The sequence below is a fragment of the Pseudophryne corroboree genome, chromosome 3, assembly GCF_028390025.1.
Source record: "Pseudophryne corroboree isolate aPseCor3 chromosome 3, aPseCor3.hap2, whole genome shotgun sequence".
NCBI classification, from domain to species: Eukaryota; Metazoa; Chordata; class Amphibia; order Anura; family Myobatrachidae; genus Pseudophryne; species Pseudophryne corroboree.
In genome coordinates this window covers 358,155,260-358,227,348 of record NC_086446.1, presented here as the reverse complement: position 1 = coordinate 358,227,348, position 72,089 = coordinate 358,155,260, and the positions used below count along the sequence as shown (strand labels likewise).

Sequence of the window (72,089 nt, the reverse complement as noted above, 5' to 3'; positions counted from 1 at the left end):
ATGCCTGACAGAGAGCCTAATTCAAGGTTGAACGCAAAAGCAAAATCTTCCTCTAATGGGCAAAACCATGTTGCACTGCAGGTGGGGCAGATATAACATTTGCAGAGAGAGTTAGATTTGGGTGGGGTGTGTTCAAACTGAAATCTAAATTGCAGTGTAAAAATAAAGCAGCCAGTATTTACCCTGCACAGAAACAGTATAACCCACCCAAATCTAACTCTCCCTGCACATGTTATATCTGCCCCACCAGCAGTGCACATGGTTTTGCCCATTAGAGGAAGATTTTGCTTTTGTAATCAACCTTGAATTAAACCGAGGCAACAGTTTTATTCTGTGAGTTTTTATGGTAATTTTCTGGCTAGTTTACAAATTGCAGGGTATTACTAGTGATGTGCACCGGACATTTTTCGGGTTTTGTGTTTTGGTTTTGGATTCGGTTCCGCGGCCATGTATTGGATTCGGACGCGTTTTGGCAAAACCTCCCTGAAAATTTTTTGTAGGATTCGGGTGTGTTTTGGATTCGTTTTTTTTTTTTTACAAAAAACAGCTTAAATCATAGAATTTGGGGGTAATTTTGATCCTATAGTATTATTAACCTCAATAACCACAATTTCCACTCATTTCCAGTCTATTCTGAACACCTCACAATACTATTTTTAGTCCTAAAATTTCACAGAGGTCGCTGAATGACTAAGCAAAGCGACCCAAGAGGGCGGCACAAACACCTGGCCCATCTAGGAGTGGCACTGCAGTGTTAGACATGATGGCTTTACAAAAAAATTTCCCCAAACAGTTCATGATGCAAAGAAAAGCGAAAAAGAGGTGTACTGTGGTCGCTGGACAGCTAAGCTAAGCGACACAAACACCTCAATATCACAGGAATTATTCGTTCTAATCAATGGTATTATTGGTCCAAATCACTGGAAGAAAATGACAAAATCACTGGAATTATTCATTCTAATCAATGGTATTATTGGTCCAAATCACTGGAAGAAAATGACAAAATCACTTGAATTAAATGGCAGTAATCGGGAATTATATCAAATGGCAGTACCACTAGACATATACGGAAGTGTCAGACAGGATGGCACTTAAAAAAATTGGCCCCAAATAGCACATGATGCACAGAAAAGAGAAAAAGAGGTGCACTGTGGTCGCTGGACGGCTAAGCTAAGTGACACAAACACCTCAATATCACAGGAATTATTTGTTCTAATCAATGTTATTATTGGTCCAAATCACTGAAAGAAAATGACAAAATCACTGGAATTATTTGTTCTAATCAATGGTATTATTGGTCCAAATCACTGGAAGAAAATGACAAAATCAATGGAATTATTTGTTCTAATCAATGGTATTATTGGTCCAAATCACTGGAAGAAAATGAAAAAATCAATGGAATTATTTGTAAACATTTGTAGAAAGTCGCTGCTTTCTGATTACAGAAATGCTCAGATATTCTTGCGAATCCACAATCCCTTCCCAGAGGAAAAAGAAATTGAGAAACCGTTGTTTGAGAACGTTTGTTCTCTTTCCCTTACAAAGGAACAAACCACTTTCCAAGAAGACTGACGTTTTTGGGATTATGGAGACATAATGTTTTTGAATATAAATCCTAAAGCAGGTGGTGTATTAGAGCAAAAGAGTGCAAGAGACCAGCCATGCAGTTTCTGAAATATTATGACAAAATGTTACTGTATTTCATAAGCACTCCATTCCTAACTCTGCTAAGTATTGTTTGGTATACTGTATCTGGCTTCCATGAGGAAGTTGTCCATTATTTCAGCTTCCATTGACCTTTTTGAAAGCGATAGAAGTTATCGATTCTTTTTTTATTTTTATTTTCCCCTATTTTTAATTTTCTCCTGCATAGCCCAGTAAAATGTTGCAATGTTAAGTATTGACTTGTGCCTTCTGGGGGTCCACTTCTTCACAAAACCCAGCCAAATCTCATCTTAACCTTCTGTTCCACGTTCTCTATGTACCCCATCTGTGTCACCCATGTCTGTCTACCCCTGCCCTTTAGATTGTAAGATCTCATGAGCAGGCCCCTCTTCCCTCATGTGCTTATCCTTTGTCTTACTTTAATAATCTTCAACTGTACCACATCCAGCAGTCTTCTGCCACCTGATACTTATTCCAGTGTCATCTGCTGATGTAACTATGTGTATTTACCCTGTACTTGTCCTATACTGTCATCAACTGTAAGTTGCTGTTTTCCTGTTTGATTATTTATGTACTCTGTAATTGAGCGCTGCAGAACCCTTGTGGCGCCATATAAATAAAGGATAATAATAATATAGGGTCTATAATGCCCAGGTGTATCTCACACATCACACAGTACAGTATATAGTGTGTATAATCCCCAGGTGTATCTCACACATCGCTCAGTACAGATTACAGGATGTATAATCACCAGGTGTATAACACACGTCGCACAGTACTGCATACATACTGGTCACATCAATGCAGCAGATATTGAGCACTGATCAGGATACTAGAAGTGACACAGAGCTGCAAGATACAGCAATGGCCTACTGTACTGTACTATATTTGTATACTGCTGGTCACCAAAATGCTGCACTGTCCTACTATATACTGCTCACAATAATGCAGCACAGATATGGAATGGATACTTGCAGTGACACAGAGCTGCAAGATACTACAGCAATGGCCTAATGTACCGTACAACTATATACTGTTGGTCACCAAAATGCTGCACTGTCCTACTATATACTGCTCACAATAATGCAGCACAGATATGGAATGGATACTTGCAGTGACACAGAGCTGCAAGATACAGCAATGGCCTACTGTACAACTATATACTGTTGGTCACCAAAATGCTGCACTGTAATACTATATATATATATATACTGCTCACAATAATGCAGCACAGATATGGAATGGATACTTGCAGTGACACAGAGCTGCAAGATACAGCAATGGCCTACTGTACAACTATATACTGTTGGTCACCAATTTGCTGCACTGTAATACTATATATACTGCTCACAATAATGCAGCACAGATATGGAATGGATACTTGCAGTGACACAGAGCTGCAAGATACAGCAATGGCCTACTGTACTGTACAACTATATACTGTTGGTCACCAAAATGCTGCACTGTAATACTATTTATACTGCTCACAAAAATGCAGCACAGATATGGAATGGATACTTGCAGTGACACAGAGCTGCAAGATACAACAATGGCCTACTGTACAACTATATACTGTTGGTCACCAAAATGCTGCACTGTAATACTATATATACTGCTCACAAAAATGCAGCACAGATATGGAATGGATACTTGCAGTGACACAGAGCTGCAAGATACAGCAATGGCCTACTGTACAACTATATACTGTTGGTCACCAAAATGCTGCACTGTAATACTATATATACTGCTCACAAAAATGCAGCACAGATATGGAATGGATACGTGCAGTGACACAGAGCTGCAAGATACAGCAATGGCCTACTGTACTGTACTACTATTATACTGGTGGTCCCCAGTCCCCACAATAAAGCACACCGAGCACAGATATGGAGCGTTTTCCGGCAGAGAAGGTAGATATTTTCAGCACACTGAGCACAGATATGGAGCGTTTTCCGGCAGAGAACGTAGATATTTTCAGCACACTGAGCACAGATATTTGCAGCACACTGAGCACAAATATTTGCAGCACACTGAGCACAGATTACGGGAGGGAGAGAACGCAGCCACGTCCTCTCCGTTCAATCTCCAATGCATGAGTGAAAATGGCAGCGACGCACGGCTCTTTATATAGAATACGAATCTCGCGAGAATCCGACAGCGGGATGATGACGTTCGGGCGCGTTCGGGTTACCGAGGAAGGCGGGAAGATCCAAGGCTGCCTCGGAACCATGTAAAATAGGTGAAGTTCAGGGGAATTCGGAACTCGGAGAACCGAACCTGCTCGTCTCTAGAGTAGACACACAGCCAGTGGGAATCTCTGTGCAAAAAGCATTGGCTGTGGCATTAACATAAATTCACATTTGCACTCTGTACACAGGGCCGGATCTAGCGGGGGGGGGGTGAAGGGGGCGATCGCCCCCCCTAACACAGTCATAGCCATGCCCACTTTTGAGCAGAAGAGAGCTCTCCAGGGAGAGCCTGAGGCAGAACGATGTGCTGCAGCTTATACCACATCAGCAGAGAGGAGCAAGGGTTACAGAGCATTTGCCCCTCACTTGCTGTTGTGTGGGTACTAGGGCTAATAAATACAATTACACCATAGCACAGTCACATGTACATAGAACAATCACAAAGCTCTATCTCAGTCTCACTCAAAAAGTTCAGTCAGAATTGAGAGGAGGAGGAGGAGTTAGGATTGCAGATGGGAGGAGTTGGGACTGTAGAGGGAGGAGTCAAGATTAAACAGTAAACCGCCCCCCCTAAAGAAAAGTCTAGATCCGTCCCTGTCTGTACAAGGACTGCGTCCACCTCTGAATCAGACCCAAAGTCACAAAATTGATGGGCAGCAAAAGACACACACATGGCTGCCACTGCATCCAACTCAGAATCAGGCCAATAATAACTTGTATGATCAGGGGCGTAAATACAGGAGACAATAGGAGGCAGTCGCCTCTCGCCCTGAAGTGGGCACCCTGACTTCCTCGATTGCTCTAGTAGCTGCTTTATGCACCACAGAGAATGGATAAGCATGTGCTGCATACCTGTTTTTCAGGTATTGTCATCCCTTTTGGGCTGCAGTGTCTGTCAGGGAGGAAAGATAGGGATGAAACTCTCTCACAGGCTGTGCGTGTAAGTCAGGATGCAGCCCAGCCACTGGGGAAGCAATATACAGTGATATAAAGTACACGCAACCTACATGTCATGAAATGGGGTATGATATGTGATCATGCCTCCTTTTCATGTATGCACCAAAGGCTTGCAGCACAAGATCCTGATCCCAAATTATGCTCTTTAGGGTCCCCGCAGTCTTAAGTCCCCCGGGTCCCTCAAAGCCTTAATGCAGCTCTGCTGTGAGTTACGTGTGTTGGCAGTGAAGGCATGGTGGGGAAAAGATGTATGTCTGGCTGCGCTGCTGCTGGGTGTTTCTGGGTGCTGCTGGGGTGTTGGTAGTAAATGCGAGCAGGGACTGCGCAGAGAGGTGGAGATGTACCAACAACTATTTTGCCTCTGAGCTCCTTATATGACCTTATGCCCCTTGGTATGTTCAAAGCATTCTCATGTGATACCAGGCCTTCTCCAACCACGTATTTCAGCATCATATTTGAATCTGCTGAAGTGTAAAAAACTGAGAAAGTAATTTAAGTTACAGTGACAAAGACACACCATGTAATTCTGTAAAACAGGTCCGCCAAGTCTTTATCTGTCTCTACTTATCTAGTTACACAGAAACAGAATTTGATGACAGATAAGAACCACCTGGCCCATCTACCAAAGTCTGACCCTTATTTACCTTTTGGTTTTACTTCACTTTTATGTTCAAACTTATTGGAATGTTTTGTTTAACGATATATTTGATATTATAATAAGAAAGAAAAATACATGATAAACAAATTAACATGAAACTAGGAACTACTACAGATGCTCTCCTGTTTTTACAACCACCAAGTGAAAGAAACAAAAGTACTGTAAACAAACACATTAGGAACAAATTTTGCCTGGGGGGCTACAATTGTAATAGAAGGTGGGTGGGGGAGGATAAGATTCGCTTATATCAACACCAGACATTACAATGCTGGGTTTAAAGCCCCGTTCGCATGGGGGGATGTGTGCTGAGCGAGGGAGGGGGCGGGGGCACTTACTTCACAGAGCAGTGAAGTGAGCGATCTACTAGATTTGGCATGCATGCATGTCAAATCTAGAGTCAGCGATAGCGGCGTGCGGGGCCACGCATCGCTATCGCTATGGGCATACACGCGGAAAGATCCGTGCTTAATTTCTAAGCAATCTATTCAAATTGCTTAGTATTTAAGCACGGATCTCTCCATGTGTACCCCCCCCTTAAGGGGTCAATTCACTTAGAAGCGAGTTGGTCCTGCAAGCTATATTCAAAGCTAATTTAATTTGAAAATCAATTTGCTTATTTGTTTATGTACTCTATATGTTTATGTACTATATGTTTATGTATTCTGTAATTGGGCGCTGCGGAACCCTTGTGAGGCCATATAAATAAAGGATAATAATATTAATAATAGTAATAATAATAATTCCAAACTCGCATTGCATTTTCCCTGTACATTCATGTTTGTTTGTTTTTGTGCACGCCCCTTGAGCAGGGATAGGGCTAATTTTTATCTAAAGGTAAATATGTCAAGACATAGTGCCTAATTCATGTTTGTACGCAATGGCCGGTGTTCACACAGACTGTGTGCTGAGATTGCAGTGCGCATGCATATAGATGCCACTGCTATCCCACTCACAATGAGGATTTAATGGGATAGTAATTGATAGGAAGTGACCATTTGGAGGTATTAACGGGGAGTGGCGGCAAAAACACAGACATGTCATAGCCATTTTTGGGGGCATATCTTCCATCAGCTGTGAGCTTGTACATGCAAAAACATGGGATCTGCATTGCTACTGCTGTATCCATTCTGCATAGCCATAGGCCTACCCTTAGCCCTGATGTTCCTTGCTTTTGTGTATAGGTGGCGAATGATTTGCAATGGCTCCACTGGGAGTCTCTATTAATTTCTGGCTGGCAGCTACACTTGCTAATATTAGCAGATCTTTAGCCCAGAAAATCGCAATAGAAATTGCATTTGCGTACAAACATGAATTAGGAACCTAGCGCAGAACCACACCCCTCCCAATGAATAACCATGCACTTGGAGGGGTTACTTTAAATAGTATAATTTGACCAATAAAGACATGTTACTTATCAGGTGACTATATCTAAAAAGGGCAATAATGAGTAAAATGATCTGAGACAGGTATGTAAAGGTGTAGGATTGATGGCATACGGTTTATCTACAGAGCTTACAGAAGGAAGCTAAAAGTGGGGTTTTTTAAAAAAAATTGTAAAACGTGTATAAAGTAAAAACACTGAAAAACCACATTAAACACAATTTACTGCACTTTTTGCCTATAACTTTGCCATCATTAACCACTTAACTGGCACTACTGTATGTGATGCAACCACATCTAGGAGTGCATTTCCTGGCCAGGTCACATATGACGTTGCTGCCTGGCTGTGTCCCCCCTCTGTATGGAGGAAATCCATTCTGCAGAATGGACTTCCTCCTGCTGCAGCGGTCCCCTGCGAGTGACACAATGATCTCTGATCACCGACATCACTCCTGGAATTGCACCCCATAAAGCCTTGCAAGTGGCATTTACGGGGCGCATGCCAAAACTAAACGTGCGAGGAGGGGGAACAGCACCCCCTTCCAGTACAACTACGATGATCTCTGCCTGTGCAGAGATCAGCTGCAGATCCTGTGACCCACGTACCGCAACACTCTGCAAAGAAGTGAGGTGGAAGGGGGGCAGGGCTACAACGAGTGGTGAGGGGGGGGGGGGGTGATAGGGGGGGCATCTTGTGGCACTGGGGTTATGCAAAACACCCCATATGTTTGTATTATTTTTATAAAATATTAAAATATATTTAAAACAACAACAACATTTTAACCTTTATTAAATCTATCTTTACCCCGAACTTGGTACACATATGACTTGTGATCTGGAAAAAAATACTATGGGGATAAGACACCCCTAGCAGTCCTAGGTGTGGAGGTGGGAAGGCGGTGACATGTAAAAATCCATAGTTTTCGGGGTCAATGAGATGAATAGTGACACTCCCGATGCAGTTTCAGTCCAAGTTCAGCCCCCATCAGCATGGGGGGGCTGAGAAGGGGTGAAAAAATTACTTTCCATTTTTATACTGTACTTATACTTTTAATTACCTGTAAATAAAATGAGTTCCATTTTACACTATAGATAGAATTCATTCCTTCTCCTCTGTAATAGAAGATTGAGATAAATAAATACCTGGGCAATGCCGGGTAAGGAATGTTTGTTTGTTTGGTTGTTTGTACGAGATAAACTCAGGAACTGCTGAACGCATGTTGAAAATTGATATGTTCCTTAGACTGTCCATTAACATATAGGCTATGTATCTTCATGCTAATTCTTTTAGGGGTTGGGTAGTGAACTTAAACTTGAAGAAGGACACAATGAAAATAGTCGTATTGCGTTAAGATTTCCACGCGGGCAAAGCCGCAAGCAAAAAGCTAGTTAAGAATAAGATGACAATTTCTGACCAGTTTTTAGTGAAAAATTTTGTCAGCTAAGTGGTTAATAGCAAATTGAAAAATCAGTAATTTGACACCTTTAAATAACCTCCAGTACTTTCCTTCTGGTCACTAATAGTCTTCTATATGGTCATGCTGTCTTAGTTGCCATTTTTGGAGTGTTCAGGATGATTTCCCCACTTTTCCATGCACCTCTGCCAGGTCACTTTTTGTAGAAAAGCCACACGACCTCACCAAGAGTCCTGCAATTGGGCATTTTTAATTGAACATCGCTATGTCATGGGCGTGTGCAATGCTGCAGTGTAAGTTTTACTTACTTTTGCAAACTCACACCTACTTGAATTGACCCCTACATGTTAAAACAGAATCCATGTATTGTACTAAATTATTGGATAATGGGGGTTATTCAGAGTTGTTAGCAATTGGGCAAAACAATGTTGGACTGCAAGTGGGGCAGATGTAACATGTGCACAGAGAGTGTTAGATTTGGGGGCCTAATTCAGGTCTGATTGCAGCAGCAGCATTTTTCTCTAATGGGCAAAACCATGTGTAGTGCAGGTGGGGCCAGGGCCGGCTCTACCATTAGGCAGCTTTAGGCGGCTGCCTAGGGGCGCCGGCCCTTGGAGGGCGCCACTGAATTCATCTAGCAAAAAACTGAAGGATGTCTCTGTATGCCGCCTCCTCCTTTTACACTGCGCTGACCACTGCTGTGGGCTTAATCATCGGGATCCCGACTTTCCAGCAGCAAGCAGCACCTGTCTACAAGTCTGTAAATGCAGTATCACTGTAATGCTGCATCCCATACCCAACCCCACGTAAATATTCCCACCAGACCCCATGTACAGTATATATAAAAAAGTGACATTAGCCTCGATAACCTATATGATTCCCAGCATGCTGGCTAGCATGTATACATAAAGAATAGACGGCACTCAAGGACTTTTAAAGTGAAAGTGTATTGTGAGCAAAGTCACAACATTTTTTGACTTTGTTTATAAAATACATTATCACTTTAAAAGTCCTTGAGTGTTGGCCCTTTTCTCTGTATATGTAATGATGCAATTCATCCCAGCCCACCTAGTGGCCACTTGTATCTCCCCTCTGGGAGGTGTGTGTGTGAGGGGGGTTGCAGGTTAGTGGGAGCTAAGCTGAAGCTTTGCCTAGGGTGCAGGGAGATCTTGCAGCGGACCCTGGTTGGGGCAGATATAACATGTGCAGAGAGAGTGTTAGACTTGGGTGGGTTATATTGTTTCTGTGCAGAGTAAATACTGTCTGCTTTATTTACAATGCAATTTATATTTCAGTCTGAACACATCCCACCCAAATATTAAGGTGTGTACACACGGTGAGATCCTTGCTATGCATGATTTTGACTATGCGATTTCCCTTGAACTCCCCCAGAGCCCAGATATCACAGATAACACAGATTTTGACTATCTGTACTTTTGATTTTGTCTATGTACGATTTTGACTAAGTGCCAATTTTGACCATACTCTGTACTAGATAGTACACTAGATAGTCAAGATTGACTTGCCTGCATAGTCTATCTAGTCTTACGATACTGACCCCACGGGAGTGCGCCTCGGGATTGAATCGGTATCGCAAGCTGCCTAACACCTTGAGATGTGCACTAACTTTCCTTAAGATTTTGACTATATAGTCAAAATCTTACAGATTTATCTCACCGCATGTTCACACCTTAACTCTCTCTGCACATGTATATCTGCCCTACCTGCACTGCACATGGGGCCTAATTCAGATCTGATCACAGCAGCAAATTTGTTAGCTAATGGGCAAAACTATGTGCACTGCATGTGGGGCAGATATAACATTTACAGAGAGAGTTGTTTCTGTGCAGGGTAAATACTGGATACTTTATTTTTACACTGCAATTTAGATTTCATTTTGAACACAGCTCACCCGAATCTAACTCTCTCTGCACATGTTGTTTCTGCCCTCCCGGTAGTGCACATGGGGGGTAATTCTGAGTTGATCGCAGCAGGAACTTTGTTAGCAGTTGGGCAAAACCATGTCCACTGCAGGGGAGGCAGATATAACTTGTGCAGGGAGTTAGATTTGGGTGGGATGTGTTCAATCTGCAATCTAAATTGCAGTGTAAAGATAAAGCAGCCAGTATTTACCCTGCACAGAAACAAAATAACCCACCCAAATCTAACTCTCTGTGCACATGTTATATCTGCCTCCCCTGCAGTGCACATGGTTTTGCCCAACTGCTAATAAAGATCCTGCTGTGATCAACTCAGAATTACCCCCATGGTTTTGCCCAATAGCTAACACATTTGCTGCTGCGATCAGGTCTAAATTACCCCCATGATTTTGCCTATTTGAGAAAAATGTTGCTGCTGCGTTCAGGTCCTAATTAGGCCCTGGGTGGGGTGTGTTCAAACTGCAATCTTAAGGGGGGTACTCACAGAGCGATATTCTAAGCATCTGACTAGATTGCTTAGAATTTGAGCATTATCGCTCCGTGTGTACCCCCTACAGCGATAGCGATGGGCAGCCCCACGCATCGCTATCGCTAGATTGGACTGCCCCCGTCTCCCCCCGCTCGCTCAGCACAGATCGCGCTGTGCTGAGCGGCGGGAGAGTTGTGTGCTGAGCGGTACGCTCAGCACACATCTCTCCCGCATCGGCCCATCTATATGGGCCTTAAATTATCCAACCAAGCTCTCCTGCTGCTTTGGTTGATCAGAATTGAATGCAGCAATTCTCAAGGATAATTGGTTCTAACCTCTTATATACCAAAGCCAGAAAATTGTAAAACAACGAGAATGTGCTTATTCAATCTGTTGTAGATTTTAATATACATATAAATAATACACATACACAGTGTTGATACCGGCCAGTATCACATAAAATACATTAAAAGACACACAATAAAATGAAAGCTCATCTTACATCCTTTAAAAAGATGGAACTCTATCCATGCATTTATTTTACTACATGAACAGTTACTATATATTCAGCTGTTTTGATTCATAATCAGGTGAATCATACATTACTAAAGTCCTTAAATTATCCACGTATTTCAATATAAGGTTAGTAGCAATAACAAAGCCTTATCTTGCAATATAGTTAGTAACCTTTTGGCTACTAAATATATTTGGCCACGGACGGATCACAGCTTGATAGTTGATACACAGCTTATTCTGCTCGTCAGCTTGCCGGTCTGATAACTTGAAACCCTAGTGCTAAAGAGAATCGGGTGAGCACATTGCATTTACTGCCAACGAACTCCAGATAAGGCTGAGGGTGAGAGAGTCAGCCGGGAGGAGAAGTGCAAAGCAGCCTAAATGCAATCTACTCTAATTGAGGCACGGTATATGGTAATTAAAAATCCATCATTACCAGTTACACGGTGCAGGGCGTTATGGACTGCTCCATATAAGAAAAGTTACAATGATGCATGAATTGCTTGAGTGCTAACTAAATATTTGTATGTGCAAGAAGGCATGGACTGCTACATTATAACAACATACTAATGCATGAACTGCTTGGATACTAACAAAAGTTGTGAAAAAGGCTACTAAATACATACCTCCCAACATTACCTTCTCCAGGAAGGACAAAATGCTCTGCTTCTGGACTTTTCTCTTAATTTATGATTGCTGGCACCTGTATTGAACAGGTTAATGGATAAGAAAGGTGTTGGTAATCATACATTAAGAGGGAAGTCCAGGAGCAGAACATTCTGTCCCTCCTGGAGAGGGTCATGTTGGGAGGTATGCTAAATATATTGCAAGATAAGGTCTGAATTAGGCCCATAGTACAGTATATGGGTCAAATAGTTTAAAAAAACAAATTAAGGGGCTAATTCAGGTTGGATCGCAAAGATCGATCCAACCGGAATTTTTTATGATTACCCCGCGGGCGCATGCGCAGTGCCCATTCTGCACATGCGCCCACATTTACTGCGGGCGCGGGGCGGGATGGGGGGGGGGTGACACTCCATTTCCAAGGCGGAGAGGCATCACTGCAGGGGCAAAGCATAAAAATAGGGGCGTGGTGGTGCGAAGGGGGGACGTGGTGTGGGCATGATCGGAGCGGCTCTGATCCCTAAAATGGTGGCAGTAGGCTACCCTATTTTTAGCGAGACCGCATTTCAGCGTGGTCAGGGGGGGGGGGTCAGTTAGCATGCTGGGCGGCCTTGACCTGCGATGGGCGGCCCTCTGCATGTGATCCAAAGGTTTATAAATTCTGCTACTTAGCAGAATTTGCAATCCTTACTTAATCAGGTCCTAAGAGCCTTATTCAGGTTTGTTAGCAAACTTAAAAAGTTAGCAATTGGGCAAAACCATGTTACACTGACCTTGGGGCAGATGTAACATATGGAGAGAGATTTAGATTTGGGCGGGGTGTGTACAAGCTGAAATCTAAACTGCAGTGTAAAAATGAAGCAGCCAGTATTGCACAGAAACAATATAACCCACCCAAATCTAACTCTCTCTGCACATTACATCTGCCCCACCAGCAGTGCAACATGGTTTTGTCCAATTGCTAACTTTTTTGGTTTGCTAACAAACCTGAATAACCTCCAAAGTTGGAATACTCTTAGTAAGAATGTAGGTTAATGGAATCTGCCAACACTTAGATTTTGTGTTCAATTTTTAGTATGGAGAATCCATAACTAATGAATTGTCTGTAATCAGTTGCGCTTGTGATTCCAAAGCAAAATAAATTATTCATGAGGATAGGGAATGGCTTGGAACATGTCATTTTAAAAAGAAAAATATTAAGAAAAAAAGAAAACCTGAATACTTACCTGTGACAGAATGATTTGAATATAACAATGGTTCCCAAACTGGGTGCCTTGGCACTCTCGGGTGCTGAGAGGCTGTTGCACGGATGCCTTGGTCCAAGATCAAATCAAATGATTTATGGTCAAAGTAATAGGCAAAACCAGTGGTAGTGGCTGCCAATCATAAAATATGTGGACAATCAGAAGCACAACTGTACACCACCACATAACTGACCGTAAGGATGACAGGTAAGCTCAATTTACTTAGTTTAATATTTTTTCCAAATATATCAATAAAAACCTTTATCCTAGAGGTGCCGTGAAAAAAATGTTGACACTCTAGGGCGTCATGATTCAAGAAAATTTGGGAACCACTGCAATATAATTACATAATTACACGGAGGAATGCAGTCTAAATCCATTTGTGTGTAAATTGTATTTAATGAGTAACCAGTTTATGCAGTTGAATACTTTTTCAATGCCTACAGCAATGATGAGGGCTGGGCCACTGGTGTGGTGAGTACTGTACGTATACTCTAGAAGATCATGCATTCCAGAAATAAAGCCACATTCATCAAGAATGTTGATCTCTGTTTATATACAGTAACATGTTTTTAAAAGTTATCTTGTACCCGTGCCCAAATTGTGGGTACTATTAGAACGGGGTTTAATGTCCCCATTCCCCTTAACCGACATATTGTGGCTGCCAGAAAACTAAGGCAAATCGTTAACTACCAAATCCTTCATGGTACAATCTACCTGAAAAGCTTGGTTGGACCTGGTGTCCAAATTAGATAATGTTTCCCTTTCCTCCTCTGATCTTAAGCTACGAGGTTTCGCTTTCCTCATTCCAGATTTATGGCTTAATGAATGGATAGCCCAAGGGATTATGGGGTCTATTTACTAAGCCGGGTTACGGTCATTAGGTCGACAGAACTTAGGTCGACAGTCATTAGGTTGACCACTGTTGGTCAACATGCATTAGGTTGACATTATCAATAGGTAGACATGGTCAATAGGTCGATATGTACTAGAGCGACATGGAAAAAGGTCAACATGAGGTTTTTTTTTTAATATATTTTTTGCACTTTTTCATACTTTACGATCCACGTGGACTACAATTGGGAATGGTAACCTGTTCCGAGCGCAGCGATAGTGCAGCGAGGCACCTTGCCCAAAACATGGTGAACAAAACGAGCCATGCGAGGGGACATGGTGCATTAATTGGGGTTCCCCGTCACTTTACGAAGAAAATTACACCGAAAACAGTCAAAAAACTCAAGTCGACCTTTTCCAATGTCGACCTAGTACATATTGAGCAATTGACTATGCCGACCTAGTGACCATGTCGACCTACTGTATGTCGACCAATAGTGGTCAACCTAATGACTGTCAACCTAAGTGTGGTCGACCTTATATGACCCATACCCACTAAGCCTTAGATGGAGATAAAGTGCACAGAGATAAAGTATCAGCCAACCAGCAACTACCTGGCATGTCACAGGCTGCATTTGAAAAATGACAGTTAGGAGCTGGTTGGTTGGGACTTTATCTCCGTGCACTTTATCTCCATCCAAGGCTTAGTAAATAGACCCCCTATCACTTAATGAGGTCACTGTGGCAGGTTATCTACTTTCATTAACTCAACTCCAATTACAGTTTTCCTTACCTCGTAATTTTTACAATTAAGACATTGGTTACTGGAGACCACACAGTCCCCACATAGACTAACCACCATTCCTAAATTTATCCGAGAATTGATAATTAAAAAGTAATGCAGAGGGGGTATCTCCCAGGGGCACAATTTTATTGGTACCTCTCAAATATCAAGGAAATAATCCTCTCAGTTGAAATGGGAGGCAGATCTTATGTGTACAATTTCTGAGGAGGAATGGAAAGTAGTCTTTCAATCATGTTTTCATGTGTCCAAGTGTACTGTACTGTATGTCTCATATAGATTTATTAGAGACACCACCAGTGGTTGTTTCTGTACTAATCCCCCTGGCTGTGACATTAGCATATGATCACTGAACCGCTGAATCATGGCAGCATTTGCATTTTCCACTGACACAGGCTCCTACGGTAGCCCCTAGTTTTAAAAAATGTCATCTTCCTGGTAGACATACAGTATAGTTCTCCATTTAACAATGATCCTTATTACCAGCTTCATATTTGTTTTATACTGTATCTCAGTGATTCTTATAAATATGCTATTCGTATTTTATAATATCTATCCCTCCAGCAAGGTCTAGCGAAGTCCCCCTCCACGATGACATGCACCATGCTGCAGCTGGCAGCAGTGTTGGACTGGGGCATGAAGGGCCCACCGGGAAAATGTAATGATAGGGGCCTATGGTTAGAGGCTTGGCTAACCAGTAGTCCATGTTCTGGGCCCCTTGATAAATATATATAGTAAATACTATTAGTGCATGCATGATAATGTACCAGATTAATAACAACAATGCACTGTAGAAAATACACCATAGTTCTGTGCAGTATAATGTAACATATGCATAAGGTGTAATTGGGTTACGGTCGTTAGGTTGACACAATTTAGGACGACACTCATTAGGTCGACCACTGAAGGTAGACAATGCCATTAGGTCGACATGCATTAGGTCGACATTGTCATTAGGTCGACATGTACTAAGTCGACAGGTCAAAAGGTCGACATGAGTTTTTCTAATTTTTTCATTTTTTTGGATTTTTTCATACTTAACGATCTATGTGGACTATGATTGGAACAGTAATCTGTGCCGAGTGGAGCTGTAGCGAGGCACCTTGCCCAAAGCATGGCGAGTGAAGCGAGCCATGCGAGGGGACACGGTGCACTAATCTGGGTTCCCCGTCACTTTACGGAGAAAACAACACCATAAACAGTCAAAAACCTCATGTCGACCTTTTGACCTGTCGACCTAGTAAATGTCAACCTAACGCCCATGTCGGCCTAATGCATGTCGACCTAATGGCGATGTTGACCTTCAGTGGTCGACCTAATGAGTGTTGACCAAAGTTGGGTCGACCCAACGACCCATACCCGTGTAATTCAAGTGGGCCCACAGACAGTGGGACCCACCGGGGGTTTCCCCAGGACCCCTGTTGGGCAGTCCGGCCCTGGCTGGCAGCCAGTGGCGTAACTAGAAATTTTTCTCCCCCAAGCCAAAAAATTCTCCGGCGCCCTCCCCCCCCCCTCTCCACCCCCATAATTGGCACTAGTAAAGGGATGAACTTCCGCGCGTCGAAGGCGCGTGCGCCGCCAAAAACTCGGCTTTGTTGAAATGGGCGTGGCTTCGCAAAAAGGGGCGTGGTATTGCAGGAAAATACTACCTTATACCCCAGTTTTGCACCCTGCACGCCCAGACGTTGGCCACCACAGGAAAGAAAAATAATCCTGATTCATGCCCCTTACATCATTTGTCATTTTTCCTCCTTATAGTAATGCCCAGTATACATTATTCCACATACTGCAATGGGCCTTAGACATTATGCCACACACAATAATGCACATGACACAATATGCACACACCGTAATGCCCCCGACACATTATGCCACACACCGTAATGCCTGTGACACATTATGACAGGAATCGCAATGCCTGTTATACATTATGCTACACACTGCAATGCCCCTGATACATTATAGCATATACAATGCCTGTGACAAATTATGACACACACTGCAATGACCCTGAGACATTATACCACATACCACAATGCCCATAATATAGTATACCACACACTGTAATGCCTGACACATTATGACACACACCGCAATGTCCGTGATACATTATGCCACACACTGCAATGACCCTGAGACATTATACCACATACCACAATGCCCGTGATATAGTATACCACACACCGTAATGCCTGTGACACATACCGCAATGCCCGTTATACCCTTTGCCACACACCGCAATGCCCGTTATACATTATGCCACACTGCAATGCCCCTGAGACATTATACCACATACCACAATGCCCGTGATAATGTATGCCACACACCGTAATGCCTGTGACACTTTATGACACACACCGCAATGTCCGTGATACATTATGCCACACACCGCAATGCTCATTACACATTAAGTCCTACAGTAAGGCTTCTAATTACTTTTAAGTTACCTGCTCGTTGCCAGGGGTTTCATGCTCTTGGTCCCATGCACGGTGCCAGGGGTTTTCATGCTCAGGGTGTCATGCTCGTTGCCAGGGGTTTCATGCACTCGGTGTCATGCTCGTTGCCAGGGGTTTCATGCACTGGGTGTCATGCTCGTTGCTAGGGTGTCATGCTCGTTGCTAGGGGGTAATGCTTGTTGCTAGGGCTGTGTTCCCAGTGCCACATATGCCCCAGTGCCAGATATTCCCCCACAGTGCCAGGTACACACATGCCCCCAATGCCAAATATGCCCCCCCACCAAGTGCCAGGTACACATATACCCCCGAGTGTCACATATGCCCCCTCAGTGCCACATATGCCCCCCCCCCCCAAGTGCCAAATATGCTCCTCCCCACTCCCCGCTGCTGTAAGGAGGGATACGGAGGGCACAGCGCGCGCCTCTCCTGTGTCCCTCCTGCGTCTCCGGCGTGTGTGTTAAATGAAGTGCCAGTTTGTGAGCCAATCAGAACTCACGAACAGGCACTTCATTCAATAGACCCGCCGGACACGCAGGAGGGACACAGGAGAGGCGCGCGCTGTGCCCTCCATGTCCTTCCTTACAGCAGTGGCAGCAGCGGAGGGTTGGAGCAGGAGGGAAAGGAGACAGCAGATTGACATGCGGACGGCTCGTCCGCATGTCAATCTGTGCTAAATCAGTGGCGGCAGTAGTTACGCCACTGCTGGCAGCCTATCGCTGCAACCAACAGGCTGTTGTATCATGTGGATATGTGACAGCCATTCTGCGCATGCACATTACACTTTCAGCTAGAAAGGCTGTTGCTGGGTCCCCATTGCCGGCAATGGAGACCATATTGCAATCGACATCTATAGATGGAGGATGCGGTACAGTGACAGACAACGCTTAGCAGTATTACTGTACTTTATATTTAAAGTTATTTATAGGTTTCAGAAAAAATAAGCTGCTAAATAGGTGTAGCATTTTAGAAGAACTTGATCCTGAGGTAAATGAATAAACATAAAATAATCTTGTACAAAAGATATACTGAAATCATGCTTAGCTGCAAAGGCCTCATTATGGGTGCAGACCACATCCTGGTGCCACCCTCTGACAGGTGACACCAAAATGCCAGCTCCTCCACGGTGACAGGAGCCGGGTGCTGCACTGTGATATTCTCATGCAGCCCTCGGCTCCTGTCACTGAGGTGGAGCTGACAAGTCTCCAGGGACAGCCCTGTATCTCTGGGAACACTAGGCACACCTCCAGAGTGATAAAAAGTGGTTCAGGCTGTGAACCCCACCTGTGGGGTGTTCAGACCACACCCCATTTTTGGCATGCGGGGTGTCTGTTTAGTGCACCGGGTATCACTGACCCCAGTGACACCCCTGCTTAGCTGTGTGTCCAAGTAAAGTGATATAAAACAAATAAAGACCAATAGTGTAATATGCAAAACACAGGTTTATTAAGCTAACAAAGAACAAAAGGGGACATGAATTATAAATAAAAACAGCTTATAACATTGAACCAATAGATAGATCAAAGGTAGATTTCAAGTGAAATAGAAATACAGTATATACAGTAGGTTCCATGGAGTGTTTTTTTTTATACAATAGGAAGTGACCCTCAGTCCAGCCTTATGTTTGATGAATAGCTGCACTTAAACGCCGCTTTTATTTACATAAAAAAAATTCTGTACTTTGGGCCTAATTCAGACCTGATCGCTCGCTAGGGTTTTTTTTGCACTACTGCGAGCAGATAGTCGCCGCCATAGGGAAGTGTATTTTTGCTTTGAAAGTGTGAGAACGCATGTGCAGCCGAGTGGTACAAAAAAGTTTTGTGCAGTTTCTGAGTTGCCCAGAACTTAGTCAGCCACTGCGATCACTTCAGCCTGTCCGGGCCCGACCTTGACGTCAGACAGCCGCCCTGCAAACACTTGGACACGCCTGCGTTTTTTCAAACACGGTCACTTGCCACCCAAAAATGCCTTCTTCCTGTCAATCTCCTTGCGATCAGCTGTGCGAATGGATTCTTTGTACAATCCCGCGCATTGTGGTGCATACACATGCGCAGTTATGATCTGATCACAGCGCAGCGAAAAAACCTAGTGTGCGATCAGGTCTGAATTACCCCTTTTGTTGAGTTATTTTGAGTTGTGTTACTTTGTATCTGTTGATTTGACCAGGTAATATCATGATACAGGTTGAGTATCCCATATCCAAATATTCCGAAATACGGAATATTCCGAAATACGGAATATTCCGAAATACGGAATTGTTTGAGCGAGAGTGAGATAGTGAAACCTTTGTTTTTTTTATGGCTCAATGTACACAAACTTTGTTTAATACGCAAAGTTATTAAAAATATTGTATTAAATGACATCCAGACTGTGTGTATAAGGTGTATATGAAACATAAATGAATAGTGTGAATGTACACACACTTTGTTTAATGCACAAAGTTCTAAAACATATTGGCTAAAATGACCTACAGGCTGTGTGTATAAGGTGTATATGTAACATAAATGTATTCTGTGCTTAGATTTAGGTCCCATCACCATGATATCTCATTATGGTATGCAATTATTCCAAAATACGGAAAAATCCCATATCCAAAATACCTCTGGTCCCAAGGATTTTGGATAAGGGATACTCAACCTGTATAATAGATGAAGACTTTCTCATGGTACCATTTGCCTAAGACAAGATCTATTTTAAAGTAACAGTGCACATACTTCTACAGACCAATTTACCATTCTGCAGATGCCAATTCAATTACATTGACAATCGGCGATCTGTCAGGGAAACAACAAAATAAAGCATGTTAAAAATTCCTGACTCACCGAACCCAATCATTTTTTGGTCAAAATCGGCAAATTGAGTATTGCCAACATGATGTATTTACCTGATCCCCCTACGCAGGCAGAATGGGTAATTGTCCAATAGCTTCCTTATGTATGGGCCCCTTATCTGGAGTATGAAATCTGACAATGCTATGCTATGCTATGAATGTGTTTATCATACTATAGTTTATCAGAGAATTTCAGGCTTTACAGTGAATTTCTGGAATTCACCATGTGGATCTTATCATGCAATGGGGGTCATTCAGACCCAATCACACGCTAGCTTTTTTTGCAGCGGAGCGATCGGGTCTGTACTGTGCATGCTTATGCTCTGCAATGCACAGGCGTGTCGGCCGCCGGCAACGGGGATTGCCGGACAGCGACAGCTTTAACGAAGAAAGCGATCGCATCGGCGATCGCAAGAAGATTGACAGGAAGAGGCCGTTTGTGGATGTCAACTGACCATTTTTGACGAGTGTCCGGAAAAACGCAGGCGTGCCTAGCCGTTTGGAGGAAGAGCTCCTGACGTCAGCTCCTGGATGGATGATCGCAGTGGCTGAGTAAGTCCTGAGCTGTGCAGAGACTGCACATGCGATCGCACCCCTGAACAGCGATTACCCCCTCCCCCTGTAGGCGGCATCTACCAGATCGCAGCACTGCAAAAAAATGCCTGCGTGCGATCAGGTCTGAATCACCCCCAATGACCGTGACATTTTATTTAACAAACTAAAGCCTTGAGAATTCCTTGAGAATTCGGGGGCATTCATTTTACTGTCATATAACTTTTTCAACACATTAGCCACATATATGTTTTAGAGAGGGGTAAAGGAGATAGTATCTTAGTAACAAGGAGAGGTTGGGAAAGGTGGAACTGTTGCAAGACAAAAATGTGATTAAATAATAATTTTTAATAAAAATGATGTAACTTTGCCTTGAGAGGCCAATCATGCAACATTTCACTTTAATGAGACAGTATGTGATGGTAACTGGAAAGATATCAGGGATAGAGAGGGATTGTGAATGTAAAAAGTGACCAAAAATCTTCAATGTCCAAAAAACACCACAATGCAAAATAATCTTTATGCAGCTCTGACTACTTCTGTGATTACAGTAATGGAAAGGTTTGTCACACAGCCACAAATCATACTGGACCTGCTGCAAGTTCATTGGTTTGACTGCTGCTTGACTGGAAGATTTATTATTATTATTATTATTATTATTATTATTATTCGGGAACAAAACCTTAATAAGACAAAACTGGGAAATAACAGACAGACAACGAGGTAAGAGGGCCCTGCTTACAAGCTTACAATGAAGAGAGAAATAGAAATTCGAGACATGAAAATAATGACTACAAGCTTATAATTTATCAAATACATTTAATTAAGAATAAAAGCACACATAAAAAAAACTAAAGTGTAAATATCACAATAGAGGAGCTGATTCTGAGTCACACACATAGGGGCTGTATTGGTAGGCAGTCACAGAAGCCAGATTTACTACTTTATGCTACTGCATACCTTCCAACTGCTCTGATTTTCACTAGACAGTGCCGTTTTTAGACACTGTCCTACTGTTCCACCAACGGGCCCAGTGTCCCGCGGTGATGGGGGCAGTTGGGAGGCTCCTGTAACACGCTGTTCTGCTTAGAGCAGCAGTGAATAGATGCTGTGTGCATGAAACAGAGGGGCTGGGGGCATGACAGCAGGCGTGGCTTGCGGTCATGGCATTCCCGTGATGCCATGTTCACTTTTAGTGAGGCCACACCCGTTTTCAGGAGCACACAGCTCTGCCACGCAGTGGAGTTCAGAGTTGCTGGTCCATGATGTTGGGAGGTATGCTACTGCGAGACTCCATACAGCTATGCGGGGCTCTGCGGGCCAGCAAAGGGAAAGCTGTGCAGTCCATTGCTTATATACCAGTTGCTGTAACTGTCATCACTGGTAGCAGCATACCAATGCTTAGGCAGGTGTAAAAGATATGTCAGAAACCGGTTTCCCTACCCATACACATGAATTATAAATGGACAGAGCTTTTGATACATGCCCATGACAACCTCATAAGTCAATAATTGCAGCAAGTCACAAAGATGTTGCAGTAAATAAGCAATAGCAACAATACAGCAAAGTTAGAATTGCACAGGCACTAGGTTAGCATAGCTAATGAAATTGCTGAACAGGCAGTATATATAAATGACAGAACTTTCAGTATGAAATTAGTGAAGTATCCCTCCAATATTGTGTAGAAGAAGGTGATTTGCCTTTTGGTGTTTAAGATGAGTTTGGTGCATGTGTATCCAAATCAGCCGGCTTGGGGTTTTGGTTCAGTCCAGCATGTCCTAACAATGCTGGAGGAACAAGTAGTTCAGTGGCGGATCCAGCAGGGGGCGATGAGGCGATCGCCCCCCGTAACTCAGCGACCTAGACCCGCCCACTTGTTCCTGCGGGCAGCAGAGATGGGGGAAGTTGAGTGTGACGGCCGGGATCTGGCTACATTGACAGGGCAACTGACACGGCGCTGAGCTGGACCACCCAGTGTGCCCCAGCTACCAGTGGCAGCAGCAGCACAACTCCCCGCACCGCAGCCTAGTTCGCTCCTTCAGCTGCGGAGGAGCTGCCGCCGCCATGTCTGGCAGATCAGGAACCGCAGGACGCACAACAGGTGAGGGGCGGGGAGAGGAGGGGGAGGCGATTGGCTGGTGTGGAGAGAGCGGCCGGAGTTCTGTCCTGCGGAGAGACAGGGCAGCAGAGACAGGCGGCCTGGCCCGGCAGATGGAGGAGCGCTGGGTGGACGGGACTCTACTGTATCCTATTGTGTCTGTGTATGTACTGTATGGTACATCACTAGTGTCTATGTGCATGGAGTGTTACTAGGGGTTGTGTATGTCGTGTATCACTAGTGTGTGTGTGTGTGTGTGTGTGTGTGTGTGTGATAGTAGTGTATGTATGGTGTATCACTAGTGTCTGTGTGTTAGTAGTGTATGTATGGTGTATCAATAGTGTGTGTGTGTGTGTGTGTGTGTGTGTGTGTGTGATAGTAGTGTATGTAGTGTATCACTAGCGTGTGTGTGTGTGGTGTATCACTAGTTTGTGTGTGTGTGTGTGTGTGTGTGTGTGTTAGTAGTGTATGTATGGTGTATCACTAGTGTCTGTGTGTGTGCGTGTGTGTGTGTGTTAGTAGTGTATGTATTGTGTATCATTACGGCCTAGCGGACTGGAAGGGGGAGGAGTCCAGATAAATTTTAAAACCGACCCCCCTATAGGAGAAGTCTAGATCCGCCCCTGAAGTAGTTTTGATGTGAGATTGAAGACAATAGCCTCTGATAGCAATGATGTTTGATGGGAGGAGCAATACTGGGGTATCTGGCAGTACGGATGGTGTAATGGTTAGCATTACTGCCTCACAGCACTGAGGTCATGGGTTTTATTCCCACCATGCTCCTAACTGTGTGGAGTTTGTATATTCTCCCCATACTTGTGTGGGTTTCCTCCGGGTACTCCGGTTTCCTCCCACAATCCAAAAAAATACTGGTAGGTTAATTGGATCCTAACAAAATTAACCCTAGCGTGTAAGTGTGTGTGTGCACATATGGTAGGGAATATAGATGGTAAGCACCACTGAGGCAGGGACTGATGTGAATTGCCAATTGCGGAATATGTGTGCGCTATATAAAATAACTGACAATAATAATAATAATCTACTTTCTGGTATTTGGGAGGATAGACATCCGTTATCCCCACACGGACTTAATTAGATATACAACAGCCAGGCTCATCTTATACACCGATAGGCAAGTCACCTCATTCTACACAGACTACTTTCTAATTTTATACTGTAAGTTCTGACATTTATATGTATTCTGCCTGTTTAGTAATTCAAGCTAAGCTATACTAACCCACTGCCTGTGTAATTCTAACTTTGCTGTACTGTTGTCATTGCTTATTAACTGCAACATCTTTGCTACTTGTTGTAATAATTGGTTACAATCTTCTACCACTCATATTTTGCTGGTCCTTGCAGCATCCTCTTTTTCAAAAGTTCTTAAACTCAGTCCTCAGGACCCCAAACAGTTCATGTTTTCCAGGTCTCATCACCCAGCAGTGAAATGAGCGATCTCAGTAGATTTGGCATGCATGCATGCCAAATCTACAGCCGGCGATAGTGACGCGTGGGACCGCGCATCGCTGTCGCCGGCACCAAACACACACGGAGATCTGTGCTTAATTTCTAAGCAATCTAGTCAGATTGCTTAGAATTTAAGCATGGATCTCTCCATGTGTACTCCTCTTAACTGTAAGAGACTAACTAATGATTAACGGCAAGAGACTAGCTAACAGCGAGAGACTAGCTAACAGTAAGAGACTAGCTAAAGGTAAGAGTATAGGTAAACGTGAATGATGATCTAACAACAAAAGACTAGTTAATGGTAAGGGACTAGCTAATGGCAAGAGACTAGCTAACAGTAAGAGACTAGCTGAAGGTAAGTGACTAGCTAACGGTAAACAGTGTCGGACTGGCCCACAGGGGAACAGGGGAAACCACCGGTTGGACCCACTGCCTGTGGGCCCTCCTCCTCCTCTAGGGATCAGGTTCCAGACTCTATCCTAGTGCACTTCAATTATGAATTATACATATGTTACATTATACTTCACAAGAATATGGTTTATTATATATTTACCAAGGGGCACAGAACAATGTACCCTGTAATGGTTTGCCAAACCTCTGTGGTGGCTGGCCATGCCCCCACTATAGACTGGCCACACCCATAAGCTTGGGCCCCTACAACAGCATTCCCCCGGTGGACCCTTCATGCCCCAGTCCGACTCTGACGGTAAAAGATTAGCTAACAACAAGAGACTAGTTAATGATAAGAGACTACCTAATGGTAAGAGACTAGCTAATGGCAAGAGACTAGCAAACGGTAAAAGACTACATAATGGCAAGGTGCTAGCTAATAATAAGAGACTAGCTAAAATTAAGAGACTAGCTGATGGTAAGAGACTAGCTAAAGGTAACAGAAAATTGCCTGTTTGCTGCAAAATCAAGGTGCAAAATTGTTTGCTTATCAAATGTTGTATTGGTCCCATTTACTCATAGCTACTGTAGGTTCACACACTTGCCAATATATTGTTCGTACAGCTGATAAATGATACAGTACACTGGCTGGAACATTGGCTTGTGTGCACAGCCGATATGTCTGTGAATCACGTTGTTCACAGAAATATTGTGTTGGCGGTGCAGCTACAGTATATCGGTACATCTGCCTGTATGTACAGATGACCCAGCGACTCACCCATGAGCTAGCCACAGAACTGCTGACAATGACGTCACTTCCGGTTCCTGTGGCCAGGCACTTTGGTGGCAGATTGGTAATTGTATATGCACAGTTTGTCGGCCGGTCAATCCATCATTAGAAAGCAATGAATTTAAGAATTAAAAAATAAAGTAAAAACTTGTACTGTATGAAAGGGAAAATTGTCCATAGAGCTATCTGGGGGTATTTCCAGTATGCTGGGGGGCCCTGTGATGGGAGATGCTGATGTAATATGGGAAGTGGGTACTTGTATAACATAAGAGGAAAATATTTGTGTAATATGGTGGTAGGGAATTAATGTAATGTGGGGGTGATATTAATACAATGCCAGGGATTATTGATATAATGTGGAGGGTATTTATGCAATGTGAGTTGGGATAAGTTATGAATTTGGAATTAATTGGGATTTTTATATATTGTAGGGGATATTAATGCAATGTGAGCTGTGTATAACATAATTAAGCTAATAATGTGAGGTTCAGGCTCCATAGTGGACATATGCTTATTTATTACATGTTGGTGCTATTATTTTAATTTTGGAGCTGGTTTGGAAGAAGAACTGCTATTAAATGTGGGTGTTATCGATTTAATTTAAGGCTTGTTAAGGGATAGCTGTTCTAGGGTATTCACTCATTGTGAATAGTCCCTATACTGTACATTTTCAAAGCAATTTCTCAACATTCCAGAATCTGGCCAAAAAGCAGTAAAGGAACGTCTGTCAACTCTCCTCTGTTTCTTTGGAACTGGGAATTTAATCCCACCTATGGACAATTATGTCCTAGCTAAACATGATATCACTAAATTCTTAAACCTCCCCTTACTGTATATGCTTACCAAATACACTGAACCCAACATCTCCACAATAAGAGGGGATACATCTCTTAGATTTCTTCTCACAAAACATAATTAATGTCACTAGAATAATTATATTTCCATTTCACCATTTGCCCAAATCATTCATCTTCATTTGAAACTAAAGGTACATACACACGGTGCAATATGAACTACCGATGTGGACTACATAGCGCATATCGCACCGTGTGTAAATAACTTGCGATGCTGATGCGCGCTGCTGGGTCGGTATCGCAGGAAAAAAGTAGACTGTGCAGACACCTAAATTTTGACCAGAAAGTGTACAATCTACAATTAGCTCTGGGGCGTTCAAGGGAAATCGCATAGTCAAAATCGGCTATAGCACCTTTAAGCTCACTCAGGATGTATTTTGATTGTACATAAATATATTGATAAATAAAATAAAATATTTATACTCTAGTTTACAAAATGTTCTCTATTGATCTTAGACATTCATTAATATTTGAAATGACAATTTGTTACTGAATAATTCCCATGATTTGGTGGATAAGGAATACATTTTCTGAAGTATAATTAGGTTAGACCAGTGGTTCTCAAACTGTGTGCTGTGGCACCCTGGGGTGCCTCGGGACAGAGCCGGCCCTAACCAATATGATGCCCTAGGCAAGATTTTGGCTGGTGCCCCCTAGCACCACAGCTGGTTCTGCCTCTGACCTTGCACCTCTTTCCCAGCACTATCACCCCTCACCCATTTTGGTGTTTGTACCCCCTATATTTTAAAAAGGAACAGTTCGCACATTTGGCGCACAGCCCAAAAAGGGGTGTGTGTTTGCTGGCAAGGGGCATGGCCATACAATAGTAACTCCAATTCCAATTACGCCACACAGTACTGCAACTTTATTCACATATGATCATGCGATAGTGTCCATAATTCATATTACATCCCACAGTAGTATCACTTTACCTTATAAACGTTACTCCTCACAGTAGAGCCCCTTATTCACATTACATCACACTGAATTGCTCCTTATTCACATTACACCACACCCTATTGCTCTTTATTCACATTAGACGACACAGTAGTGCCCTTTCTATATGCAACGCCACATAGTAGAGCACCATATACACATAATGCCACACATTAGTAATGCATTTATACACATAATTCCACACAGTAATGCCCCTTACACATATGAGACACATTATTAATGTCCTTATAAACATAACGCACCTTATACATTATGACAACCTTTATTAATGCCCTTTTACACATAATGTCCCTTACACATATGCTGCACATTATTAATGCCCTTATACACTTAATGACACACATAGTGTCCCCTACACATTTGCTGCACAACATTACTAGTGCATTTTTACATGACACACATAATGCTCCTTACACATATTCCGAACACTACTGCACAACTAACCCACTCACATGCACACAGCACTCACACTGCCACTAACACTGTGACCTCTGCATCTGCTTGGATACAGATGTGTCCTCATAAATCTTGCCTCAATGCTAACGTCGGGCACCTTTTTTTAATAAAAATTCATCTTATTTGCATTTCTATGTGGCTAGGATGTACAAGCAGCTTCTGCCGATTAAAATGATATGCAGCATGCCTATATACTGTATGAGACTGTGGCTGTATCTGCAAATGCTACACACAGAATATAGGCATGCTGCATATCATTTTAATCAGCAGAAGCTGCTGATGCCCCTAGGCATATCAAATGCCCTAGGCAATTGCCTAGTTTGCCTATGCCTATGGCCGGCTCTGCCTCGGGACACTTGCAGAGGTGCATTGGATTGGTGGTACAGGACCAATTAAAATTATTCATGGTCAATGTAATAGGTACTGTAAATCTAGTGCCTGTGGCTTCCAATCAAGAAATATGTGGACAAATAGAAGCAAATCTTACCACAAAATTGAACCTAAAGGTGTGTACACATGGAGAAATTTTTGCTTCCGATTTTGACTATGAAGTCAAAATCGCAAAGGATAATTAGTGCAGATCACAAGGGGACAGTCACCTTGCGATCCAGATGCGATACCGATGCACGATCCCACAAGGTCGTTATCGCAAGCCTACTGTAGATAGACTGTGCAGGCAAGTCAATTTTGAATATCTACTATAAAAGTATAGTCAAAATTGACACTTAGCCAAAATCGCACATAGCCAGTATCACAAGCACAGTCATCTAGGCTTGCGATACCGACCACAGTCCTTATCGCATAGTGAGAATCGGCCATAGCCGAAATCTAACCGTGTGCACACACCATAAGGATGACATATAAACACAATTAATATTTAATTTAATATTTCATTCTAAATTTCTCAATAAGAAACTTTTGGCCTAGGGGTCCCATGAAAAAAAATTCTGGTACACTAGGGCACCGTGATTCAAAAAAGTATGGGAACCACTGGTTTAGACAATACATACAGTAGTATGGTATGGACTTGCTATAGAATTATACAAAAGACTTCACTTTACATCATTTTCCTTCCCTCTGGACATTGAACAGATGAACTGAGATGAAATGAGACCAGTGAATCCACCTTCTACAGCACATTGCAAAGGCCTGCCCCAGCACGTACAGGTCAGAAGATCATAATGGTATGGCACCAGTAAAAGTTCTGCCTGTAGCAGAAAGGTCAAGGGGTGATGGTGTCAGACATTTAAGGGTAGAAGCCTTTTCTTCAGTGCATTTTCTATAGAAGACCCTAATAAAGTAAATACCTATATACTCCAAATGAGTGTGACTTTATTTTATTGCTGTACAGCTGTAGCTGATGCATATCCATATCAATGACAGATTACATATTTAATTTAATTTCAATATGTAACAGCATAATAAAAAATCACCAGTATATTTAATCACATAGCATATCAAAACAGTCACATATTGCATGTGTAATATTTGCATAACTATATGTATAACATGTCTGTACATAAATATAGGCATACATGCAGCTACATACCATTCAGTACTACAGTGTATGCAAGTTACATACAGTACAGTAAGAAAGTACCTCTACTGTATACTGTACAGTATATCTTCTATACAACACTGTTCTCTAAAAATTGCTGTCTTATTCTAATTATCTCATAATCATTTTTTTCATCATTATGGGAAAACTTGAGGCATAAAAGAATAAGAATAAGAATACTTTATTGTCATTAACAAGACAAGACAAATGAAATGTCAATGAAATTTTCCAATAAACATCTTGCACAATAAAACAAACAATAAAACAAGTATTACTTATAAATTATCTAATTTCGTTAAACCGTTTAGTGCACGTATAGCTGTTGGAAAAAAACTATTAAGCATGCGTTTTGTATGCATACGTTTTATATGCGTAGTGTGAGATAGAAAACAAAGCTCCCTCTACATTAATAGATCTGCTGCTACGCCCCTACCAACAATTTCAGTGCCCCTAGGTCAGTCAGTCAGAATTTTTCTTTTTAGAAAAACTTTAAGGTTTCAGGCTCATTGGCACAAATCCAAAACGAAAGCTTTGCAAATGGTGCTGTATATTATTCATTGTAAAATAAATAATTCAGCAAACAGATGTGCGTGTTTCCAAAGTATTACAATGCAACTTACTTCAGTAGTTTTTTGGGGATCAGTATGTAATCTTGATGCTTTGGATCCTGGCGGTCAGGGTTGGACTGGCCCACAGGTGTACCAGGCAGGCACGTGCGGTGAGCTAAATGGCTCAGGAGGCACTGGCTAACCCCAGAGACAGATTTCCATGCAATATGTAAGCCAAAGGGTGCATCTGGTCATTATACACAGGTGCTGCAGTATAAACTCCTGGAAATTTGGTGAGTTTTGATCAGAAATGTGCTGAAAAGATAAGCAGGTGAGGCACTGCCACACCTGCCATAGACTTTTTACTCCAGAGTTTGGGCTATAAAAATTATTAGAATAATGCAAAGAAGATATTTCAAACAAATTATTAGTATTTTTCATATACTTTATTCAATCAAAACTCTGGTTTAAACGTAAGTATGACAGGAAAGGCTCTGCCTCACCCCACCGCACATCACTGGTACCAGGGAAACCACTGGTAGGCCCCACTGCCTGAGGGCCCACTCCTTCCTCTAGGGATCAGGTTCCAGACTGTGCACTAGTATTATACATGGTAGATATGTTGCATTACACTGCACTAAACTATTGTGTATTTCAAGCCTCTGTGGAGGCTGACCACACCCCCTTTGTAGGCTGGCCACACCCCTAAGTATGGGCCCCTATAACTGCATTCCCCCGGTGGGCCCTTCATGCTCCAGTCCGACACTGCCGGCGGTTATAATAATGACAACAGCAATCCTGACAGGTCTGAGTTAAGGGTATTCCTCCCTGTCCCCTACCCCCTAACTGTAACCCTCCCTTCCTGCATCCTAACCCTAACCTCCCCCCTTAGTGCCTAACCCTAATCTCGCTTCGTTGGTGCCTAAACCTAAGTCCCCATCCCCACTACCTAAACCTAACCTTCCTTTACCTGCAGCCTAACACTAACCCTCCCGGGGGTTTCTATCCCTAACCCCTCCTCCCCACAGTCTAACCCTAACCTACCCCTAAAATACCACATGTCCCCCTAGTTTTAGGGGGCCCCTGGCTAGAGCAGCTCTGCCCCAACTCTGATGCTATCACCTCCCCTCTCCAGCTTCTGCCACCAGCTATCCTAGCAGCAGCGGAGGCTGGAGATTACAGAATCAGTCCCTGTGCTGCCTGATATCAGGGGGGAGTGAGATAACAGCAGGGGTGGGTACTAGTTATCCGTGCCCGGGTCTGTCGCCGACCCCTGCACCTCCTTCCCCCCTTTTTCCCTTCTCCTGTCAGAAGCAGCATTGTGCTCCAGCCAGCACACGCTGCTGTGTGCTGGTTGGTCTGTGGTGGTGCAGGGAGGCTGCAGCCGCTTACTGTAGCAGCAGTCTCTTATGCCTATGCGGGGGGTAGGGGAAGGAGTGATCACATTGATCGTTGACCCCCTCTGGATTAGTCCCTGGCTGAGGATCTAAATCACACCCTCCAAATCTGGAAAAAAAAAACTGTCATTTGCATAAGAGGTGTGGTCACGCTTTCCGTGATTAGGCCACAAAACCCGTACCTAGCCTTGTAGCGGGCACAGCAATAGGATAGTTTCTAGTAAAAGGGGGTGGGCTTTCTTCAGTGCCCTGGGCCGCCCAAAGGCATAAGCCGGCCCTGCTCCAGCCTAACCATAACACTCCCGGGTGTCTCCTTAACCTAACTTTCCCCCCGGCCCTAATCCTAACCACGCGGTATACTTACTATGGTCAGGATGCTGGCTGTCAAGATTCCAGCATCGATCTCCTGACCTTTTTGGAGTTCTAGCGTCGCCAGTCTGACTGTTGTCGGGATTCCGGCATCTGTATTTTGACCGCTTGGATCCCGGCAACCGGCATATTGACCGCATCCCATTTTATTTTTCAATCACTTACCTGAAAATAGAAATATTTTCATAATCAGAAATTCAATTCATTCCAATTAATCAAATTTGCTAGTAAATTGACTAATCAAAGAATTTTTGGCCTGTTTTTGTTCCTACAGTTTTATTAACCTCAATGACATTCATTTCCAATAATTTCCAGTGAATTTTGACCACCTCACAGCTCACAATATTGTTTTCATCCGTTTTAGGCCAAAGGCTGCAGTGAGCTGGCTGGTTGCTAACCAACATTGCAGAGGCACAAACATACGGCAGTTTATAGCACATCTGATGAAACATTACCACACAGCAGTGCAGAAATGAAAAGTGGTGCAAGATGGAATTGTCCCCCCCCCTCCCACCCTTAAATGTGATTCTAAAAAGGACATGCACAGTGTAACAATCTAAGCACTTCAGTGACAGGCACTGGCACTTTTGTGGCTGAAGTGCTTGCTTTGTTTGGGCCCCCACAAAACAAATTTTTTGAAGGACTACCGCCAATCACTAATGAGGTTGATAATGAGAGTGTTAAATACATTATAGTCTTGTAAAATACATTTTATGAATTTGCCGCAAATAATGTAACATGGAGGAGATGCTTATATGGCTAACAACCCTACAGTACATCTACTAACTTTGGCCTCTCAAATGGAGCAGATGCCTTCACAATCATTGTCAGGATTTGTGGAAAAATAATTCCACACCCAAAAGATGGCTTTTTTGGACTTATGTCCAGGCATAACAATGGCTTTCTTTTTATCACGGGCAAGAACTGCAGCTGCTGGTGGTTGATTTACACACACAACATCATCAACATCTTCAGTGTCAGATAGTAGTAGTATACACATATCCCCCTCATCCTGTTTCACTTCCATACAAAAGTCCTCAATTTCTATTAAATTTCAATTTCTATTATGCCCTCATCACCATCTTTACGTGTACTGCTCCCCACATGTGCAGATGGTACAGAAATGGTGAAAGGAGTTGAAAGAGGTTTCTCTATGAGGACAGTGTGAGAAATGTCAGACTCACACATAGCTAATGGGGACACCCCTAAATGTTCCTCAGGAATGTGTGATGGTTCTGAACGCAGTTTGTTCTACTGCTATAGTAGTTTTAATTTTTTGACATCTCTTCTAGACTCTGAGTGAAAAGTTATTGTATTGTCAAGAGAAGCAGAAGAATGCCTCATTGACAGTTGCAGAATCACCACTTATAAATAAAGGCAAAGGTCTAAGTATTTCCTTGTCACTTTGTGTGGTGAATGGCATATTGCCAAATTTATGTTTCTCTGCAGCTAACTTTCCTTTTGATGTTTTTTCTTTTCCACTGTAAAATTATATTGCTTTTTTGATTTATCATGCCTTGACTTAAGCCCTCTATGCCCTTGGGCATTGGCCATAGTAGATGACATTCACAGATTTGTATTGTCATGACTGGTTGCAGCAGCAACACTAGTATGTGCTTCCTGCTCTACTCTCAGTTGTTTGTCCTCCATATCTATCAAGTATCAACAAAAAACTAATGAAGTGGGTTACAGCTCACACCACAATTTGTACAAAAAATGTACCACCTACAGTGTCACAATACATGTATGAGTCAGAAATAATAATCAAACACTGCGGTTTAATTTCACTGTGTCACACAATACGTGTATGAGTACAAAATAAAATATATTACTGTGGTACTACCTTTACCCACAGTGTTGCACATACGTGTTGCACAATGGGGGTCATTCAGAGTTGATCGCTCACTATCAGTTTTTAGCAGCTGTGCAAACGCATTGCTGAAGCCCACTGGGGAGTGTATTTTTGCTTTGCAGAAGTGTGAACGCTTGTGCAGCAGAGCGCCTGCAAAATATTTTTGTGCAATACAAGACTAGCCCTGTAGTTACTCTTCGTGTGGGTTGATTCTAATGACGGTGGGACAGCTTTTGACGTCACAAACCCGCCCAGCGTTCGCCCAGCCACGCCTGCATTTTCCCTAACACTCCTGCGTTTTTCTAAGCACTCCCTAAAAATGGTTGGTTGCCAGCCAGAAACGCCCACTTCATGTCAATCTTCCTGCGTTGTGCCACTGACTGAAAGCTTTGCTACAACCTGTGAAAACCACAAAGGACTTTGTACCCGTACGTCGCGTGTGCGCATTGCGGTACATACGCATGTGTAGAAATGCAGATTTTTAGCCTGATTGCTGCGCTGCGAACAACGGCAGCTAGCGATTAACTCAGAATGACCCCCAATATGTGTATGAGTCAGAAAAAGTAATTAAACACTGAGGTTTAATTTCACTAACAGTGTCTCACAATACGTGTATAAGTACAAAATAAAAAATATTATTACTGTGGTACCACCTTCACCCACCGTGTAGCACACAGAGTTGATCGCTCACTAGCTACTTTTAGCAGCCATGCAAATGCATTGTCGCTGCCCACCAGGGAGTATATTTTCGCTTGTGCAGTGGAGCGCCTGCAAAATCATTTTGTGCAAAACAAGACCAGCCCTGTAGTTACTCTTCGTGTGCGATGATTCTAATGACGGAGGGATGGCTTTTTACATCACCCACCCAGCGTTCGCCCATCCATGCCTGCGTTTTTCCCAACACGCCTGCGTTTTTCTAAGCACTTCCTGAAAATGGTCAGTTGACACCCAATATGTGTATGAGTGTGAAAATATATTACCGTGGTACCACCTTCACCCACAGTGTTGCACAATACATGTATGAGTCAGGAAAAGTAATCAAACACTGTGGTTTAATTTCACCAACAGTGTCGCACAATACATATATGAGTCAGGAACAGTAATCAAACACTGTGGTTTAATTTTATCAACAGTGTTGCACAATATGTGTATGAGATGAGTACAAAAATATATTACTGTGGTACCACCTCCACCCACAGTGTCACACAATATGTGTATGAGTCAGAAATAGTAATCAAGTACTGCAGGTTAATTTCACTAACAGTGTTGCACAATACAAGTATGACATGAGTATGAAAATATATTACGGGGTACCACCTTCACCCACAGTGTTGCACAATACATGTATGAGTTAGAAATAATAGTCAAACACTGTGGTTTAATTTCACCAACAGTGTCACACAATATGTGTATGAGATGAGCACAAAAATATATATTACTGTGGTGCCACCTTCACCCACAGTGTTGCACAATACGTGTATGAGTCAGAAATAGTAATCAAACACTGCGGTTTATTGTCACCAACAGTGTCGCAAAATACGTGTATGAGTATGAATAATAATATACTGTGGTCTGACTGGCAGTGTCATGGTACATATGAAAATAAAATAAAATTTGTAGAGTATAGCACACACACAAAAAATATATATTTTTATAATTATATTTTAGGCGTTTTAGCTTTAATTATTTAAATTTTACACTGGGGAAGAACCCCTGAATAGATGGACAGATCACCCTTTGGTGGACAGAGCACCTCTTGTCAGATACACCAGATGACGGACAGAGCACCCCTGGACTGATATTGATAAGAGTCGGACACACCAGCCCCTGGATGTATACACAGTTTTAATACTGGAGCAGAGCTCCTGGATGTATATGGATAGATCACCCCTTGTCAGATACACCACCAGATGACAGACAGAGCACCCCTTGACTGATACTGATACATAGAACACACTAGGACACACCAACTCCTGGATGTACACACAGTATACTGGGGGGTTTTAACACTGGGGAATAGCCCCTGGATGTATATGGATTATGGACATATCACCCCTTGTCTGATACACCACTTGATGACAGACAGTGCACCCCTGGTCTGAGACACCAGCCCTACAGCAGCCAGCAGCCCCACACCACACAAACCAGCATTGAGACAGACACGTACGTTCAGTGCACTCTCCACAGCTGGAGTGAAAATGGCACTGATCTCTGGGACCTTTATAGAATCCAAAACCCTGCGAGAATCCGACAGCAGGATGATGACTTGGATCCAGACTCGGATCGGGAAGTTCAGGTCTGTCCAGTTTTCCAAGAACCGGACCCACTCATCTCTAATAACAACTAGAATGTGTGCAGTGTAATTGAGTGTTTTAGGTTATAGTGTAGATGGCTCCTATCACACACTCACCAGTGCACAGCAAAGAGGAGTTATAATGGCTGAGGTGCAGCACTGTCCTGTAATCTGTGGGAGAAGACACCTGTTAAAGTGATTAGATACATAGGCGTTTCTATAATGGGTGCAGTGTGTGCAGTGCACACGGGCCCCTGGGTCCAGGGCGTCCCACACTGTACCCATATATAATACTTACCCTCCAGAGTCCTGCGATGGTGGCCCTGCTGTGTGGGCACAAATCACTCGGAAAATGCCCATTTCTGAGTGATTTGTGCAAGCACGCTGGAGGTGTCCCCGGGAATAAGGAGCAGGTACCATGTTCCCGAAGACCTGCGCATGTGCAGCAGACTCTGGCACTATGCCAGAGTCTACTGTTGCCAGAGAGGAGGGGGACCGTGATGGAGGCTGCACGCGGGTCCCCTCCTCTCTTTTTAATGCCCCTGAATAGATGGTTACTACTAAGCCAGTATAGTCAAAAGTTTTTTGCAGCTTTCAATACGAAATAAATGAAAGCAGAGTCTAAAAACAAGGTTCAACACATCATTAGTGCAGCTTCTTAAAAGTAAGCAAATAACAAATCAGGACACTCCATGCAGGAGTGTAGCGAGAGGTGGAACGTGAACTCTGGGTGCCCAAAAAGGTATAGGGGCTCTAATGTGTGGTATATCATGTATTAGGTGCTCTGCTGTGTGGCATAACATGTATAAGGGGTACTACTGTGTGGTGTAACATGTATTAGGGGCTCTACTGTGTGGCATAACGTTTATAAGGGGTACTACTGTGTGGTGTAATGTGAATAATGGACACTACTGTGTGGTGTAATGTGAATAACGGACACTACTGTGTTAATAGGGGTTCCCCATATTTAAGACCCAGCACCAGGCTCAACTAGCAGGGTAGTAATGCCACAGCAAGGGGACACACCTGATGGGGTCACCCCAGCCAAAGCATTAACCCCCCAAACTAGTCAGCCCCCTTCTCGAGTATACTCTAGGCCTTGGCTGAAACCCAAGGCTATCCCCTGCACCCCTGGCTAGTGGCACCCCTGGTGCCAGGGAAAAGGTGAGTGTGTACAGTGAGAATGAGTGTGGGTGGAAGTGTGTAATAATGGCTTCAGCAAACACGCTACTCACAGGGTCGTCCATTTGAAAAGTGTATTTTGTTCCAAGTTTGCTCAGTCTATATAAACACAATTCTTTGTAAATTTCTGTGTTGGTTTGATGGTGAATTGACTTCTATTTGCAGTCTGGCTGTGTTTTGCAGTTCAAATCATAATTTTACTCCCGTGTTTGACTTTACCAAATATCCAAGTTTGAAAAATAGGCTAAACTTGCACGAGAATGCAAACTCAGACCCACACAAAATTGAGTGAATTTACCCCTAGGGATCTATGCAGGTTTTTTTATTTGGCTGGGTTTGTTGGTGGATTTGTGGCATGTTCTAAACTTAGTACATCTGGGATTTATAGAAGTTAATGATTTTCACAAGTCTACTTCAAATTAAATTGCAGCCCATATACAATAGACAAATACATAGAGGATACACTGATGCACCCAGACATATGAAAAATAGGGATGTCATAGAAACATACACAGTTAAGGGATGGGGAGGGGAGTCCTGGAGCACTGATATGAAAAGCTAGTTTGTCTGTCGCACTGCATAAATCCTCCTGCTGGAGCTGCAATAAGAAGAAACATGCATTGTTTAAATAAAGAAAGATTGTGCCACTGTAAATATGTAAATAATGAAAAGTAAATGTTCTGCCTAATGAATTTACCAATGTTAGAAGGAGCCAACTGCTTACAACAGTGGCAGAACTTGTGATTGGTGGGCCCAGGTGCAAAAATATAATTTGGGCCCCCCCTTCTCCGCCCTACCCAAGTCTACAATATGCCACACGGGCGACAATAAGAAGCAGAGGGTGACAGCGTAAGGCAGGGGGAGGCAGAGGGTGACAACAAAAGCCTTGGGCAGCAGTGGCCAGCGCATGGCTCTTGAGCCACATGCGGCTCTTTCTTTATTCAAATGTGGCTCCCAACACTCAAAGTCACATGACCACAACAGATCCATAAACCGCTGCACTCCAGCCAGACATGCAGCAGCACTACAGGGACTGAGAACTGAAGGAGCAAAACACTAGAGGTGAGACACCCACCGGCAAACAGAGGACACTTAAGGGGCTTCTGCAATGGCAAGAGTTGGAGGTGGTGGGGGACTGGAGTGACACAAGGGGTAGCTGGCTGGAGTGACACAGGAGGGTGCTGATGGGTGTGACATGAGTTAGCTGGCTGGAGTGACACAGGAGGGTGCTAGAAGGAGTGACACATTGACACATGGAGAAGCTGGCTGGAGTGACACATGGGGGAACTGAAGTATACTGCGAATCAGGCTTTTTCAATGTATTTTATGTTGGATTGGCTTTAAAATTTATTTTATGCAGATCTGGCTTTTACAGTGTTTTTCATACCAGGGACATGGCCTAACAGGCACAAGGTCACACCCCAGTTTTGCAGGTGCGCCTTCGGCTCGATGTCGGCTCTTTGATGTACCCAACAAGATTTAATGGCTCTTTGGCTCTGACTGGTTGGCCAGCCAAAACTATTTTTGTGGTGTAAATACAGTATACCCTCCTGTAAAGCATGTAATGCTCTCACATTCTGGTATGTGTAACTCAATTTTCCAAACTGTTCTCACAACATTTTGATTTGACTGTGAAGCTTAATGTTTCATTGGCATAATATGGTGTTGTTTCCCAGTCCTACTCCTTCTACTCCAACAGCAGAAATAAGTCACTGTTCTCATGCTAAATCTATTCATACATTATATATGGAATTTATATTACCATAAATTGTTATTTTGTTTGTACTGTGCATGAACAAAACATTTATACTCATCTATCCCTACGCAGATACACATTCATTTTTGTTGGCAGAGTGTATTGGATTTCCTGGTGCAGTGACATCAGCCCACACAGATAATGAACTTAAACAGTAATGCAGGTTTATTCAGTAAACACAGGTGACTCAGATGCAGTATTGATATAGGTAATTGGGCCCCTTATATCATACAAGGTAACAGTAGTGGTAGCGGTATATCAGGAGTTGTCTCCAGTGGTGAGGGACGGAGGACTGCACAGCCATGCAGTCTGACTCCCGCTGTAGAGATGATGCGACGCCCATCTCAGCGTCAGCTCCGGAGCTACGATACATGCAATGGAACGCTGTGAGTCGCTGTCGCTGAGATCCGCTCCCAGTCTCAGCACTGCACGCTTGCACTAACCAGGACTCAGTCTCTCTTACTCTCTCACTCTAAGATGGAGGAGCAGGGATTACATCCAGCGGTGCAAGTGGGCGGGTATGGGTGGGTACAGCGTACCCTTAAGAATTTAGCTGTGGGTATGCCATACCATGCCGACGGGCCGCTGCTCCTCGCCACTCGCTCCCCTCCCTCCCTCTGCTGATCACCGCTGATCACCGCTGCATGAGGGGAGAAGAGTGCAGCGTTCGCTCTCCTGCCCCTCAGTGTCTTTCTTCAATTCAGCGCCTGGCCCATGAGCCAATCAGAGCTCACGGACTGGCAGCCAAAGCTGCCGCACCGCCAGCTTCAATTGGTTCATGGATCGGTGCTGAATTGAAGAAAGACACCCGCACCGACTGAGGGGCAGGATAGGCGCACGCTGCGCTCTCCTCCCCTCACATACACAGGACAGCAGCAGCGGTGAGCAGGGGGAGATGGGGGCGGAGAGGCATGTATACCTGGCACTGGGGGCATATCTGGCACTGAGGGCATATCTGGCACTGGGGAACATGTATACCTGGCACTGGGCGCATATCTGACACTGGGGGCATATCTGGCACTGCGGAGGACATGTGTATCTGGCACTGGGGGCATATCTGGCACTGGGGGGACATGTGTATCTGGCACTGGGGGCATATCTGGCACTGCGGGGGACATGTGTATCTGGCACTGGGGGCATATCTGACACTGTGGGGGACATGTGTATCTGGCACTGGGGGCATATCTGGCACTGCGGGGACATGTGTATCTGGCACTGGGGGCATTTCTGTATCTGGCACTGGGGGCATATCTGGCACTGGGGGCATATCTGGCACTGTGGGGGCATTTCTGTATCTGGCACTGGGGGCATATCTGGCACTGTGGGGGCATTTCTGTATCTAGCACTGGGGGCAATGTATATCTGACACTGTGGGGACATTTGTGTATCTGGCACTGTGGGGCAATGTGTATCTGGCACTCTGGGGCCATTTGTGTATCTGGCACAGTGAGGCAATGTATATCTGGCACTCTGGAGGCATTTGTGTATCTGGCACTATGGGGCAATGTGTATCTGGCACTGTGAGGCAATGTATATCTGGCACTGTGAGGCAATGTATATCTGGCACTCTGGTGCATTTGTGTATCTGGCACTATGGGGCAATGTGTATCTGGCACTCTGGGGGCATTTGTGTATCTGGCACTGTGAGGAAATGTATATCTGGCACTCTGGGGGCATTTGTGTATCTGGCACAGTGTGGCAATGTGTATCTGGCACTGTGGGGCAACGTGTATCTGGCACTATTGGGGTCATATGTGTATCTGCCCCTCCCCCCATATGTGTATCACGCCCCCATTTCATTGACCATGGCCCATGTGGCATTTGGCCACACCGATTTTTTGGGTGTGCTCGCCTTCGGCAAGTGCACACAGTACCTATAAGACATTTTTTCTGCTTGCACCAATGATTACATCACATACAGTAGCTCCACCTCCGAGAGTGACTCTTGGCACTAGGGGATTAACACTAGGGGATGCGACCACAGACTGCTGTGTAGAAGGAGACAGGCACAGAGCGCACCATATCCTAACAATTTTGTGCTTATCTCCCTATGCTTAGAAAGCCAAAATAGTGAATGGTGGTGACTTGCAAGCTTTTGCAGAGTAGCACTCACTAAACAGTAACTGCCACCTCAAATTTACATAATTGCAGAGTGCTCAGTTCGGCCAATGGATCCTCGGAGGGATTCCCTGCGATAGTCATCACTGTCTGCAAGGGCGGCCTGCTTAGATCGGTGCAGAGACAATTGGGCAGATGTAATATGCAGTGAAAAAAGTGGAGAAGTTGCTTAAACACATCTGAGTAGGGGCTCCAGAGATCCATGTAAGCCTTCAGGCAACTCCCCACTTGCTTTCTCTGCACCTACAGCACTGCACTACCAAAATAAAGATGTCTCTCAGGGCGGCCTCATCAGCATGTTCTCCAGCTACAAAAGTACTTTGCAACTTTTCACTTCACTACTGTACTATTATGTCGACAAAATACAGGTATACCTAACTGCAGTAACCCTATCTACATATATTAACCCTGAATGTACTACATTTTAAATTGCTGCAATGTTACTTGTTCTGCCTGCAATATGTCTGTTTACTGTTCATTTACCAACTATTATATCCTTTACTAATGACAATATGAAATTGTAATAGCTTGCTGCAATCACTACTACTAACCCTTACTTTGCCTGGACTATAGCCAATTAACTATTATTATTATTATTATTATTATTATTATTATTATCCTTTATTTATATGGCGCCACAAGGGTTCCTCAGCCAATTACAGAGTACATATGCACATAATCAAAACAGGAAAACAGCAACTTACAATTGAAGACAATATAGGACAAGTACAGGGTAACCAAACGTAGCTACATCAGCAGATCACAGTGAAAAAAGTATCAGGTGGCAGAAAACCGCAGGAATTTGCTGCATTTGGAAATTATTAAAGTAAGAAAAGGATGAGCACATGAGGGAAGAGGGCCCTACTTGTGAGAGCTTACATGCAAAGGTGAGGGGTAGACAGACAGGGGTGACACAGATGGGGTACACAGATAGCGTGGAACAGAGGGCTTATGATGAGAGACAGCTGGGTTTGGCGAAGTAGTGGGTCTTGAGAGCCCGTTTGAAGTTTTGTAGAGAGGTGGAGAGTCTGAGCGGGAGAGGTAGGGAATTCCAGAGAAAGGGAGCTGCACATGAAAAATCTTGGAGGTAGAAGTGGGAGGAAGTAATCAGTAGGCAGGAGAGTCGGCGTGCATTAGCAGAGTGAAGAGGATAAGTGGGAGTATAAAGGGAGATAAGGTCAGAGATGTAAATGGAAGAGGAGTGGGTGAGGGCTTTGTAAGTAAGTGTGAGAAGCTTGAAATGGATTCTAAAAGGGAAGCCAGTGAAGGGCTTTTATGAGAGGGGAGGTGGATTTAGTGCGTTTGGTTAGGAAGATGAGCCGGGCAGCAGCATTGAGTATAGATTGGAGTGGAGAAAGGTATTTGTCAGGGATGCTGGTCAGGAGGAGATTACAGTAGTCCAGTCTGGAGATGACCAGTGAGTGGATAAGGGTCTTAGTAGCATCCTGGGTCAGAAAGGGTCTGATCCAGGAAATATTTTTTAGATGAAAATGGCAGGTTTGTGAGAGGTACTGATTGTGTGCTTTGAAGCAGAGGGAGGAGTCAAGGATTACTCCAAGACAGCGCACTTGGGGGCTAGAGGAGATAGTATTGCCATCAATAGGTAATGAAACTGTGGGAGGTGAGGTTATGTGGGAGGGAGGGAGGATGATCAGCTCAGACTTAGACATGTTAAGTTTAAGAAAGCACTGGGACATCCAAGAAGAGATAGCAGAGAGGAAGGTGGAGATACGAGTGAGGAGAGTGGGGGAGAGGTCCGGGGATGAAAGATAGATTTGAGTGTCATCAGCATAGAGATTATATTGGAAGTCAAAAGAACTAATGGGCACACCTAATGTGGCCGTATAAAGAGAGAGGGACACTTACAGTTAGTGGAAGTGAGGGGGAGGTGGAGTCATGAGAGGAGACAGAGAATTAATGGTCAGAGAGGTAGGAAGACAGCCAAGAGAGGGCAGTATCATGCAGACCAATAGAGTAAAGGATTTGCAGAAGGAGAGGGTGGTCCACAGTGTCAAAAGCAGTAGAGAGGTCAAGAAGAATAAGCAGAGAGTAGTGGCCCTTAGATTTGGCAGCATAGAGGTCATTGCAGACTTTTGTTAGGGCAGTTTCACTTGGGTGGAGAGGACTGAAGCCAGACTGGAATGGGTCAAGCACTGAGTTTGAGGAAAGAAAGGAAGTAAGGCGGTTGTAGACAATACGCTCAAGGAGTTTGGAGGCAAAAGGGAGGAGAGAGAGGGGTCGGTAGTTGGAGAGAGCGTTTGGATCAAGGGTAGGTTTTTTAAGAATAGGGGAGACGAGTGCATGCTTGAAGGCAGTTTTTTTTTTTTTTTGCGATCCAACCTAAATCGGGCCCAATGTGTGTAAATCTGGCTCTGGTACTAGCCTTTGCCTCCCCAGCCATTTACCTCACCGCACATCACTAGTTTCAATCACAATCCAAGAACATACTGATAGGTTAATGAGTGTGAGTCCATGTAGTAGGCTGCGGCAATAAATTGTAAGCTTCACTGGGACAGTGACTGAATCCTTGCTATGCCCGATTTTGACTATGCGATTTCCCTTGAACTCCCCCAGAGCCCAGAAGCACCGATTTTGACTATCTGGGCTTTCAATTTTGTCTATGTACGATTTTGACTATAGTGTCAATTTTGACTATACTTTGTACTAGATAGTACACTTGATAGTCAAGATTGCATGCACAGTCTATCTAGCCTTGCGTAACCGACCCTGCAGTAGTGCGTATCAGAATTGAATCGGCATCGCAAGCTGCCTAACACCTTGTGATTTCCACTAACTTTCCTTGCGATTTTGACTATATAGTCAAAATCAAAAGGAGAAATCTCACCCCGTCTACACACCTTTAATGTTCCCTGTAAGGACTGCATAATATGTGTGCACTATTTAAATTAGTTCTTAAATAATAAATATTTTATGCTAAATTCAGCTTAGATTATGATAATAATATTGTCTAGACACAGACACTTCACTGAAGTTTCTATATTGTGTACAATTACATTAGCATTTGCTACTAACACAATCAAATTAGGTTTCTGTATTTTACACTTGCATTTTGGTGCAAAGTAATTCAAACTAAGCATGAGTCTCATAGTGTCAAAATGACCTTCCAGTGAATGGCGAAGCAGAGGTGGAACTTGAATAATTATTCAGAAACAGTCAAAGCTCTTTGATATAGTCTATTCTGCCACAAAACTCCATTTATGTAAAATTTGGCAATAAATTCAATCATCAATACTTGCAGACATGGCCATGTTGGCCCACAAATCCCTAGGCTTACATGTAAAATGAGTGTAGTGCATGTGTATGACATTAAAAAAAATTGCATATACTGTACACTGTGCATTTTATAATTTTGCACTTAAGTATTCCTTATAGTTTTACTGTTTAGTAACTTTTTAATGCAGTGTACATATTGCATAACTCCCAACATTTCATTTTACGGAATCAGGATCCCTTGTGTGCCTTCAACGCTTGCACCCGAAAAAGAGGTGGCGTCTGAGCGCAGAGCCTTGCATAGAAGGGGGGTAGCCTTGTGGCACCCCATGCTTGCATCATTGTGGGGTAGTACCCAGCACTCTCTGAGGTGCTGGGTTGCCACCTACACTCTACCGGCACTGTGAATAGATATGGGGGGTAATTCCAAGTTGATCGTAGCAGGAAATTTTTTAGCAGTTGGGCAAAACCATGTGCACTGCAGGGGGGGCCAGATATAACATTTGCAGAAAGAGTTAGATTTGGGTGGGTTATAGTGTTTCCGTGTAGGGTAAATACTGGCTGCTTTATTTTTACACTGCAAATTAGATTGCAGATTGAACACACCACACCCAAATCTAACTCTCTCTGCACATGTTAAATCTGCCTCCCCTGCAGTGCACATGGTTTTGCCCAATTGCTAAAAAATTTCCTGCTGCGATCAACTTGGAATTACCCCCATGGTGCGCATCATGATAATAGCGCTCCCACACAAAATCCCCCCACCGTAGGGCACTGGGGCCCATGGGTGGGAGAGTGGGACTGTCACAATAAAAGTGGGACAGTTGGGAGGTATGATTTTGGGATATCACATATTTATGTTATGGACTTTTGTGCTTTAGCCCAGGTGATCTCAACTCCAGTCTTCAACTACCACAAACAGGTTATGTTTTGTGGATTTGTTTAATCTTGCACGCAGAGGTGGTGCATTGGTGCAGCAGGTGCATTGCATCGGGGCCCCTGAGAACTAAAAGGCTAACCACTGCCCAGACTAGCAATCAGTTATACCCTTGACACCCACCCCGCAGACAAACTTTTGGGGCAATGTCAGATGAATGGCCCAGTGCAGAGAGCAGGGGGGCCCCATTGCCAGAGGGACCTGCCCCTTACCTTAGGGAGGAAGGGCTGACCATGTGTGGGCTGGACTGATAAATGAATCCTACCACCTATGAGCACTGATGATCACAGCCACTTACTGCCCCTAGCTGCCTCACCACTGTACATTATTTCCGATGCACTGCTGTCTGTGAATTAAACGCAGCCACAACTGGTGTAATTGGCAATGTCAGAGTCATCCAGACCAATTGGCAAACTGAGGAAGACACAAGGAGTGGGGGGTCCTGTCACAGACAGAGCATAGGTTGCTGTGTTCCTGACCACACCAAGGTACATGCTCCTTGTTCTCCAAACCATGCAGGACTTTGGGCCAGATATACTAAGCCTTAAAAAAATTATAAAGTGGAGAGTGATAACGTACCAACCAATCAGCTCCTATCTGCCAAGTCACAGGCCCTGTTTGAAAAATAGCAGACAAACGGGGGGGGGGGGGGGGTTGCTCCCCTCTACCCCCAAACACACAAACACACACACACACTGGATTCCCCCCAGCACACTGAAAATTACCTGTAAAAATACCTGATCCTACAGTTTCTGGTAATACAATTTTAGAGAAATTGGTCACATGCGTTTGCAACGACATGTGATACCAGGAGGGGAAAAGCACCCCCCCCCCCCTCTGTCTGCTGTTTGCTTGTGCCTCTCCCTGTCACTCACTGCCATGTGACATATAGGGAAATTGGGTTGGGGTGGAGGAGGGGGGGGGGGCAAACTATATTTTTGCACCAGTGCCCACCTATCACAAGTTCTACCTTTGCCTGCATGAGTAAGTTAATCTATTTTGCTAGGTCAGTAATTATCTCACCTTCTTCTGCAGACAGAAATCCTCAAACATGAGCTGCTGGGGGTACTTTTGGGTTAGAGTTGAGAAACCTCAGTTTATCCCAAAACAAAACACCCCTGTCACTGAAAAAATAAAGCAATACAACCTTTCTATAATACTTTTAAGTGGATTTTATCATTTGAAATAAACTGGTGTATCCACTAGCAGGAAACATCTATTCATCTAAAATAATAATGATAAGAATTTGTGAAAAATTATTTAAATGAGTCCTTTCTTTATTGGGTGAGGCAAGAAATAACATTCCAGATTATGCTTATAGTACCTTTTATTTCTACAGCTCCACCATGTTCTGCAATGTAGCATTATGGAACATTAGTGCCTCTTCAAGTGGAGTCTACAATCTAATTTCCCTGGAGTCTGGAGCATCTGGAGGAGAGAGGACCCACTCCATACAGATTCCTGTTCATCATAACAGTTGGAAATTCTAAATGTATTCAAACTTGTTCTTGTGTGAAGTTTTCTTCTTCTGAGGCACAACACAAGTATTTATAGGCACAAAGTAAACGTAAAGTCACCAAATACATAGGTTGGTTGATGGAAAGAACAATAAATACTTACTGTATTGTGCCAACTTCTTATAACACTGTGGCATGAAATGATTGGACAAGTTATTATCTTTAAGTAGATTGTATTTACAAGCTTGTAAGGAATATTGTAAACTGGCCATACTGTACACCAGGGGAGGGCAATACAGTGGCAAACGCAGGATTTCTAGAGGGGGGGGTTTCAATTGCAGTCCACAATCTCCAACTGGGGGAGTGGCCGAGGAACCTAGTAATGACCCTTCACATTAATCTACACATTTGTCTTTTTATACACTGTATACTGTATGGAATACAGTATTAATATTTAACACTATATATGGTCTATAGCAGAGATTTTCAACCTTTTACAACTTGCGGCACACTGAACAAGATTTATATATTGCCAAGGCACATTCAAATATAATGGTGATGCATGGTGCAGTTGCGTGTCCTAGGATGTCATGTCGCAGCTTCTCCATAGGTAACGCCTCAGCCACATCTGAGAAGGCCAGAAGAGCTAAACACTGCCCGTGCCCAAAATTAGAGCTGGTTCTGCAACCACTAAACCCACCAGTATTGATCGTTCCAGGGCCTCAGCAGCGGCAAAACACTGACGGGCCTGGCTGTGATTCTATGGCGGCACACCTGGAGACTGCTCAGAGCACACGGCACAGTGGTTGAAAAACACTGGTCTATAGTATAGGCTGTATCAAACATATTTAAATAATCTAAATAAGTGGTCAGGAAAAGGTTAAACATACCATAATAACTAAATACACAAACATAATACAACCAGTACTGCACTTTCTAAGCACACATTCTCCCACCTCATGGTATGGCTCCTGTCTCTTTTTCCTGCTAGCTACTGTGCTCTCTGGTCCAGTGCACTGATTGAGCACTCAGATCCACACACACAGAAATCTCGGTAGAAGAAGCTGCTACCACTGGGCATGTGAAGCAGCTCTGGTCTGTCCCTTAAACTGCAAGATGTGACGGCAGTACTAGTAATCGTATTATATACCATTGCTATTGCGGTCAGAATTTGAGCCACTTGCCAAGAGGAGGGGTGTTTCTGGGCAACCGGAAACCCCCTCTGCATTTGCCTATGCAATAAGCATCCCTCCAGTTACTGCTGAAGCACACAGAAAAAATGCAGCATTAGCAAAAATGTAGGAGAGCATGCTACCCCCCTACCCTCCGCTATACACTGAACTAGGGCCCTCATTCCGAGTTGTTCGCTCGCAAGGCGATTTTAGCAGTATTGCACACGCTAAGCCGCCGCCTACTGGGAGTGAATCTTAGCTCCTTAAAATTGCGAACGAAAGATTCGCAATATTGCGATTACACATCTCGTAGCAGTTTCAGAGTAGCTTCAGACTTACTCGGCATCTGCGATCAGTTCAGTGCTTATCGTTCCTGGTTTGATGTCACAAACACAACCAGCGTTCGCCCAGACACTCCTCCGTTTCTCCAGCCACTCCCGCGTTTTTTCCGGAAACGGTAGCGTTTTTTCCCACACGCCCATAAAACGGCCTGTTTCCGCCCAGTAACACCCATTTCCTGTCAATCACACTACGATCGCCTGAGCGAAGAAAAAGCGGTGAGTAAAAATCCAAACTTCATAGCAAATTTACTTGGCGCAGTCGCAGTGCGGACATTGCGCATGCGCACTAAGCTGAAAAACGCTGCGATGCGAAGAAATTTTCCGAGCGAACGACTCGGAATGACCTCCTATAATCATTCCAATCCGACTGATGGACAACAGTTAGAACAATTATTGTTCAGTCTTTGTACATGAATGATAAATGTTCAACGCACGAATATGGTAGGAAAATAGTCGGGACCATTTGATTTGATTATCAAACATGTCTGATCTTCTTAACCAATTCTGAACTGTACATTTGGGCAGATGTATTAAGCTTGGAGAAGTGATAAAGCAGTGATAAGTGGAAGGTGATAACAGACCAGCCAGTCATTACGGGTTTAAAAAATGACAGTTAGAAGCTGATTGCCTGGTACATTATCACCTTCCACTTATCACTTCTTTATCACTTCTTCAGGCTTAATACATCTACCCCATTGTGCCCAAAGATTATTAAGTGTATGGAGGCACGGGGAAATCCATAAAATTGCTCAGCCTCTCATTTTTTTGGGCGTGTTTAATCTTGTAGTATATGGCTACTATTACTCAAGTACTTGTTGTCAAATCTGTTGAGCCTTCTTTCAAAAGGATATCTATGCTTCCTATTTAACTATTATAATTGTCCAAATTATCTTCAAGCCTTTTACAAAAAGATGTTTAAAAATTTGAAATTAATCCTACAACAATTCTATAACAATATTCTATATTCTATAACAATAGCTGAACCCTAGACACAAGCTATTGGAAGCAATGCTAACCATTTTATCACTTTCTAACAAGTATTTCACCTTAATAGCGCTACATTTTTCTAATATACTGCACGATATGCATTTTAAATTCATACTGTATTATACTGTAATTTTCTTCCTGAGAGATGTCAGCAGTTAAATGTATACTGTAATTGAAAAGTCTGCTTGTACTTTCATCTGCAAATTACATGACTTAAAGATTTAATGGTGCGGCCTTTTCACTGCAGGACTAAAATCTCCTAAGGTGACAGCAGATTGTAAATTTGATACAAGGAAGCCCGAGGCAAGGTGAGAATGACTGTAAATAAGCTTCCACAGAAAAAGAATGTGCCTCTCCCAGTTTCTAGCCAACATATAACAAACAGCCCGAGGGCTGCATAACTTCTATAAGGATGGACTGAATCTGTTGTCGTGAGAGCTGTTAAACAGGTGTTGACCAGGCAGAATTTTTTTTTCTATAGGAGGATGTTCATTTTATAACTGAAACACCCACTAGAACCCATATAAATAGAACCTAAAGGCCAGTCTGTGTATCCACACTTGTCTGGGTCAGAGGGACACCACCAAAATATCACCATGGCTAATCGCTCTGTTAGAGGTTCATCCTATCAAACATCAAGTTCAGGAGGGTATGGGGGTAGCAGCTATGGAGGAAACTCAGGTGGTGGCTTTGGAAGTGGTTTTGCTGCTAGCGGCTACGGTGGTGGATCCAGTAGTGGGTATTCCTTAGGCTCTGCTGGTTTAGGTGGGGGTGGATTTGGGGGCTATGGTGGTGGATCCGGTGGTGGGTTTTCCTTAGGTTCTGCTGTTGGTTTTGGTGGAGGTGGATCTAGTGGCTTTGGTGGCTCTGCTGGAAGTGAGAAGCAGACAATGCAAAACCTCAATGACCGTCTAGCCTCTTACCTGGATAAAGTGAGAGCACTGGAGGCTTCCAATAATGACCTGGAAATTAAGATCAGAGAATGGTATGAAAAACAAACTAGTGCTCATGGAACTGCCACAGGCAAAGATTACAGCAAATACTATGAGACCATCAATGACTTGAGAAGCAAGGTACAGTTCTGTCCATTATGGGTTTTTTAAATGCTTTTCAAATAACAAAATTAAATGAGTATTTGTTATACAAATCAATATGTGATAAAGATGAAGATGATACAAATCAACATACAGATGTGTTCATGCTGATCTTAACTTATATTCGCAACAAACGTGACGCCATAGGAATGCATGGTATATACGCACGCTGCGACAAGTTGCTGCAGGGTGTAGATAGCCGCTACCACAATGCATATGCACATGACTGGCAGAAAAATCTAAGATAAGCTTTGTCATATATGTATGTTAAATATGAACTTCACATTGATATATGATAAATTAGGAAGCTGGATATAAAATGTCAGGTTTTAGTTATATACTGTATGTTCTGTGTTCTGGGCTCACTACTTTGTACTCATATAAAAAATTACACAATAATTTAGAATACATTAGGACTAGAAACAAGCTCTATCCATCTGTATTTACTTTTAATCTGTAGGAGCAGGGGGTGAGGCACAATATATGCTATAGAAATGATTTAAAAATATACTATGAACAAAGTTATTCAAAGTTAAATGTTATTTATTTCTGATAAAACGATTAATATTGTTTTAAAGCTAAATAATGAATACAATGTGATACAAATATTGATTGTATGGTTCCATATTTATATACAGTGTATTGTACTTTATAAATTAGTTTGTATTGTAACAAATTTACATACAGGAAAACAGAAATTGTATTCTCAGTCTATCAGTTTTATGGATTATGTACATACAGTAGGAACATTTAAAAAATCTGAGCAGTTCTCCAAACATTAAAATTATAGAAAACCAGGATTTTTACATTTTCCTGCTCTACAGATCCTGGCTGCCACTATTGAAAACTCTAGAGTTGTTCTGCAAATTGACAATGCCAGACTGGCTGCTGATGACTTCAGACTGAAGTAAGTTACAGATTTATTGTCAAAGCTCCTTAATTATTTAATGACTTTTAGATAGGCTTCTAATCTGCAAGGCCATGCTGCCTATTGAAATGTGACATAAATTGATTATTTCTAATTGTAATAATAATAATAATAATAATAATAATAATGTTGAGATAATGATATATGAATTAAAGGCCTCCTCAAAATTTTACTGAAATACACTCTTGCAGCACTAAATATGTCCAGCTGTGTTTTATTGTCTTATTTTGTATTATAATTTTTTTCTGTCATTTCACTCTAAGGTATGAGAATGAACTGGCTCTCCGCCAGAGCGTGGAAGCTGACATCAATGGCCTCCGCAGAGTCCTTGATGAACTGACCCTGTCTAGAGCAGACCTGGAGATCCAGATTGAGAGCTTGTCTGAAGAGCTAGCCTTCATGAAGAAGAACCATGAGGAGGTAAGAACTAACTTATGTTTTTCAAGTAAATAACATTGGAGAAAGCAGAAGAGAATAACAGAATTGGTACAAGATTATCATTCTTTCTAAAACATTTTAAAAAGTTAAGACAAACCTTACATCGCTGGAAGCTATAGAATAGAAAGAAAAACTTACTGATAAATATGTGTAAACAGAAGAAAGCAAATATCTGTGCTGTACTGTGGATTATAGCAGAAGCACATACCTGTACATACTGAGTGCTATTATATAATTTTCAACAAATCCCACAGATTATTACTACTACTACTACTACTACTAATACTACTACTACTAGAATTATTATTATTATTATTATTATTATTATTATTATTATTATTATATGTCTATAGTGTGGACATCTCCCACACAGCTGTGCAAACTAAGCAATACATGTAACTCATACTACTGCCTATAATAATAACAACAACTATAAATCATATTATTATAATTCTGTGATTTGTAATTATTATAAAGAAGCACTATAGTGCCTCATCAGAATAATTACAAATCATAGAAAAATATGATCAAGAATACTGCATGAAAGGGCTTACAGTCTAAAACAATTATAGTATATTTCCAGAATGGAAGCAGTTGTATAATCTTCACATGGAAGAATACTGGACTTACAATTTACAATAGATTGTGCTAAAATGCACATTTACAACAGTCTCTTGAGCTTGAGGAAGGATTTGAGGATCTTTTTTTAACACACAAACCTATATTTGTCCTCTGTGTTTATTAATTAAATGTCTGAACCCTTATCCCAAACTCTTTTGCTCATCACACATCCATGTTTCATTGAGGCTCCAACATCTCCAAATGTTGTTGAGAAGCCATAGTTTCAACTTTTAAAATGTGGAGGCATTGTCCTTATGCACTGATGTTTGACAAAGCATATTTCAGAAAGTCTTCAATGTTCTGTCACATGTGTTTACAAGAAGGAATGTCTTATATATAAATGCAAATTGGAAAGCACAGCACTGTCGGCCACATGGCCTCAATGTAAAACTAGTCTACTGCTTCTAATAATTGTGAAACAAACTTCTGAGTACAAGTCAGTTTCTATGGAAATGATTTCTATTGGTTTAACACTTTATCTGTATTTTTCTATAGGAGGTGGGCATTGCAAAGAGCAGTGCTGCTGGCCAAGTTAACGTAGAAATGGATGCTGCCCCAGGTATCGATCTCACAAAGCTTCTGAATGACATGAGAGCAGATTATGAAGCATTGGCTGAGAAGAACCGTAGAGAAGCCGAGGCATGGTTCGCCCAAAAGGTAAGATTACTTTTCATGACATAAATATCTGTGTCCTTATAATGTGATTATAGTATTGCTAATATATACAGGAACATCAGAAGAAACAAAAACAAGATATGTTTTACCATTTCAGAGTGGTGAGATAAAGCAGGAGATCACAGCTGGCGTGGAACAAGTGAATACAAGCAAGAGTGAAATCTCTGACCTCAGACGTACCCTCCAAGGCTTAGAGATTGAGCTCCAATCTCAACTAGCAATGGTAAGCCAAATAAACTAAATAGAAAAATAAACATGAATTCTGTTATCTCAGCATTAAGACAATCACATTTTAAATTTTGGTCCATTAAGTCAGCATACTGTAAATTCTTAAAATTTACACAATGTTGAATGGATAGTGAGCGAAAGAAATTGTAGTAATCACAATACTATGCCAATTTGTTGCGAGACTCTACCATAAAAACATGATAGTTAATGTTTCTACAATAACATAATATATTCTCCAGTAATAATATGTTGTGTGTTGGCTAGAGGAATTTAGAAAATCTTTATGTATCACAATGTCCTCTTGACACAATTTAGAAAAAATCCCTTGAAGAAACACTGGGTGAGACAGAAGGCCGCTATGGACAACAACTTCAGCAGTTACAGAATCACATCAGCGGGCTAGAAGAACAGCTCATACAGATCAGATCAGATACGGAACGCCAGAGCCAGGAATATAGAGAGCTTCTTGATATTAAGACCAGACTAGAGCAGGAAATTGAAACCTATCGTATCCTGTTGGAGGGAGATTTAAGGTGAGAAAAAATAAATCTAGAAACAGGAAGATGCTGGGCTCTTCTGCATAATACAGGCAACATTGGGATCATGTGAAAGTCTGTGAAACCATTAATGTACATTAATTAAATGTTCTAACTTGTCATTTTACCCTCAGCCATCCATTAAATTGGCTTCTTTTTTTGTGCTGCTCCTAAAAACTCATCCACTATGTATTCTTCAGGAACTCATTCCTCACACTACCTAACTTTGAAAATGTTTTAGACACTTGAGGAACATGATGAAACATTTTAATGATATTAAACTTTCTTCCTGCAGTCTACTGGGTTTCGGTTCAAGTTCAAGTTCAAGTGCAAACGTAGCCGTCAAATCATCTTCATCTTCATCATCCGCACAGATTACCCAATCACAGACATCTTCTGTAGACTCTAAAAAAGGTAACATGATTTAGTGGATGTTGGTTAACTATAAACTGTATGACTGTAAATTCTTTACTGAGTATCATATTTCTTATAAGAAATTTCCATGTGTACTGGTTATATCATAAGTAGAGTTCAAAATAGGAGAATACAATGTAATGATTTTATAACTGTAAATATTTCAAATGCAAAGAAAATCCCTCTGTTTGTCCGGATCTGATATCTGCAGTCTCACATATTACTTGACATTGGATTTTCCTGTTCCATTTCTTCATATTCTTTGGCAGAAGAGCATATAATCACACAGGGGAATAAATCTAGCTGGTTCTTAAAATTACCATAGATACAGAAGAATAAGAAAGAGAAAATAGTGTGATTATTGAAATCTAATCTCTTCTATATTATATTTTTAGATCCAAACAGAACCAGAAAAGTTAAGACCATTGTTGAAGAAGTTGTGGATGGAAAGGTTGTCTCATCAAGGGTTGAAGAGGTTGAAGAAAAGGTCAATTAAACAGAGAGAGGAATCTGTGGCCGGAAGGCAGTGGTGTTGGCTTATGGGACACTTCTATTCTAATCCTTTAATTGAAAGAGATGTGAAGTTTATCAATTTGATTCAATAAAACCTTTTTTGCATTTTACCTTCTAGTTATGCATTTTCTCTTAAGGGTTATCAGTGAAAAATTGTTATAATATAAACCTTCAAATGTCCAAGCAAATTTCAATCAGAGATATCAGCTTAGCTACATAAAAAAGAAAGATAAACAAAAGAACAATGCGTGATGAGTGATGAACCCCAAAATCAATATAAAAACTCATATAAATAGAAGGAAAAGTAACAGAACCATTTTTGTCTAATGAATTTATATTTAGAATATTTACCAATACATATGTGACTTCATACAGACATTGTATCTGTTATAAAGGGACTGTAGGCTGAACATATAATTGTCATAAAAGTTCTTCCAATAACGTAGAACTCATGATCCCCAACCCAGGGAGTATGAAAGAAAAGCAGTGTTTTGTTGCAGGTGCTTGTTGTCCGTGGTAAGTCTGTGTCTTCCAGGCTGGGTGCGTATTAATGTTATTAGAGGGAAAACGCTAATATTAGGGTAACCTGCCACTTCTAGCTTTCTAGCTACAATAGTTCAGCTGGTTATCTGGAAAGCAAAACAAAATGCTTTTTGTTTGGTTAAAAATAAAGAAAAAGAAAATACTATGATATCAGAACCAGCGTACTAATACATATTTGTTCGAATATATTGTTGTTGGTGATACAGATGTGTCGCCATACATTGTGGCTGCAATGCGTCCGCATCACAGCTCACAACTCCTGGCATAGCAAGGCGTACTCTACGCTATGCCGGCTTTTGAATGGGAGCCGGCAGTCCGTGCTTATGCACGCTCCTGCCACCCATTCATTCTAATGGGAGTTGGCTAGCAATGTATATGCAGCAACATGCTGCGGCCCGTACTCTTTGCAGTCCTGCTACAGAACGCTGGTATATGCAGCATAGATGCAGAGAGATACATCTGCATATTAGTGTTTGTAATGAGACCAAAAAAGGATGAAGGCTCTGAATGACAAACAGGCAAAGGCGGTCGCAGGGCGGGAGGTGGCCTGCCAATGGCATTAGAATGCTGTTGGTGGGGCACAGTCCAGACAACGCAGGCGTGTCCAGACACACGCAGTCGCTGCAACCCGGGGCGCAGCGGGTTGCCACCTGTAGGGAGCTACTTGGCGGGTGCAAAAACACTGCCGCCGTGGGGGGAGGGCCAGAGATGCAGGGAAGATTAAGCCCTGTGCTGGGCATCCCCCTGCATGTCTGAGTAGCTGATCGTAGCTGTGCTAATTTTAGCACATCTACGATCAGATCTGATTGACCCTCATTTGCAGGGGGATCTTGCGCGGTGTCATATCTAATGTGACATCGGCAAGTGTGAACCCAGCTTTATTCTATGTACAGTATGTCAAAGAAAGTAGTTCTCTCAATGGAATATACTGTGTGGTGGTGTCAAACAGTACATGAGTGCATTATACTGTTTGACCTCCAAATATATACTACTGAGGGTGAGCTATATCAAGCAGTGTAAAAAATGGAGAAGGTATTGCACGGTACAAAAATATTTGCTGGTTCCATAGGACAAATATATTAAAATAAGATTGCGCTTATCTGTCATCCTTAGGTTCATCCATATTGCTTCTAATTGTCAGCTGCACGAGTCCTATGATGTCACCAGATGAGTGTAACAGGAAAATGGAGAGAGGTAGCAGAAGGGTTGGCAGGGGAAGGTGAAGGGCAAGAGGAAAAGATGTTTAGTGATGGGTACAGGCAGGGGCATAATTAGAACTTTGTGGGCCCCCTAGAAAACTTTTTAAGGGGCCCCCCAAAGTCAGGTCTCCAGAAAGAGATTGGCAGCAGGGACATAGGGGTCATTCAGACCTAATCGCGTTTTTTGCAGCGCTGTGATCAGGTCAGAACTGTGCATGCGTATGCACCGCAATGCACATGCGCATTGCACGGGTACAAAGTGGATCATTGCTGTGCGATGGGTTTTACGAAGAATCCATTCAAGCAGCTGATCGCAAAGAGATTGACAGGAAGAAGGCATTTGTGGGTGTCAACTGACCATTTTCAGGTAGTGGTTGAGAAAACGCAGGCGTGTCCAAGCGTTTGCAGGGCGGGTCTTTGATGTCAATTCCGGCCCTGAACAGGCTGAAGTGATCGCAGCGGCTGAGTAAATCCTGGGCAACTCAGAAACTGCACAAAACTCTTTTGTACCGCTCAGCTGCACATGCGATTGCACACTTGCAAAGTGAAAATACACTCCCCTATGGGCGACGACTACTTGCTCGCAGCAGTGCAAACAAACCCTAGCGAGTGATCAGGTCTGAATTAGGCCCATAGAGACAGTGTCGGAAGGGATATAGAGAGATAGAATGGCGGAAGAGACACAGAGAGTGACAGCAGGGACACAGACAGTGATAATAGGGACACAAGGAGAGAGAGTGCCGGCAAAGACATAGGGACAGAGATAGGCAGCAGGGACTTCAGGACAGAAAGAGGCAGCAGGGGCATAGAAGGTGTGTGGTCTCACAAGGAAGTTGCATGACCACTCAATAGTACCCCCAATTAAAATGACACAGTAGCACAAGCTTATTTATATTACATCGCATGTAGTGCCCCTGATTCATATTACATCATATAGTAGTGTCCCTTATTCATGTTAGTAGTAGTATCCCTTATAGACAATATGCCACACAGTAGTGCTCCTTGCACACAATTCCCACAATAGTAGTGCTGCTTGTACACATAATGCCTGTTTCCTATGCGCATCCACCCACTTTATCCAGGAGAAGGGCCCTGCCTATTTTGTCAGTCCTGGGCCCCCACCATTTCTGATGGCAGCCCTGGGGTTAGGATCCGGGAAAGGGAGGGTTAAGGTTAGGCTGTGGGGGAGGGATGGTTAGGTTTAGGCTGTGGGGATGGGGGGGTTAGGGGGCATTGGGATAAGGTAAGTATGCTTACCTTACTCATGTCGGGATTCTAAGCACCGGGATGCCGCGGTTGGTCTTCTTACTGCTGGTATCCCGACTGCCGGCATTTCCTATCCAACACCTCCATATCTCTATATCTTCCAGTGCCAGCAGGGGTGGTGGGCTGTCGCTGCTACTGGCCATGGGCATAGGAAGGGAGAACAGGGAATTACATTTCATTACATTACATTTCCTATGTCCCAGCATGTACCGGAGGCAATCCCTTACTTTGCCAGGGGTGCTCAGACCACTAGATACAGCCCTGTCTAGAACAGCACCCTGCAGTCAGGAACACTGCTGCAGCGCTGCTCAGCGCATCTTTTAGAACCCTGTAGTCTCTGCAGCCACATGGAGCATCCCCAGGTCCCTTTCCCTCCGTGACATCATCACCAGGGGGTCCCACATCCTTTGTGGCCTGATTACTCAGGGGACGTGTTCAGCACTGGGCAGCCCTGTTAAGACTCTGTTCTCTACCAGTTCCTTTTCAGTTTGGTCATGTGTGGAAGCCAGAGACTTAGGGGTAAATGCAAAAGCCTTTGAGCTGCAGGCCTCAGTGACCTGCAATGAGTCTGGCTGAGGTTTTAAAGTAGCAATCATTTAAAAGGCAAAACCAACAAGGGTTAACCAGCAGCACATAACAGTGATGTGGAAGAATGTACTGCCAGAGGCCGTCTGTAAGAAACAATGGGGGTCATTCCGAGTTGTTCGCTCGCAAGCTGCTTTTAGCAGCTTTGCACACGCTAAGCCGCCGCCTACTGGGAGTGAATCTTAGCTTATCAATATTGCGAACGAAAGATTAGCAAAATAGCGAATAGACACTTCTTAGCAGTTTCTGAGTAGCTCCACACTTACTCGGCATCTGCGATCAGTTCATTGTTTGACGTTCCTGGTTTGACGTCACAAACACGCCCAGCGTTCGCCCAGACACTCCTCCGTTTCTCCAGCCACTCCCGCGTTTTTCCCAGAAACGGTAGCGTTTTTTCGCACACACCCATAAAACGGCCTGTTTCCGCCCAGAAACACCCACTTCCTGTCAATCACGTTACGATCACCAGAACGAAGAAAAAACCTTGTAATGCCGTGAGTAAAATACCTAACTGCATAGCAAATTTACTTGGCGCAGTCGCACTGCGGACATTGCGCATGCGCATTAGTGACTAATCGCTCCGTTGCGAGAAAAAAATACAGAGCGAACAACTCGGAATGACCCCCAATGTCCTCCATTACCAGAGTTATTTAGATAAATTTCTGAAAAGTAAAACACCAGTAGAGTATTCTTGGGAATCCTAAAACAAAGGAATGCATCCTGTGGCTTTCTAGCTGCTATGGGCAAGCCCCAGCATGCACCGTCATCTTTTGAATACCTTAAGGCACATACACACGGAGCGATGTGTGCTTACGATTTTGACTATATAGTCAAAATCGTAATCACATATAGCACCGTGTGTACACAGCTTGCGATACCGATGCACGCTCCTGCTAGGTCGATATTGCAAAAAAAAAAAAATAGACTGTGCAGACAACACCATTTATAGCTTTAGACAAATTTATGACTCTGAAATCGGCAGGCGGTATAGGTATTCCAGATTATGCATCCTATTCTTTGGCCTCGTTATTTAGATGTGCTGCTGATTGGCTGTTTGACAGGAACCTTTTCACTGACCCAGTCTTGCATGAGGCTCTTTTTTATCCTTATGCACCAGGGGCTCTCTTATTATCCAAAACTTTCTCAATCCCAGCTCACATACTCCATAATCCTCTCTTTCATGATATTTATTATGCCTGGATTGCTTTATTTACATACACTCTCAGAGGTACAGAATAAAGTATAGAAAAGTCAGCAAATCAAAAAATTAAACAGCTACACAGAAATAATTATAACCTGCAAATAGAAGAGTATATTTTTTGTTTCTTTTATAGGTGCATGAAAGGGTATAGCCTGCATATACATAGAGCCGCATCTACGTCTCAGAAAATCTTTCCGTTAAGAAACTCAATGCCCTATAACCAAGCAATTGCATTACAACCTGTTCTGAAAAACTCTCAGAGAAGCTCTCTCATCCCTGGAACACACACCGACCTCCTCTTCAGTGTGTAACCACAACAGGGGAGGGGGTGATTGAACTAGGGACAGCAGAAGCGGCTCACACTTTATCTATTGCTCCGTCCCAGTGCTGGCATTCTTTCACCACTATCATGTCTTCACTGCCATCGGCACATGGGACAAAAGTAGAAGGTGGAAACTTGCTTACAGCGCAGGGACACCTATACTTTCTATTAGACATATCATTTTATCAATCCAATTGTATTTTAATATCTTAATATGATCTTTTTCAGCCTGCAACAAGTGCCAGAGGTACACAATATTCTCATTTTCTTAGTATAGCTGGATATAATTTTTTTATTTTTTTTGGCTGCCATGAAATCAACTTGAACGGGACCAGGATAGTCTCATCTATGGTTATATAGCAGTCTTCTTTGGCTCTTATCCTTTATTTGAAACTATGGGGTATATTTACTAACATTCGTAATTTTCGGAAAAAGGTCAAAGTTCAATCACGAATGACATCGACAGTGTAAAATTGCAACTTTTTGAATTGATTACGTCTAATTTACTAAGCTGCCGTATTTTGCCTTTTCGGGTTTTCCGATGTCGATGTCATTCGTTTTTTTTTTCTGTTTTTTACGGCAGTGATTAGCAAAACACTGCCGACTTTTTCAAAATGAATCTCGGCCGGATCTGTGTGATCCGTGCTGGGGTTCATTTTTTTTAAAAATAAACACTGTAAAACTTAAAAAAAAATTGCGTAGGGTCCCCCCTCCTAAGCATAACCAGCCTCGGGCTCTTTGAGCCGATCCTGGTTGCAGAAATATGGGAAAAAAAATGACATGGGTTCCCCCATATTTATGCAACCAGCATCGGGCTCTGCGCCTGGTCCTGGTTCCAAAAATACGGGGGACAAAAAGCGTAGGGGTCCCCCGTATTTTTAAAACCAGCACCGGGCTCCACTAGCTGGACAGATAATGCCACAGCCGGGGGTCACTTTTATATAGTGCCCTGCGGCCGTGGCATCAAATATCCAACTAGTCACCCCTGGCCGGGGTACCCTGGGGGAGTGGGGACCCCTTCAATCAAGGGGTCCCCCCCAGCCACCCATGGGCCAGGGGTGAAGCCCGAGGCTGTCCCCCCCATCCAATTGGCTGCGGATGGGGGGCTGATAGCCTTTTGTGAAAATGAAAAGATATTGTTTTTAGTAGCAGTACTACAAGGCCCAGCAAGCCTCCCCCGCAAGCTGGTACTTGGAGAACCACAAGTACCAGCATGCGGCGGAAAAACAGGCCCGCTGGTACCTGTAGTACTACTACTAAAAAAATACCCCAAAAAAGACAAGACACACACACCTTGAAAGTAAAGATTTATTACATACATCCACACAAACATTCAAACATACTTACCTTATGTTCACACGCAGGTCGGTCCTCTTCTCCAGTAGAATCCAAGGGGTACCTGTTGAATAAATTAGACTCACCAGCTCCAGGGTCCCAGGCTCCTCGTAGCATCCATTTGTAATCCACGTACTTGAATAAAATAAAAAAACGGAGAGCCGAGCCACGCATTGAAAGGGGACCCATGTTTGCACATGGGTCCCCTTTCCCCGACTGCCAGAAACCCACTCTGACTTCTGTCTAAGTGGGTTTCTTCAGCCAATCAGGGAGCGCCACGTTGTGGCACCCTCCTGATCGGCTGTGTGCTCCTGTACTGACTGACAGGCGGCACACGGCAGTGTTACAATGTAGCGCCTATGCGCTCCATTGTAACCAATGGTGGGAACTTTCTGCCCTGCGGTTGACCGAAAGTGACCTCACCGCTGAGCAGAAAGTTCCCACCATTGGTTACAATGGAGTGCATAGGCGCTACATTGTAACACTGCCGCGTGCTGCCTGTCAGTCAGTACAGGAGCACACAGCCGATCAGGAGGGTGCCACAACGTGGCGCTCCCTGATTGGCTGAAGAAACCCACTTAGACAGAAGTCAGAGTGGGTTTCTGGCATTCGGGGAAAGGGGACCCATGTGCAAACATGGGTCCCCTTTCAGTGCGTGGCTCGGCTCTCCGTTTTTTTATTTTAATCAAGAACGTGGATTACAAATGGATGCTACGAGGAGCCTGGGACCCTGGAGCTGGTGAGTATAATTTATTCAACAGGTACCTCTTGGATTCTACTGGAGAAGAGGACCGACCTGCGTGGGGCCATAGGTAAGTATGTTTGTATGTTTGTGTGGATGTATGTAATAAATCTTTACTTTCAAGGTGTGTGTGTCTTGTCTTTTTTTGGGTATTTTTTTAGTAGTAGTACTACAGGTACCAGCGGGCCCGTTTTTCCGCCGCATGCTGGTACTTGTGGTTCTCCAAGTACCAGCATGCGGGGGAGGCTTGCTGGGCCTTGTAGTACTGCTACTAAAAACAATATCTTTTCATTTTCACAAAAGGCTATCAGCCCCCCATCCGCAGCCAATTGGATGGGGGGGACAGCCTCGGGCTTCACCCCTGGCCCTTGGGTGGCTGGGGGGGGACCCCTTGATTGAAGGGGTCCCCACTCCCCCAGGGTACCCCGGCCAGGGGTGACTAGTTGGATTTTTGATGCCACGGCCGCAGGGCACTATATAAAAGTGACCCCCGGCTGTGGCATTATCTGTCCAGCTAGTGGAGCCCGGTGCTGGTTTTAAAAATACGGGGGACCCCTACTCTTTTTGTCCCCCGTATTTTTGGAACCAGGACCAGGCGCAGAGCCCGATGCTGGTTGCTTAAATATGGGGGAACCCCTGTCAATTTTTTCCCCATATTTCTGCAACCAGGATCGGCTCAAAGAGCCCGAGGCTGGTTATGCTTAGGAGGGGGGACCCCACGCAATTTTTTTTTAGAAAATAACCACTTTCCCACCCCTTCCCACTGATATACATGCACGGATCTCATGGATCCCTGCATGCCTATACAATCACGGATTAAAAAAGCAGGTCTGTTTTTTTTTAGCACTTTTTTCCGAGTTGTAATTTTTCACCGCAGTGTTTTTTTTTTTTTTGCTTTGCACTTCTTAGTAAATGACCGAGATTCATACTTAAACAGCCGCGTTTTGACCGATGGTGTATTCATTCGTAATTATTTTCATGGACTACCCAAAAATTACGAATGCCCTCATCACTGCCGTGATTTGAGTTTAGTAAATTACCGAGATGACACTTTGATGAAAAAACGGCATCTCGGTCAAAATCGGGACCTTAGTAAATATACCCCTATGTATCTGAATCCAGCTGAGCTGTTCTGTTTGTCTAGCAAGTGGAGAAATTGCAACAATTGTATCCAACTGGTATTAGAGACAATAATTTCTTTCCTATTGGTTGGTTAACATAGAATAAATTAACATCATTATCGTTAGAATGCCTGAGCACTGTCTTTTAGACTAGATGCATCCCCTATAGGCATCTTACAGATGTCAAACAGTATTACCAACAGTCATGTGCACAATGAAAAAAAATACTCCATTATACAGAATACACTCTTCTAGCTTAGCTCAGGATAACTGAATGGTATACCTTAGGAGGCCAACCAGGAAATACCTGCCAGAACATGTGAGCTAGACACGGCTGCTATAAGAATGACATAGGCTGGAATCTGTGAATGAGAGTAGATTGCAGTGTTATCACAGTCGTTAAGAGGTAAGGTGCGGGCTGTAAGAAGGCTGTTGGAAGAGTGAGGTCAGCGGGGGTCAATGAGTGGAGACAGGCCACGGCGGTATCACGGATCAAGAAGAAACGTTTTGCCCACTAAAATGGCTTGATCACTTCTGGATACCTTACCGTATCCGGTAAAGGTCAATCAGGGTATTGATACCTGGGGATTAATTATTTAGGTCTACTTATTAAATTTTTCTTAATCACCTGACTGATGCTGAATCCAAAGTTCCTACATTACATGCTTAATGCAGTAAAATGATGTACAGCACTTACCTGGAAGTTCTAAACCTTACCTTCCCTCGTTTCCATAGCAATTTGGTTTTCTTTTCATGTGGAGTATTTCGCTAGTGTAATAGATAATAAAGTAACTTCCTTTACTTTCATCTGATCACTCTGGCTTACTGTTCACAATACCTCCCCCACCGCCACCCCCATGTCTTTAGGCTTGTACAGTAGAATCATTTGTATGTATCTTGCACCTGCCATAGGTTCCCTAGTGCATGCATCTCTTGTAATGTACTTCACTCATCTTGTTCACTGTATTGATGCACTACAGAACGGTTTATTTGTTCAACTTTGTGTTTGGATGTGTTATTGTTCTTGAAACCCTTCCCTCTATCCCTATTTTCCATTTTGTCTTTCCTTCCCTCCCTCCTTATATTTACTAAAGCATTTGAATAAAAATATTGCAATTAAACATATATAAAAGCACAACATAGCTGTGTACATTGATTTGCGGAAGTTGTGATTTCTACCCCAGTAGGTGGCTGTTGCAGAGAAAGCAGACATTTTGCAATACTTGAGGGAAGATGTTGGTGCAGAGCAGTGAAAGAAATCAATTTAATTTTGTGTAGCATAATTATTAAAATGGGAAAAAGAGAGTAGTGTGCATTTCCACTACACAAAAGTACTTGAATTTCCTGTTTCATCCCCTACTTTTAGTTTTGATCCTGCAAAGGCTTTTATTTAAGGCCCTGGAGAACTGCATGATAAGGTCTCCATACATCAGCAATCATCCGTAGCAATTTGGCGTTTTGAATAATATTCTGTAAAAAACGTCTGCAATGTATGGGGTTTACAGATTCCATCCAGTAATCGATTGGGATTGTTAAATCAGGTTGTCCAACATGATGGATTTCACATATCAATTAGGGCTGTAGATTGCTAGTGTATGTAAAACAATCAGCAGATTTGATTCTGTTTCTAGTAAACTAATGAGCCTTTTAAGATTGGCAGATCTGTATTTGCTGAAAATGATCTTCAAATCACTAAAAAATATCTGGAATGGTGGGCGCAGATTGGTGGATTGGGGAATTTTTAAATCTGGTAAAAAATCTGTGAATTTTTTTTGTGAATACTGATGTATGGGCGCATTTTTGGTCTGAATCCATGATCTCTCAGCCCCACACATTGCAGATTTATTTGCACAATCATCTGCAAAACAACAAATTGCCCCAATCGATTGCTGATGTATGAGGGCCTTAAGCAGTGCCGTAACTAGGCATTTTAGCGCTGTGTGCAAGAAACGATAGTGGCGCCCCCCCCTGCGCAAAAAAATTCTAGGGGCGTGGCTTCATGGGGAAGGGACGTGGCCACAAAATAATAGCAATTCATACTACGGTGCACAGTAGTCTACATTATTCAAATTACGCTGCACAGTAGCGCCACTACACCAGGTAGAGCCCCTTTTATACATTACAGCAGACAGCGTCCCCCTTTTTACACATTACAGCAGACAGTCCCCCTTTTTACACATTGCGGCAGCCAGTCCCCCTTTTTACACATTGCGGCAGCCAGGCCCCCTCTTTACACATTGCGGCAGCCAGTCCCCCTTTTTACACATTGCGGCAGCCAGTCCCCCTTTTTACACATTACGGCAGCCAGGCCCCCTCTTTACACATTGCGGCAGCCAGTCCCCCTCTTTACACATTGCGGCAGCCAGTCCCCCTTTTTACACATTACGGCAGCCAGTCCCCGTTTTTACACATTGCGGCAGCCAGGACCCCTTTTTACACATTGCAGCAGCCAGTCCCCCTTTTTACACATTGCGGCAGCCAGGACCCCTTTTTACACATTGCGGCAGCCAGGACCCCTTTTTACACATTGCGGCAGCCAGGCCCCCTCTTTACACATTGCGGCAGCCAGGCCCCCTTTTTACACATTGCGGCAGCCAGGACCCCATTTTACACATTGCGGCAGCCAGGAACCCTTTTTACACATTGCGGCAGCCAGGCCCCCTTTTTACACATTGCGGCAGCCAGGCCCCCTTTTTACACATTGCGGCAGACGGTGTCCCCCTGAGAGAGAAAGAGAGAGAGGGATATACTTACCTTCTCCCCGCTGACAGGCTCCTCGTGCTGGCATCTCCCTCTCGGTGCAGGCAGTGAGGTGAGAAGGAGGCGGAGGGAGGGGGATTGGAGCCGCAGCAGCGCTATTTGATTGGTAGTAAGCGCCGCTGCAGCATCCCCCTCTCCTTCTGTATTGGTTGCCTGGCGCTGCTGTGGATGCTGGGATAAAGGAACCGCATCCCAGCATCCATAGCAGCGCCGTGCAGCCAATACAGAAGGAGAGAGGGATGCTGCAGCGACGCTTACTACCAATCAAATAGCGCTGCTGCGGCTCCCTGCTCCCCCTCCCTCCTCCTCCTTGAACGCTGCCCAGCGCTGGTCTCTTCTCCCTCCAGCACGGCGCACGGCGCAGAGCAGAGGCGGCATGTAATGATTCAATTTGACTCATTACATGCCGCTGGCCGTTGCGCCCTCAGGGCAACTGCGCTGTGTGCCAAGACCACTTGGCACACACGTAGTTACGGCCCTGGGTGTAGGTAGCAGTGAGGGAGAGTGTAGGGAGCAGTGTTGGTGAGTGTAGGGAGCAGTGAGTGAGGGTTGTTATAGAGAGCAGTAAGGGAGGGTGGGAGCAGAGCTGTTTCTTGCAATTATTGCTCCCAGTGTGACAGGAGGGTGGGTTGGGTCCAAGCAATAGGTATCTAACGGTGGCATGACATCAGCAGATGCCAGCAAGGGTTGGGGGCTGGCAGGCCCTGGGTGGGAGTAAGAAGCAGTGAGGGTGAGTGTAGGGTCCAGTGAAGGTGAATGTAGGGTGCAGTGAGGTTGAGTGTAGGGAACAGTGAGGGACAATTAGTGTGGAGCTGCTGAGCCCATGTGTGTGTAAGCTGGCTGCTGTATGTAAATCCCCCCCTCACCCACATATCATGCTGGCCACTGTTTTCAAAAACCCTACCGCCATATTATGCTGACAGCTGTGTTTATTATCTAAATCCCCCCCCCCCCCCTCCCCCCCCCCCCCCCCCCCCTCTGTGCCTCACCAGTCTGCTCCTCTGCCTCAGCCCGCTACTGCTCAGAACTCTCCTTCCTACACTCACGTATATGTGGAGGTGGAGCTCCGGAGATCTGCTTCAGTCTAACACAGCCGCTGCTGACTGCTCCTTCAAGGGAGACAGGCAAGCCGCAGCAGCGCTGAAGCGTCCGGCGGCGGATTGATGTGATCGCGGGTGCTGGCAGGCCGCGGTGGACGCGGGTGGGCGGCCGCGGGGAGGGGTTGCTGACAGCCTGTAAAGGACTCCCTTCAAGGGAGGCAGGAGAGCGGCGGCGGCAGATTGTGATCGCGGGTGGGAGGCCGCGGGGTGGGGTTGCTGACAGCCTGGAAAGGACTCCCTTCAAGGGAGACAGGCAAGCGGCAGCGCTGCAGCTGCGGGCGGGCAGCGGTAGCAGATTGATGCTATCGCGCGTGCTGGCCGGCTGTGTCATGTGGTGGATGGGGATTGCTGCGGAGGGGAAGATGTGCCAGTTCTCCGCCCTCAGTGCATATGCGCTGTGGGCGGAGCATACTCTGCACACACCTAGTTACGGCTCTGGCCTTAAGCCTGCAAGCAGCCGTTAAATCAGCCAAAGCAATGGGAATCTGTTAATCTACAGTACCTGCCAGAAGTCTTCTTAGAGATTTGTACAATGAGCCTCCCAAAGGGGACCATTTATTAATTATCAGGTATTTGACCTGATAAATATCATTTATAACTGCTTTTCATAAGCAAAGTAAATGAAGTAACTTCCAGATGTATTATTGATGACATCGAGGGACAGGGGCTCGGATAGGATCCTTTCTGCTGCGGGGTACACTGGGCTCCACAAGTCTGGACAATGGGGTGTAGAGTAGGATCTTGATCCGAGGCACCAACAGACTCAAAGCTTTGACTGTTCCCAGAATGCACAGCACCGCCTCCTATATCACCCCGCCTCCCAGCACAGGAGCTCAGTTTGGCAGTTGGTGCTGCAGTAAGCAGGCACTTAACAGAGGGGCTGCTCCAAGCAGTCCTGAGAAAAGCTTTTTTATGAGGTAAAAAGTGAAGACTTCAAGGGCAGCAGCGGTGGTAAATGTTTTGTGACATTCACTGCTGCAGCTCCAGCTCTCCCCAGCGGCGCTGTACACTCCCGAGCCCTGGTTGCCGGGTACCTACAGTGGAGGCTCCGGTTTTCATCATGTTAGACACACACGGCTGGGGCTATCGCTTGGCCGCGCTTCGGGAGGTGGTAAGTGGGTCCCGCTCGCGGGACCCGGTCTTTATCACGATCCGATGCGGTCAGTGGGAGGCGGGCCGCGCATGCTGGCGGTGGACACTGTGGCAGTACAGTCGATCCCACTAGATCACCAGGGCATGGACGCAGGTCGGGTTTTATCTCTAAACCACCATACCCTCCAACATTTTACACAGAAAAATCGGTACAAATCCAAAAAGGGGCGTGGCCACGTGTAAAGGGGGCGTGGCCACATCCCTTTTCCTATACTTTCAATGGAAGTTTGGAGAGGCAAAAATCGGTACAGACCATGAAAAAAAGGTACTGTACCTATTAAAAAGGTACAGTTGGAGGGTATGAACCACTTCTTATATCGCCCACAGTACCCGGTGGTTTTGCCAGCAAGGGGGATAAGGCTTAGACCTGAAGCCCCTCCCCCAGCCCCAGGGCACCATTCCCGCAAATGTTCCCGCCCTGGAGCTGCATATCTGTCTTTTCTTCACTCCCAGTCAGTGTCTGCGGCACCATTATCCCTCAGCTCACTGTTCCTGGGACTGCTTGGGCAAATCCTCCTATGTAAAGCCGCCTGGTTGTCAGCGCTGTGCCTTTACATGACACTTAAGTATTCTACCTGCCTTTTTAGACGGTGATAGTTAAGAAAGAGTGCATTTAGTCAGGGTTTTATAGTACAATTACCCTGTGATTATCCAGTTCTTACTGTGTACTCTTATATCTACTGTTATATAGCTGTGTAAGCTAGTCCAGTGCAGTAATATTGTCTGTAATAACCTCTGCATTGTACAAACTGTGACCTTCTGTGTGTGCATTTGATAGCTGAGTGTTTCCATCTCGTGTCTTTCATTCAACTTGCTATCCCTATATTCTATAACCTGAGGGGGCTTGATGTGTCAGGTGTTATCTAATATAGGATTTTCACAAAGATATACTGTATTACGTATTTTTCTCTGTGATTTGGTCACCATATCTCTCCTTTATCTCTGCTAGTGCTGACTACACTGCGCAGGGAGTTGGGTTTGGGATATTGTGCTGCTGATAATTGGACTGTGTTACCTCATACTGCAAGTTATATCATGTCTGCTTCTGACGGTAACGGTTCTGGGGCGGAACACACTGCTGGTGTTGCTGAAGCCACAGGCACATATGAGGAGAATATAGCAGCTGTGGGCTCTGGTTCTGGGGGCTCCTCGCCCCCCAGTGGGACTGTGGCAACGGAGGCACATACTGACCCACCGTGGGCCGCTTTTTCCACGCTTCTGCATATGCTGGTTCATAAACTAACACCCCCTATGGGACCCCCAATGCCGGTACAACCATATGTGGGCCCTGCAGCCAACCCGCCGTGGGTGGACGATTTATCTGCTCAATTAAAGAAGTTGAACCAGTCCTTGACTACTAAAAAGTCTGACCAACGCTCGCCTAAGTCCAAGAGGTCCTCTAAGCGAGCGCTCGTCTCCTCACAATCCACTGCTGTCACTGACACCTTGTCTGATGAGGACAGCACTTACACTGACCCCACAGGTTCTGACTCAGATACGGCTGATGGGGAGGGTAGTTCACATGTGGATGTTCCTGACCTTTTGGAGGCTATTAAGTTAATTCTGCAGAATACGGATGATCCCGAGCCATCCGTGCCTACTAAGAAACCAGATAGGTTCAAGCGTCAGAAGGTGGTTAAACAGCTTTTACCTCACTCTGATCACCTAGTGGATATACGTCAGGAACCCTGGGAAAACCCGGGTACGAAGTTTGTGCCTCAAAAGAAGATGCTGGCTCGCTATCTCCTCGCGCCAGTGCTGTCTAAGAATTGGGAAACACCTCCTCCAGTGGACTCACATGTGGCTAGAATGGTGGTTTCCTCAGCTCTGCCTGTCACTACCGTCACATCTCTGAAAGAGCCTACGGATAAACGTGTGGAGGGTTGTCTAAAAGCGATTTACACCCTCACGGGTGCTGCACAAAGGCCTACTATTGCAGCTTCATGGGCTGCTGAGGCTGTTGAAGCATGGGCCTTGGAGTTAGAAGCTGAAATCTCCTCTGACTATGCTAGACAATGCTTGTCATAAATTGTCACAGCTTCTCGATATATTAAAGAGGCGGCTTCTGATGCCGGTCTCCTGGCAGCCAAGGCCTCTACTACGTCAGTCCTGGCTCGCTGGATATTGTGGCTGAGATCCTGGTCTGTGGATCTGGACTCTAGAAAAACCCTTTAGGTACTCCCTTTCAAGGGAGATATTCTGTTTGGGGAGGACTTAAATAAGATAGTGGCTGACTTGGCTATTGCCAAAACTGCCTGTCTACGTCCTTTCTCCCCTTTCGTCCTTCAGGTAAAGCAAAAGGTCAGGCGTACCATAAGCAGGCCCGCACTTCCAAGCCTGGTAAGCCGAAGCCCAAAAGAGCCTGGGCTGCCCGTCAGCCAGCTGCCAAGACCGATAAGCCTGCCGCATGACGGGGCGGGCCTCCCTCTGGGGGATCCCAGGGTGGGGGGCCGGCTTCTAGGGTATACCCAGGAATGGTTGAAGACCACTTCAGATACCTGGGTACGGGAAGTCGTCACTCGAGGTTATGCCATTGCCTTCAAAAACCGACCCCCTCATCGATTTTGCCAGACAGACGTCCCTTTGGACCGGACAAAGGCAAAAACTCTACACTCGGTAGTACAGACCCTCCTGGATACAGGAGTCGTAGTACAGGTGCCTCTTGCTCAGAGGGGCCGGGGGTACTATTCTCCGCTGTTTCTAGTCCCAAAACCGAATGGGTCCTCGCGGCCCATTCTCAACCTCAAGGCATTGAACAGGTTTGTGAAGATTTCCAAGTTCCGTATGGAAACCCTTCGCTCTATAGTTCTGGCCTTGGAACCTGGGGACTACATGGTCTCCTTGGACATATAGGATGCTTACCTGCATATTCCTATAGCAGTGTCACATCAACAATACCTGAGGTTTGCTATTGGCAACATCCATTACCAGTTTCGGGTGTTACCTTTTGGTTTAACAACTGCTCCGCGAGTCTTCACCAAAGTTATGGCGGTGATGACGGTGGTACTCCGCCGTCAAGGGGTCAGGATACTGCCGTATCTGGACGACTTGTTAATCCTGGCAAATTCCCCAGATCTTCTCCTGTGTCATCTGGATATGACGGTCCGGTTTCTACAAGCTCATCAACTGGAAGAAATCCTCCCAGGTCCTTGCTCAGAGCATGGTGCACCTGGGAGTGCTGTTGGACACTCACAACCAGAGGTTGTTCTTGTCTCAGGAGAAAGTCCTGAAGCTTCAGGACAGGATTTGTTGCATCCTTTCTCATCCGCAAGTGTCGATACATTCGGCGATGCAGGTGCAGGGCCTCATGGTGTCAGCATTCGACATGGTGGAGTATGCTCAATTCCATTCTCGCCCCCTCCAGTAGCTGATTCTCAAGTGGGTTGGCCTGCCTCACCGGATCAGGTCTCAAATGATCTCATTGACTCTGGAGGTCCGTCTGTCGCTGCTCTGGTGGCTCCAGGACCAACAATTGTGCAGGGGCCGTCCTTTCTGGATATCCAACTGGGTCCTGTTGACGACAGATGTCAGTCTAAGAGGTTGGGGTGCGGTGCTGGAGCAGCACTCCTTACATGGTCGGTGGACCAAGGAGGAATCTCTCCTCTCGATCAACATTCTGGAGTTGCGGGCGGTCTTCAATGCGTTGAACCTGGCCCAGCATTTAATTCAGAACCGTCCTGTTCAAGTACAGTCGGACAACGCCACCACAGTGGCTTACATAAATCATCAAGGCGGCACTCGAAGCCGTTTGGCAATGAAGGAAGCCTCACGGATTCTATAGTGGGCAGAATGCCATCTACCGGCAATATCGGCAATATTCATTCCAGGAGTCCTGAATTGGGAAGCGGACTCTCTCAGTCGTCAGGACATGCATGCCGGTGAGTGGGGCCTCCATCCAGAAGTGTTTCAACTCCTCGTGGAAAGGTGGGGTCTTCCAGATGTGGATCTGATGGCGTCTTGACACAATCACAAGGTTCCGGTCTTCGGAGCAAGGTCAAGGGATCCTCAAGCAGCATTTGTGAATGCGCTGGCGGTGCCGTGGAGGTTTCGGCTGCCGTACGTGTTCCCTCCGGTGTCACTCCTGCCAGGGTAATTCGGAAGTTCAAGCAAGAAAAAGGGAATCTGCTTCTCATAGCTCCGGCATTTCCCAGATGGCACTGGTTCTCAGACCTGCAAGGCCTATCGTCAGAGCGTCCACTTCTACTTCCACAACGCCCAGACCTCCTCGTTCAAGGCCCTTGTGTCTACCAGGACCTAGCCCGGCTATCTTTGACGGTGTGGCTTTTGAAGCTTCCGTCTTGAGGGCTAAGGGCTTTTCTGAAGAGGTCATTAAAACTATGTTGCGGGCCCGGAAACCGGCTTCTGCTCGGATTTACCATAGAGTCTGGCATTCATACTTTGTTTGGTGCCTATCTAACAATTATGACGCTTCCAAGTTTAGTACAGCCAAACTATTGGCTTTTCTGAAGCAGGGCCTAGATTTAGGCCTGCGTCTGGCCTCCCTCAAGGTTCATATTTCTGCCTTGTCGGTGTGGTTTCAGAGAAAAATTGCGACTTTACCTGATGTTCACACTTTCA

The 72,089-nt window shown here is 44.1% G+C and overlaps 1 protein-coding gene and 1 long non-coding RNA gene across 2 annotated transcripts; both read left to right on the top strand.

Annotated features, from left to right (window-relative positions):
- The first annotated feature begins 11,529 nt into the window (after positions 1–11,529).
- Positions 11,530–49,181, top strand: LOC135055581 (uncharacterized). Its single transcript, XR_010243777.1, has 3 exons — positions 11,530–11,603; positions 46,121–46,369; positions 48,986–49,181. It is a non-coding gene; the product is annotated as an uncharacterized LOC135055581 (long non-coding RNA).
- A 22-nt stretch (positions 49,182–49,203) lies between these two features.
- Positions 49,204–54,244, top strand: LOC135055580 (keratin, type I cytoskeletal 47 kDa-like). Its single transcript, XM_063959812.1, has 8 exons — positions 49,204–49,811; positions 50,657–50,739; positions 51,024–51,180; positions 52,315–52,476; positions 52,592–52,717; positions 53,038–53,255; positions 53,554–53,672; positions 54,068–54,244. The coding sequence occupies exons 1-8, from the start codon at positions 49,335–49,337 to the stop codon at positions 54,166–54,168; spliced, it is 1,443 nt and encodes a 480-aa protein (XP_063815882.1). The 5' UTR covers positions 49,204–49,334; the 3' UTR covers positions 54,169–54,244.
- Positions 54,245–72,089: the final 17,845 nt, after the last annotated feature.

Excerpts from the sequence above, each read along its gene's own strand:
- LOC135055580 (XM_063959812.1), top strand. The coding sequence starts at position 49,335 with ATGGCTAATCGCTCTGTTAGAGGTTCATCCTATCAAACATCAAGTTCA. Across the intron at positions 52,477-52,591 it reads AGGCATGGTTCGCCCAAAAG|AGTGGTGAGATAAAGCAGGA; the intron begins GTAAGATTACTT and ends TTACCATTTCAG. Across the intron at positions 53,673-54,067 it reads TTCTGTAGACTCTAAAAAAG|ATCCAAACAGAACCAGAAAA; the intron begins GTAACATGATTT and ends TTATATTTTTAG.